The sequence below is a fragment of the Panicum hallii genome, chromosome 8 (genome assembly GCF_002211085.1).
Source record: "Panicum hallii strain FIL2 chromosome 8, PHallii_v3.1, whole genome shotgun sequence".
In the NCBI taxonomy this organism is placed as follows: Eukaryota; Viridiplantae; Streptophyta; class Magnoliopsida; order Poales; family Poaceae; genus Panicum; species Panicum hallii.
Window position 1 is genome coordinate 7,979,687 of NC_038049.1, and position 72,089 is coordinate 8,051,775.

Genomic DNA, 72,089 nt, shown 5'->3' on the forward strand with positions numbered 1-72,089 from the left:
CAAAGTTCCACACTTAGCAAAGTTATTACAAAGTTTGCAGAAACAGCAAAGGTTCCAAACTAAGAGTCATTATTACAAACCAGTTTTCAAGTTCAAGCAGCGGAATTCAAAATACGATAACTATACACGTCGCTAGTAAGGATGTCATGCTAAGCCATGGCACAACATCACTCGTTATGATCAGGGTTGGCCGGGGAGGGGTCCCACTCCACGGACCAACCATCAGGCAAAGCATAAGGCTAAGGCATGGGGTAAGTAGGGTCTTCAGAGACATTACCTGAAACAAAATCATATAGCAAGGCTGAGTACTCTAATACTCAGCAAGACTTACCCGGAAATTTGGGTATACTTAGCCCATAACTAGACCATGAAGGCTTAACGAGGATATACGTTTTGTTTCAGCTGAAAAGCGATAAGAGTAGATCCTTACTTTCATATTTTAGCTTTCAGGTTCTATTTCCTTTAGCCATTCTAGGTAAGCACCTATAACTACTCAAGCAAGGTAGAGTCTCTTTAAAGCATACATCAGTATTATTCCTCATAAGACTTCCCTTGTTACTCTATGTGGCAAAAGAGTTAAGCAGTCTCAAACTTCGTGAGAAACGGACGATTCTAAATCGAATTTCAACCCTTGCAAGGTAAACCTAACTCACACGCTTGGAACACCAACAGGTCGTTCTGAAGCAACCATTTGCCTTTCATTCCAGGTCATGGAATAAAGCCACCACAAGCGACTGTTGGACCATACGCACATCCAATGTGCAGGACATACGTCTGTAGCGCGACTACATGACCGTATTCCCGTCTGCTCTGCAGAACGTACTCCCACAGTTGGTGTGTGTAAACCTAAAATAAAAGTCGAGTGGTGGGGGACGAGTCCACTTGCCGGGCCGATTGGTTACTAGGCTTACCGCTTACCATATTTCGCGGCACGTGGCTAGTACTTTCAGACGCTTAACTGTCACTACCACACACTACGACCTTAACCAATTTCATCAACACAGACGGGGTACCATTTCTTTCCAAGATGCTACTCATAACCCCGTCCGTCATCCTTATAGTGATTGCAGAATTGTAATCAATCAATCCCTATATCACGTGAGTGACCGGAAATCACTCGACTTCTACCGGTCCTATTAGCATAGCACTAGTCGGACTCAGTTTCTAAGATTCAGTACATTGGTTCCTAGGGAGATGAATCTACGGTTTCCAGACAACTCCTAAGAACTTAATGCACAAGTATATAAATATATAAAGGTAAATTGCAGTGTAAATAAGATACTGGGTTTATGTCCGGAGCTTGCCTTCTTGATTGGGGTTGGAGGTAGGAGTGTCAGAGGCTTCCGAACTTTGGATCGGGGCTCTGGTTAGATCCTCAGCAACGTTTATCGGGTCTTCAGAAAACCCTTGGTGATGTTCACTTGGTCTTCAGAAATATCCTCTGCAGACTCCTGGGAGATTTCGTAGGTACCGTTTGCGGAATTAATCGTATCTACATGCAATGCAAACATCATATTCAAAGCGTGCACATAAAGCTATTTTACTTCACGATAAAGTTGCAATCCAACATTCATTTAACATATTACTCGTATAACAATTAAAAGATCTGCAATTAAACTTGGATAGAGCCTTAGGTGGTCAACCAAATTAAGATAGGTTATCGTTGAAGATTACAACAAAGTCGATTGGAAACAACAGGGGTTCAGCTAAAAGAATTGGCAAAGAAGGGAGCTAGCAACATAGTTTTAGGAAATCTGCTGATTTCGGTTTGGAAGAGAAATCGACAGGAGCGGTCTCTGTGTATGATCAGAAGGGAGTAGCCGATTTGGGTTCACCTAAGGTTAAAATGACTGATAGAGGTAGGAATATTAAAGGTACAGTGTTTCAAGGATAGAACAAGGAAGGGTTTGCTGATTGGATTATCAGCATGTTTCTGGTCTATCTAATTGGTTGGTGCATCGGTCTTGGTCTTAACCGATTCATGTGCATCAGGACTAGCTGATTGGAGGTCTAGCTGATCACTGTGCGCATCGGCATAGCCAATTTGTGTACGTGTACTAGTCGATCGGTGAATCGGCATATTAACCGATTTACACATCGGATAGAACTAGTCAAGTGATGTATCGGCATAGCTAGTTGACTAGTGCGAGTAACTAGCCAAAGGTGTATTGGTAGACTAGTCGAACTATGTATTCGTATGGTCTGTGTCTCGGCGTATTCAGCCGATTGGTGGGTTGGCTGTGTAGCTGGTTTTCATCCTTAACGTTCTCCTATATTTACTGGAGCATATCAGTCGTGTAACTGATTGTCCTACTTTGCACTAATTGTCTAACTGAGATGTGCCTAAGTGCTATCCTAGGTAACTAGGTGTGGTTGTATCGGCTTGATTACGTCAACACAACAATTGAGTGACGTACAGCCGATAGGGTTATCTAAGCTGGACTTGTTACAAGAACTAGGTGGAGCAGAACACTACACTTGGTCTAGGCTGTTGGAACCACAAGTGCGGAACTAGACTGAAGAGGATGTAGTTGATAGACTTGTGCCGATAGATGTGCAGCTAAAGAAGGCATGTGGTGGGTAGTCATATAGCCGATGGGTGTCCTACAGACTCGTAGCCAAAAGGCATATGGCCGATAGGGTCATGCTTAACAAAAATCGGCTGAGCTAGCAGCCAATTGCTGAAGCATAGCACAAGGTGTATTGACTAAGCAGTCGATACACAAGGCATAACCAGGATCTTTATATAGAAAGGGGCTCTAACAAGATTGCAATCAAGACCAGAGCAAGGGCATGAGCATCCATATGAATGAAGGTTAACCAAACATCACAAAAAGCCTGTCATAGGGGCAGCAAGTACATCAGGCATGGTGCACAATTTAACTTCAGTCAATCTATTGCAAGGACTTTGGCTACCAAGAGCTAATTAAGTTTAGCGTCACACAATCAGTAGGTTAAATATAAATCAAATGTTTCACTTTCAGATTAGACATCTCGTATGTTTTAGAGTTGTACAACAAGTCTAATTAAGATTCGAACAAGTGGCACAAGAAACATATTGCAACAACAAGCACACATGACTGAAAATAGCTTTTAGTGGTTCATAAATTATTTCAAGTCGTACATCATACCACCAGTGTCGCAAGGTCTCAGGTACATTAGCTAAGTTGTACTGGGGTTACGAGCTAGTTTTAACAAGCACACAAACAAAACCATGCTTAAGCAATCAACTTTAAAGCATATGCTCAAAACCTGAGCAGCCGCACAGAGACACTCGTTGTAACCCTAATTCATGTTATAAGTATCCAACAAGGGTAACAAGATTTATTTAGGAACAAGAATCAACTACTGAAATTAACAGGTAGGAAAGCACATCTTAGTAACACTTAAAAAGAAAACTATATTTAGGAACCAAATAAATGCAACAACTTGACATGCAGCAAGGATCTGGTAGCACTAATTAACTTGCATGATAATACACCGACAAGGAGTGTAAAAACAATTTTACCAGCATTTATTGCCAACCAAAAGTATTTATTTTAGCCTCAACAAGATAAACTGAACAAAAATAGATTTACAAACATGCACATAGTTTCTGAGCACGAAATTTTTACAGTGAACTAAATATGTAAAGAGTAAGCTACTGCATAAGTTTCATAAATTTTTGACTTCCAGAACTACAGATAGGAATTTATTCCTAACAAGCTTAGGCAAAAATCTAGAGCAAGATTTTTCTACTAACACATACAAAATTATACACATACTGCATAGATCTACTCACAAGGATTCCAAAACATCTTCATTTGATATTTTACAATTTTTATACTATTTTCTACGGATTTTCAAAGCTTTAGGCATTTTGGTCCATAAAAGACTATACATATGAGTCTATGACAGTGCAGAAAACGCCCTAAACTTGTTCCAATTGTTGCATGAGGTCCTTCACATGCATTTGGAGCAGAGGAGGCGCTCGGGGAGCTCGATTCCGGCAGGAGGAAGCCATGCCGACGGCCGGGGAGGTCGAGCAGCTCACCGGGAGCCCTTTTTGGGGGTCGAAAGGCGAGGAGGAGGGCCAAAAGGAGGTCTTCGGCGTTGGGGGAGCGGAGCTCAGGGGTGCGAGCTGCTCCGGCCGAGGAGGGCAGGGGCGGCGGTGCAGTTCCGGTCTGGGGGAGAGCAGGGGCGGTGCAGCTCTGGTCTGGGGAAGAACAGGGGCGGTGCAGCTCCGGTTTGGGGGAGCCCGAATCAGAGGGGCGGCGGCGCACAGTAGGGAGAAGGGAGGGAATGGCAGGCGGTGAAAGCAGAGGGAGGTGCGCGAGAGGTAGGAAGAGGGCAGGGGCGCCGCAGCACGTGATGGAGGCGGCACAGGCGCCTGCGGGAGGAATCGAGGCACGGCGGCCCGAGATGGCCGGAGCGGCAGTGGAGTCTGCTCGGCTTGGCTTGAGCAGAACGAGGAAGGAAGGGAGGGCAAGTAAACAGCGCGGGGAGAGGATAAGGCCACGGTGGAAGAGGTGGAGAGGATCGGATCAGCGCTAGAGCTGGGGCGGCGCGTGGAGTGACGTGCAGCAGGAGGTAGCGGTCAGAAACAGCGGCGAGCTGCGGAGCAGAGGAACAGAGGTACGCCAGAGGAGGAAGAGAATGGGAATTTTCCCAAGGACCTGTGCACAAATTTAAAAAATACAAGGACCTAGGTGTAAAGAAGAATTTAACCACTGTTCCAGAGCTCAAACAAAAATGTGACCAAAATGAAAGTTGTACAACTTTTCAAGCTCTACAACTTTGTTTTAGGGTTTGAACTCCAAAACTCAAAATATGAAGTTTTATTTTAAGACTTGGACTAAATTTGAATTTTATGAAATTTTTGTCCTTGTTAGTGTAAATTACATAAAACCTTGGGCCTATTTGCAACTTGCTATGTAAGTCATGATTACTTACATTATTACCCTTTGGCCTCTAGTAATTTTGGAGAGTTACTTTTGTAAATCACCTATTTTGCATAAAAGGACTTGTACTTTTATAAAATTACATAAATACCCTTATTTTCACAACTTTACACAAACTTTTACACAATTCACCACATACATTTCAAATGCAACTTTCGGATAAATATATATTTTTTTACAGCGGATAAAGTAAGAAAAATATGTTTGCAAAACCACCCTTCACTTATTTTGAAGTTACCTCCTATCCAATTACATTTTGCAAAAACAACCCTAGTTTTTCCATAATTACAAAAATACCCTTTTTACTTGCACTTTAAATTTTCAAAAGCTTTAAACAAACATACACAAGCTTTACACTAACAAGCACATACTTCACACTAAAAAAATATATGTCTAGCTTACAAGTACATGAACTGTCACACATCCTCTCATAGGTAGAACTTGCGCAGGTTCTGAATGTTCCAAGAGTTCGGAACATCTTGGCCCTCGGGATATTGTAGTCGATACGACCCCGGTCTTGTAACCTGCTTGACGACGAACGGACCTTCCCACCTTGAGTTGAGCTTGTGTAGGCCAGACTCGTCTTGGATACGACGTAGGACCAAATCGCCTATACTAAATGACCGTTCCCTCACGTTGCGATCGTGATATCGCCGAATACCCTACAGGTATCAGGCTGACTAAACAAGAGCGGTGCAGCGAGCCACTTTGACAGAATCGAGCTCTAACTGCCTCGCTTCATCCGCCTCGCCTTCATTGTACATTTTAACCCGTGGGGATTTCCACATGATGTCGGCCGGTAAGATAGCTTCAGAGCCGTAGACGAGGAAAAATGGAGTTTGTCCTGTGGCTTTGGATGGCTGAGTCCGAAGCCCCCAGACAACATGTGGCAACTCATGTATCCACTTTCTTCCTTTCTTGCTATTTTCATCATAAAGTCTTTTCTTGAGGCCCTCAATTATCATGCCGTTCATCCTTTCGACTTGACGGTATGGTGATGAGACTGTGAGCCGGGACATGAGATTGCTTTCCGAAGAATTGGCAGTTTTGGCATCTCCGCACGAGGTCTTCAGCATCGGATACTGCAGTGGGCCGCCAGAAACAAGCTCTGTATGCTTTTCCCACCAACGTTCTTGAAGCTGCGTGGTTGCCGCAAACGCCCTCATGTATCTCCCGTAATATGTCGCAGCCGTCTTCTTTCGTGACGCACTTCATGAGCACTCCAGATCGTGCGCCGCGCTGATAGAGCTTGCTGTCGACCAGGACGAAACCCTTGCTTCTGCGTATGGCACGAGCTGCCTCTTCGCTTCTTGCGTCTACCCCTACTGGAAGTTTTTGATCCCGGATGAAGTCGATATAAGCCTCTCTCCAGTCCTCCTCAAGCAACATAACCTCCCGACCAGGCTGTTGAAGGCCACTATCAGTGGTTATCTGAGTTGAGGACTTAATGGATGGCTGTTTCAGCTCCTGGATGAAAACTCCCACTGGAACCTGTGCACGGGTGGATCCTAGCTTGGACAGTATATCCGCACCAATGTTATGCTCCCGTACCACATGATGAATTTCTAGGCCGGAAAATTTATTCTCCAGCTTACGCACTTCCTGTACATAAGCGTCCATCGTCTCCTTGTTGCAGTCCCACTCTTTGTTGACTTGCTGAACGACAAGAAGAGAATCACCTAAAACTGAAGGTGATGTTTCAGATCTTGCAGGGCCCGCTCGGCCTCCTCCATCCATTGGAACTTTATCTTGGCATTTCAGGAGCTTGAAGAAGGGTAGTCCTCTCTCCCCGAGTCGGGAGATGAATTTGTTCAGGGCTGCCATGCATCCTGTTAGTTTCTGCACATCTTTGATTGTGGCCGGAGCCTCCATATCAGTGATGGCCATGATCTTCATAGGATTGGCCTCAATTTCCCGATTGCTGACGATAAACCCGAGCAATTTCCCTGATGGTACTCCAAAAACGCATTTGGTTGGGTTGAGCTTCCACCAAAATCTGCACAGGCTGCTGAACGTTTCTTCCAAGTTTGCGATCAAGTCGTCGGAATTCCTGGTCTTGATGACTACACCGTCCATGTAGGCTTCAACATTCCGATGCAGCTGATCAGCAAAGCACATCTGGATTGCGCGCTGATAGGTAGCTCCCGCGTTTTTCAATCCGAAGGACATAGTCTTTTAAGCATATGTCCCGTACGGGGTGATGAACGCGGTCTTGATTTGATCTTCCTCCATGAGCGCAATCTGGTGATAACCCGAATAACAATCAAGGAAACAGAGAAGCACACATCCCGCCGTTGAGTCGACGACTTGATCAATGCGCGGTAGCCCGAAGTGATCCTTCGGACAATGCTTGTTAAGATCGGTGTAATCAACGCACATTCTCCATTCGTTATTCTTTTTCTTTACAAGAACGGGATTAGCTACCCACTCTGGATGGATTACTTCTTTAATGAATCCAGCCACGAGGAGTTTAGCTATTTCCCATTTGATTGCCTCACCCTTGTCGTGAGCAAACCTCCGCAGGCGTTGCTTTTTGGGCACAGCCTTTGGGTGTACATTCAGACTATGCTCGATCAGCTCCCTGGACACCCCTGGCATATCCGCTGGTTTCCACGCGAATATGTCTCGGTTAGCCCGAAGGAAACTGACGAGCGCGAGTTCCTATTTCTCACCTAAGCCCGCGCCAATGACGGCGGTCTTAGATGAGTCACCCTCCTGGAGCTGGATCGTCTTGAGGGCCACGTCGTCAGTCGACTGGATGCTCGACTTGCTGGCCTTTCTCGAAGGGATCTCCAGCTCGGACTGGGAGAGCTGCTGCGCGGCCGCGAGTACTTCCCCTGAAGCATCTGGCACACGAGTAGTCGAAGCATACTGGATCGCCTCCTGATTGCAATCATACGACTTCTTCAAGTCGCCTCGGAGAGTAAGTACTCCACTTAGTCCTGGCATCTTGAGAAATAGATAAATATAATGTGGCACTGCCATGAATTTGGCAAGTGCCGGACGACCCAATATAGCATGATAAGAACATTCGAAGTTAGCCACTTCAAATTTAATGAACTCGGTGCGGTAGTTCTCCCTCGTGCCGAAGGTGACTGGAAGAACTACCGTATCAAGTGGGTGCGCCGCGTTACCTGTGACGATGCCATAGAAGGGGGATTTGCTTGGAACTAGCATGCCCATGAGGTCCAGACCCATCTTCCTCAGAGTGCTAGCGAAGATGAGGTTGAGACCACTCCCACCATGGATGAGCACCTTGGTGAGCCTGACCTCTGCCACCACTGGATCCAGGACTAGGGGGAACTGGCCGGGCTCCGAGAAGCTCATCCACTGATCATCACGGGAGAACAAGATGGGGACCTCCAACCAACAGAGTGGCCGTGGTACCGCCGGCTCGATGGACATGATCTCCCGGAGAAGCAGCTTCTGGTCCCGCCTAGAGCCGAAGTCTCCTTCTCCCCCGAAGATGACGTTGACGGTCTTCGAAGCATCCTAGAACTTCGCGTTGCGCCCTTGGTCCTCTTGGTCGTCGTCCTCGGGTTCCTTGTCTGCAGGCTTCTTGTTCTTCTTACCACCACCGGAGTTGCTGAATGTCCTCCGGAGGTGGTAACAATCGATGGCCGCATGATTGGCACCTGGGTGCCATGGGCATTTCTTCTGTAGGAGCTTCTCGAACTCCTCCTACGTTGTCAACTTCTTACCTCGCGAGGGATGATCCACAGCCGCGATGAGATCATCAGGCCTGCGCATTCGGGGTGGACCCGAATAGTCCCGCTGGCCTTTGTCATTGCGGTTGTCATTTGGACGCCTCATATTGCTATCTTGGCGCTGCGGGAACCGCTCCCGCATCTTCTCCTCCTGTTCGGACCAGTCGTGCATCATGTCACGAAGGCCCGCAACAGTTTTCAGCCTGTTCCGCCCGAAGTCTCTGTAGATGCCTGGATCGGTGATGCCGTTGTAGATGCGATCGATGATGTCGTCCTTCGAGATGTTCGCGATGGTAGCGCGAACATCGAAGAAGCAACGTGTGTAGGACCGCAGGAACTCGTTATGTTCCTGTTTACACTGAGCAAGATCGTGACGAGTACCTGCGCGAGCGATCGCTCCCTGGAAGTTGTCAATGAAGACCTTCTTGAGCCGTTCCCACGAGTCGATCGAGTTGCTGCTAAGGCTCTCCAGCCATGTGAGCGGCGCAGGGTCCAAAGCCATCGGAAAGTAGACGACCTTGGTGATGTCGGAGCCCCCTGCGACTTCAATGGCTGTGGAGTAGCAACGTAGCCATTGCTGAGGAGCCTACTTGCCGTCGTACTTGGTGATGCCGATCAGCTTGAAACTCTCAGGGTATTATAGCTGCTGAACTGTGCAGAGAAAGCTGGGAAATGGTCGCTGCAGTCAGTACCTTCAGTCTTGACTTCTTCGCGAACCTTGCGCCTGGAGTCGATCACGGACCGCGCATCGCAGACTTCATTAATGTGCTGGCACAGGTCTTCTGGAGGAGGTCGATGATTGGCCTGTTGCGGGTCCCCCTGGAGGTGGCTGCTGCCTCCCGCCAGGGGCCTGGCTCCCGCAGGCGTTGTCGTTGTTGTGGCTAGGCTGAAGTCGAGGGTGACCGCCAGTCGTTCGGCTATGAGCCTGGCTCCGACTCTCGCCCACGCGCTCCTCCCTGATAGTAGATGCTGGGTTTTGCTGATCTAGCTAGATCCAGGCCTTCTGCGCGTAAAGAAGTGCTTGGCGAACATTCAGATCGTTACTGCGCTCGAGTATGGTCGTAACCCTGGCGACGTTGGCCACCGGGGTCCTGAAGCCCCGTTCGCTTACGACGGCGAATTCAGGGTCAAGCTCGCGATGCATAGATCACCTGCACTCGTTGACCCTCCTCCGCCGGATTGTGCAGGCCCTGTTCCTGGCCCTCCGTGCCTCACGATCAGTGTCGTTCTCATCGCCGGCATTGGCTGTGGCCTCATCTTCGGAGACCGCATCAAATTTGACGATGGGAAAATCGCCATCGTCCTCGCCTTCTTCTGCCATTAGCACCTGGCAGGAGACGAGCTCATCAGAGCTTGCGTCGACTAGTTCAGTTGACTCCTCTGCCACGGTGGCCAATGGCCTACCTTCCTAGAAAGGCAAAGGCTCGAGGTGGGCCACAAATCGATCCTCAGCCTCGAGTAGTTCGGAGAGCTTCATGCCCCTCCAATGTACGAAATCCTCCTCCAGTGTGGAGGTGATCGTTAGATCACTGGCGCAAAAACAACCCGAAGCCCCCCAACATGCGGTGGCTTCGGGCCCTCTAAGTTGGTGCAAAGAATCCAAGTCCTTCTCTAATACGTAGAGGGACTCGGAGATGTCGGCCTCCTAAAGATCAGTGGCCAAATTGCATGAACCGAGTCGGGATCGGCTACGCGAATCCTTAGATTGGAACGAGTCCAACCCAAGGGAAGTTACCGCAGTGCCGGATGAAGTCGCGTCGGGAGTTGACTCCACCTCAATCTTTATAGCGGAAGCATGGATCGACAAGTCGTCAAGATCATCAATGAACTTGTCGAGGTCGCTGCGAAGATCCCCCGCGGGAGTCTTTGGCTTCATGTCGACGAGGAATCAACAGAAATCGCCCGCATCATCTGCGATGCAGACCCACGAGCCAAAAGCAAGCGTCGTGCTCTGAGAGGGAACTGACCTAGTGAATTGGAAAGATGCCATCGAGCTCGTCGGTGGATCTTCGACGTGCTCCCCTACCTGGCGCGCCAACTGTTGGTGTTTTACTGGCTGCCCACCGAGGGGTATACCCAAGGTGGTAAGTTTTAGGTGAGGAGACGCCGAGATCAGGAACTAGAAGGTGCAACGAACGCAAAACTTAGACAGGTTCGGGCCGCGAGGTGCGTAATACCCTACGTCCTGTATGGTGGTTTATATTCCTTCGAGTGTAGGATGATTTGATGATCTTCTTTTGAGAGGGTCCCTGTCCCCCCTTATATATCCGGGAGGTCAGGGTTACAAAAATCCTAACCAACACTAGCCAAGGAATCGTACCAGAACATATCTCGAGTAGATTCCTTCTGTATCGGTTAGCTTTATCTCCTATTTAAACGGGATAAATAAGAGATAAATGAGATGAATAAGAGATAAGACGGACTTAATCTCTTAAACCTGTTTAAACTACGTTATGTACACAGTCCCGTGGCACCGGGTCTGACAGGCTGGGCGATGCACACTACTCGACATGGCTCCTTTGGCTCTCCTGGCTCGTAAGCTCGGGGGCTGGACGCCGCAAAACTACTCGAAGATGACTCATATGAAGACAGAGTGCAGAAGAAACCCTAAGTCACTGCGTGGTTAAATAAACCAGCGGGAGGTTCAATTTCATTGTGCAGAAGGCGAAGAGTTTTTCTCGGGATCTCAGAGTAACACCAATGCCACGATTCTTGGATCCTTATTTCCAAACATGAGAGATTTGGATTCAAGGCTTGGGGGCTGCGGGATACGTGGCATCGACTACTTATTTTTTCAAATTTATTTGAAAAGTAAGTAAGGAGGATTCAAGATTAATGCGACCCTCAGCCTGATTCTCCGATTCAACCTAAGGCTCGGGGGCTACTCCATATGGAGTGCGATTTTTCAATCGCACACCATACCAAAGAAGTAATTCGGGGCATGAGCACCTCATAGCTTCGATGCAGCCAAGTAGGTACTCGAAGAAGAACTTTAAGACAGAGCTTCAAAAGAAGCCGAAGACTACTTCAAAAGTACTCGAGAAGCCTGCAGTACTCAGTTATGAAGACCTCGGGGGCTTGTCATACTCGGAGCCACGGGACTGTGTACATAACGTAGTTTAAACATGCTTAAAAGATAAAGCCCGTCTTATCTCTTATTTACCTCATTTATCTCTTATTTATTTCGTATGAATAGGCGATAAAGCTGGTCGGTACAGAAGGAATCTACTCGAGTTGTATTCGGATACGATTCCTTATCTAGTATTGGATCAGAATTCTTGTAACCCTGACCTCCTGGATATATAAGGGAGGGTAGAGACCCATTCACAACATCAACACCCTAGGGAATACAAACCACCATACAGGACGTAGGGTATTACGCACCTCGCGGCCCGAACCAGTCTAAATCTTGTGTTCCTTGCACCTTCGAGTTCCTGATCTCGGCGTCTTCTCACCTAAACTTACCACCTTGGGTATACCCCTCGGTGGGCAGCCGGTAAAACACCGACACTCGAGCCCTTGCCTTTTCAGGAGGGCAAGCCTTTAGCCACCACGGCAGAAGAATCGACTGAGCTAGTCGAAGCGAGCTTCGACGAACTCATATCACGCCAAGTGTTGATGGCAGAAGAGGGGGAGGATGATGGCCTCTCACCCAACGAAACACTTGACATGATATCCGAAGATGAGGCCATAGCCAACGCCGGCAACGAAAACGACACGAGCGTGAGGCACGAAGGACCAGAGCCCGCGCAGCCCGGCAAATGAGGGTCAACGAGCCATACGATCTATGCATCATGAACTGGACGCCGAATTCGCCATCGTGAGCGAGCGGGGCTTCAGAACCCCCATGGCTAACATCGCCAGGGTAACCGCCATACCCGAACGCAGCAACGATCCAAACCTGGGCCAAGCACTTCGCTACGCACAGCGAGCATGGATCCAGCTCGATCGACAAAATCCGGCGTCAGCCATCGGAGAAGAACACATGGGCGAAAGCCGCAGCCAGGCTAACAGTTGAATAGTAAGCGGCCGTCCTCGACATCAACGAAGCAATAACAACGACAACGCTCGTGGAAGTTAGGCCACTGGCGGGAGGCAGCAGCCACCTCCAAGAAGCAACCCGCGACAACCTAATCATCCCAACCATCGGAATCCTCAAGACTTACCCATTGAAGACCTGCGCCAAAAAATCAATGAAGGATGAGATGCACGATCCATAATTGATTCCAAACGCAAAGAGCGTCAAGTAGCCGATCTAGAAGGTACCGATTGCAGTGATCGCTTTCCAGCATTCATTGCACGGTCCAACAGTTACAAGTACCCTAAGGGCTTCAAGCCAATTGGGATCACCAAGTAAGACGGCAAACAAGCTCCTCAGCAATGGCTACGATGTTACTCTACCGCCATAGGAGTCGCAGGAGGCTCCAACACCACCAAGGTCATCTACTTCCCGATGGCTTTGGACCCTGCACCGCTCACATGGCTGGAGAGCCTCAGCAACAACTCGATCAACTCCTGGGAGGGGCTCAAGAAAGTCTTCATCGACAACTTCCAGGGGGCGATCACCTACGCAGGTACTCATCATGACCTTGCTCAGTGTAAACAGAAACGCAACAAGCTCCTACGATCATACACACGTTGTTTCTTCGACGTACGAGCCACCATTGCGAACATCTCGGAAGAGGACATCATCGACTGCTTCTACAATGGCCTCACCGACCCAGGCATCTGTAGAGACTTTGGGCGGAACAGGCCAAAAACTGTTGCAAGACTTCGTGACATGATGCATGATTGGTCCGAGCAAGAGGAGAAGATGCGTGAACGGTTCCCAAGGAGCAATGACAATAACCCGAGGTGCACAATGACAACCGTACCGACAAGAGCCAGCGGGACTACTCGGGTTCATCCCGAAAGTGCAAGCTAGACGACCTCGTCGCGGCTGTGGATCATCCTCCGCGAGGCAAGAAGACAACAACGCAGGAGCAATTCGAAAAGCTCTTGCAGAAGAAATGCCCATGGCATCCAGGTGCCAATCATGCGGCAATCGATTGCTATAACCTCCGGAGGACATTCAGCAATCCCAGCAATGACAAGAAGAACAAGTCAACGGATAAAGAGCCCGAAGAGGACGACCAAGGGGACAAATCGCGCAACGCGAAGTTCCAAGATGCCTCGAAAACCATCAACGTCATCTTCGGAGGTGACGAAGAGTTCAGTTCCAGGAGGGAACAGAAACTACTACTCCGAGAAATCATGTCCGTCGAGCCGGCGGTACCATGACCACTCCGATGGTCGGAGGTCCCCATCTCATTCTCACGAGACGATCAATGGACCAGCTTCTCGGAGCCCGGCAAATCCCCCCTGGTCCTGAACCCGGTGGTGGCAGAGGTCAAGCTCACCAGAGTACTCATCGACGGCGTAAGCGGTCTCAACCGTTGAGAAAGATGGGCTTAGACTTAACGGACATGCTCGTCCCAAGCAAGTCTCCCTTCTACGGCGTTGTCCCAGGCAACGCAGCGCATCCACTTGGCACGGTGGTCCTTCTAGTCACCTTTGGCATGAGGGAGAACTACCCTACCAAGTTCATCAAATTCAAAGTTGCCAACTTCGAATCTTCATATCATGCCATACTGGGCAGGCCGGCACTGGCCAAATTTATGGCAGTGCCGCACTATGTTTATCTACTTCTCAAGATGCCAGGACGAAGTGTGGTACTCACTCTCCGAGGCGACTTGAAGAAGTCGTATGACTGCAACCAGGAGGCCATCCAGTACGCTTCGACTACGCGTGTGCCAGATGCTTCAGGAGAAGTACTTGCGGCCGCGCAACAACTCTCCCAAGCCGGGCTGGAAATCCCAACAAGGAAGGCAAGCCAGTCGAGCATCCAGTCTCAAGAAAAGACTCTATGATAAAAATAGCAAGAAAGGCGGAAAGTGGATACACGAGTTGCCACATGTCATCTGGGGGCTCAGAACTCAGCCGTCCAAAGCCACAGGACAAACACCGTTTTTTTCTTGTCTACGGCTCCGAAGCAATTTTACCGGCTGACATCATGTGGAAATCCCCAACGGTTGAAATGCACAACGAAGGCGAGGCGGACGAAGCAAGGTAGCTAGATCTAGACTCTGTCGAAGAGGCTCGCTGCACTGCTCTTGTTCAGTCAGCACGATACCTACAGGGGATCCAACGATATCACAACCGCAACGTCAGAGAACGGTCATTCAGTATAGGAGATTTGGTCCTACGCCGCATCCAAGACGAGTCAGGATTACACAAGCTCAATTCGAGATGCGAAGGACAGTTCATCGTCAAGTAGATTACAAGACCGGGGTCTTATCGACTACAATACCCCGAGGGTCAAGACGTCCCAAATTCCTGGAACATACAAAGCCTACGAAAGTTTTACCCATAAGAAGACACGCAGTGATAGCTGTTCTTCGAGTGCCAAGGCGGTTTCCTTCCGATTCAATTTGGAGGCCATGTGCCACAGAATCAGGAATGTAAATTATCTATTAAAATTCGGAGGCTATAGCCACGTTCAAGTTTCATATAAATTGACTTCTTGCCACGAGCATGATAGTCATCGCGATGAGGATCGCGTACTCCAAATAGGCTAGATCCGCTCGATCGGATTCAATCTAACTTGTTTGACGGGCTCACTTGAGGAGCTATATCGACTACTCCCAGAGTCGCTGCAATCGGGGTAGTATTGACTACTTGCTATGAGCATGATAGTCGTCGCGATGAGGATTGTGTACTCCGAACAGGTTAGATCCGCTCGATCAGATTCAATCTAACTTGTTTGATGGGCTCACTTGAGGAGCTATATCGACTACTCCCAGAGTCGCTGCACCAGGGGTAGTGTCTACTACTTAGCCTATGAACGTGGATAGCAATCCAGAAATCACAAGGCAATGATAGTATAGATAGCACTGACAGATATATTACAAGGAGAATAGTTCTTGTCTTTTCCTGTTCTATACTCTCTACTATTTTTCAGCTACAGGCCTGGCCTCTAGAAGGTACTCGCTGAACTGCTCTTCAGAGCAGTCCGCAGCTACACCCTGTGCGAGTACCTCTAGACGAGCCTTAGGCCAAAACGACTTTATAAGACCTAACGCATGGCTAACATATGTTGTGGAGGCCTCGGTGATGAAGCTAAGGACTTTCTGCGGAGCTCCGTGAAGTCGCTCCAGCAGGGATCGCCCATCCGCTGTGCCGTCTTCCAGCAGATGCACCACTTCAACCAGCTGTCGGGCGGCCACCCTTAGGTCCTCCAGCTCTTTCTGGCGCTATTCCTTCTCTTCGCCCAGCGTCTTGATCTGCTGAAGGCAATCGACGAACTGCTTCTCAGTATCGGCGATCACCTTCTGCAGCTTCTCGATGTTATCTGTGCGACGATACAGCATATTCTTCACGTCAGTAAGTAACTCTTCTTTATAAGCTAAGAGTTTCTTAAGCTCTGCGGTAAAGACAGTGTTTCATAACACAAGACCAACTGCTAGAGCAAGTACTCGAGTGAGGACAGGACTTGCCTTGATGCGCTTTTTTCCGCTCCTTGAGCTGTTCTTGGAGCTCGGAGTTGGACTTCTCAAGATTACGGATGTCGTTCTTGAGCAGCCATGTTTCTCGTGTCCGCTCCTGCTTCAGCTTGTCGAGCTCTTTGCGAAGAACGATGTTCTTTTGGATTTCTTCCTCGATGTGTCGATCCTTCGCTTGGAGCTCCCGGAGGCCACTCTCGACTGCCTTGAGCTTCTCAGATTTTTCTTGAGAGCGTCTAGCCACATCCTATATAAGGGAGAAGACTAAGAAGACAAAACAACTTGACAAAGCATAATGGCAGAAGAGCAGTCATGCCTTACTAGGGTAAACCTGTACATCTCCTTGGAGATCTTCTGGAAATACCTCATGTGTCGATCGAGAGGAGAGGATCATCCAACAGATCGTTGGTGACAATGTTCTTGAATCCTCTCCCAGGCATCAACAGAATTCCAGAGTTGCCAGAAGTACCCGCAGCCTCTTCAGTTGATGGCTGCGGGGCACCTGCAAGTCAAAAAGCGTTCAATAAACGAAGCCTACGATCTAAGCAGTTAGCTGCAGGGGGTCAGACACTTACCTGTGCCTTCTGCAGGAGCGGCATCGGTGGCCTCGACTTGCTCACCACCACCAGCACTGGATTCGATTTGCTGGTGCTCGGGAGGTGGTGGGTCGGGCAGAGTTGCGTCCTCATTCCCGGACGGCAGCAGTTGTGCGCTTTCTGCTTCAGGTTGTCTGACTGGCGGCTCGGGGGCTGGAGTAGTTAAGATAGGCTCTGGCTCATCCAACCCCAAAGCAGACGAAGTACTAACAAAGCAGAATTAGATATATCATCAAACAAGTCGAAACAGCAGAAGATACATTATGAACAAGGGGCTGCACTCACAGAGAGGATTTCTTCATGGCGGGCTTCTTAAGCCTCAGTACCCATGGTTTTACAACCACGGTACTCATTACCGGTGGCGGGGTCACACCAGCCGAGGGCGCGAGATGCCCCGGCGAGGTACTCGCCACGGCAATGGTCACAACCCCTGCAGAAGTAGTCGACGGGTCCGTCCTAGCAGTTTCTGCAGAACCACCGGCTGGAACATCATCCCCAGCAAATGCGGTCCCGACCACCTTTCGGCGCTTGGGGTTGGGAGGAGAAGAAGAAGGACTGCAACATAGACAAAGTAAACATCCAACAACCACAAGACTTGACAATTCCACAAGACGGCGGCCCCATACCTAGTGGATTCGACTATGTTCGCTTTGCGCTTGCGTATCACCCGACGACCCTGAGGGACCGATGGCAAGGCTTCTACCAACTCCACGGATGATCCGGGGGAGTTGTTCTTGTTTGCCTTCCCTTCAGCTGCCTTCTCCGTCAGGGGGATCTCACTCTCGGTTGTCTCGCCGCTGGGTAGATCATCAAACGATTGAGTCCTTTTCGCTTCAGCTGCGACGCTGGGGAGAAGGTGGTACGGTCGGGGGACGTCGGATTGTGGTGGATAACTATGATACAACGTCGTGTGTCCCTGCAGAGGATTCTCAGTTAGCGGAAGTTCCAGAACAACAGAAAGTATTCCAAGTAGTCAAAAGCTTACCGACTCTGGAGGATTTTGTGCGGAGAATAGCTCCGGGATGTAGGGAACCGTGTTCACATCCAGCAGCACCCGCTTGACCCGGATGAGCGTGGCATCGTCGGTCAATTCCTCTGCGCACATCCGAGACGGGTCTTCAGCACCCATGTACTCGAAGCCTAACGTATGGCACTGCTAGATGGGTTGGATTCGGCATTTGAAAAATGACAACATTACAGACGCGCCGGTCACCCCCATTTCCTTATGGGCTGCTATGAGAGCTAGCAGCTCATCGATTTGGTCCATGTCCCCCTTGGAGGGCTCGGTGTTCCACTCCGGCCGTAGGACAGGGGGCTTACCCGATCTTTCAGGGAGTTGGGGGGCATGGTATCCGATGTAGAACCAATGGTTTTTCCATCCAGGGATGTTGGAGGGGAATTTGTAGGAAAGATACTTGTCACCGGCATGTTGCCTAAGCTGAATGCCGGCGCCCCCTATAATGGATGGATTTTTGGAGGTAGATTGCGGTTTTACACGGAAGAGATGGCGGAAAAGATCCCAATGGGGTTCAATTCCAAGGAAAGCTTCACAAAAATGGATGAAAATAGCAATGTGGCAGATCGAGTTCGGGTTGAGATGATGGAGCTCAAGCCCATAGAAATAAAGAAGGCCACGGAAGAAGGAACAGGTGGGGAGGGCCAAACCCCGTTCAGCGAAATGGTAGAATGAGACGATTTCGTCTACATTCTCCATGGGAAGAGATTGGCGAAAAGAAGGGTGCCAGTTGACGAGATCTTTCCCCTGAAGAAAACCCTTAGAAACAATATTCAGGAGGTCGTTATTGGAGCACTTACTGTAAGTCCACTCCCCGGAAGGCGGCTGCGATTCCTTCCCCTTCCCATCCTCCTTGTTGGATCTCTTGGGCGCCATTTCAGATCTGTTTGCCACGAGCCGTTTTACTTGTATGCACTCAAGGGCTGCAGAGAAGGGGTGGAGAGATTCGGCTAGCTTGGGGCTTGTCAAAGGAGGTGAAGGCGGAGCACGGATCTGATTGGGGACTCGGAAATTACTCGGCGGATTGAAGATTGGAAGCACGGGTTTTACCCTAAGTTACCGCGGGGTTAAATAACCAGCGGCCGGATACAGGTTTACTGTTCCGAAGTTGAAGAGTCATCACAGGGAATATTCGGAAGATGAGGGGTTATTTGGTGGATTTTTACCTAAATTATTTGATTAACCATTTTTTCAGGGTTAATTGTCCCCAAAAAAGGGGTTTTTCGAATTCCAAATCTAACTTCTATCATCTGTACCATCACACCAATTATTTCCCAAGGAAATATTTTTTCACTGCAAGCCACGACCATTGGATCCTTTTTTTCCATACTTGAGAGATTTGGATTCAAGGCTCAGGGGCTACGGGATACATGGCATCGACTACTTATTTTTCGAATATATTCAAAGAGTAAGCAAGGAAGATTAAAGAATAATATGACCCTCAGCCTGCTTCTTCGATTCAACCTAAGGCTCGGGGGCTACTCCATATGGAGTGCGATTTTCCATCACACCCCATATCAAAGAAGTAATTCGGAGTATGAGCACCTCATAGCTTCGATGCAGCCAAGGAAGTACTCGAAGAAGAACTTCAAGACGGAGCTTCAAAAGAAGCCGAAGACTACTTCGGAAGTACTCAAGGAGCTTGTAATACTCAGCTACGAAGAGCTCGGAGGCTTGTCAGACCTGGGACTACGGGACTGTGTACATAATGTAGTTCATACAGGAATAGGGAATAGGACACGTCCTATACCTTATCTGTGTTGTACTCTACTCGCATGCGAAGTAGAACCGGTCGATACAGAAGGAAGCTACTTGAATTGTACTCGAGCAAGATTCCTAAGCTAGTGTCGGACTAGAATTCATGTAACCCTATCCTTCCGGATATATAAGGGTGGGCAGGGACCCCCTCAAAACACATCAACACCCAAGAAAATACAAACCACCAAACAGGACGTAGGGTATTACGCACATCGCGGCCCGAACCAGTCTAAACCTTGTGTTGCTTGCACCTTTGAGTTCCTGATCTCGGTGAAATCCTACCTCAAACTCACCACCTCGGGTATACCCCTCAGTGGGCAGGCGGTAAAACACCGACAGCTTCCAACATTGGAATGTCATTTTCGATCAACAATATGCCATCCATATAAAGGACCAGAAATACAACTACGCTCCCACTGGTCATTTTGTATACACAAGCTCTTTTTCATTCTTGATGAAGCCAAACTCTTTGACCACTTCATCAAAATGAATATTCCAGCATTTTTAGAAGCCAACTTGCTTCAACCCATAAATGGACTTTTCAAGCTTGCATATTTTTTCAGCATTTTTAGGATCGACAAAACCTTCAGGCTGTATCATATACACATCCTCACTAAGATTTCCATTCAAGAAAGCCATTTTGACATCCATTTGCCATATCTCATAGTCATAAAATGGGGCAACAGCTAGAAGAATCCGAATAGACTTTAACATTGCGACGGGCGAAAATGTTTCGTCATAGTCAATACATTGAATTTGTTTAAACCCTTTTGCCACCAATCGTGCTTTATGGATATGAACATTTCCATCCATATCTATCTTTTTCTTAAAAATCCACTTGCACTCCACTGGTCTCACACCATCAATAGGATCAACCAAGTTCCAAACTTGCATGGATTCTATTTCTGATTTCATGGCTCCAAGCCATTTCTCAGAGTCTGGTCCCATTATTTCATAGGTCTTAGCCTCATCATTATCTAATAAAAATACGTTGTGCTGCCCCGTGGTTAGGAGCGTGAACTTTTCAGGTGAGCGACGTGTCCTTACAGACCTTCGTGGGGCTGGTTCTTCTACAACGGGTTCTACAACTTCTTGTTCATCCAGTGAAGGTTCAGTGGGGGCTGAAACCATTTCAGATACATCCCGAATTTCTTCAAGTTGCACCTTGCTCCCACTAACTCTTTTTGAGAGAAGATCTTTCTCTAAGAAGACACCATTGCGGGCAACAAACACTTTGCCTTCCGCTTGATTATAAAAATAATATCCTTTGGTTTCCCTCGGATACCCCACAAAGAAACACTTGTCTGATTTTGGAGTGAGCTTATCAGACATCAAACGTTTGACATAAGCCTCACATCCCCAAACTTTGTGGAAACATAATCTAGGATGTTTCCTAGTCCGTATCTCATATGGCATCTTTTCCACAGACTTAGTTGGAACCCTGTTCAGTGTAAACGCAATAGTTTCTAGAGCATAACCCCAAAATAATAGTGGAAGATCAGTTGGCTCATCATCGACCTAACCATGTGTAACAAGGTCCGGTTCCTCCGTTCGGAGACCCCATTCCATTAAGGTGTTCCAGGCCGAGTCAATTATGTAACAATTCCACATTGTTTTAGATGATTACCAAATTCGTGGCTCAAATATTCACCCACACGATCAGATTGCAGAAATTTAATTGTCTTGCCCAATTAATTTTGTACTTCACTCTGAAATTCCTTGAACTTTTCAAACGATTCAGACTTGTGCCTTGTTAAGTAGATATATCCATATCTACTAAAGTCACCAGTAAAAATAATGAAGTACTAAAAATCACTCTAGCTATATAGCTCATCGGTCCACATACGTCGGTATATACAAGTCCCAACAAGTCACTTGCCCTCTCACTTTGACCAGTGAAAGGCATTTTAGTCATCTTCCCAGGTAAACAAGACTCGCACGTGTCAAATGATTCAAAATCAAATGAGCTTAATAAACCATCTTTGTGGAATTTTCTATGCGCATGTCATTTATAATGACAATGCCAAATAAAAGTGGGATTCAAATCATTCGGTCAAAGCCTTTTTGCATTAATGTTATAAACAGGTTTATCCTCAAGATCAAGAATGTATAATCCATTCACAATGGACAATGAGCATAAAGAATATCATTATAATAAATGGAACAATGCTTGTTCTTTATTCAATCTCATAACCATCAACTTCTTCCAAACATGAAGAGGAAATAATGTTCTTACTCAAAGCAGGAATGCAATAACAATTATTTAATTTTAAAACTAATCCTGAGGGTAACGACGAGTGAAGTGCCAACCGCCATGACCACAACCTTTGCTCCATTGCCAACACGAACATCCAACTCGCTCCTTGCAAATCTTCTAGTCCTTTGAAGTCCCTGCAACGATTTGCAATTGTGAATCATCAACTCAGTATCAAATATCCATGATTCACTAGAAGATATAGCAATATTAATTTCTATAATATTTATAACATTTATACCTGAGGTAGAAGTCTCACTTCCCTTCTTCTTTCTTCAAATCCTCCAAGTATTTCTTGCAATTTCTTGACCAATGTCCCTTGGCATGGCAATGGAAACATTCATCATTAGGAGTAGGGCCAGATTTGACCTTTGGCTTTTGCTTAGAGCTCGAGGGCTCATTAAGAACCTTTCCTTTAGTTTTGCCTTTACGAGGCGTCCAACGCTTTCTCTTTTTGTTCTTCTTTTGAACCACCATCACATGAGTGGGATTTTTCTTAATGCTCTCCTCTGCTATTTTTAGCATCCCATGCAATTCATCCAATGTTTTCTCCATGCCATTTATCTGAAAGTTCATGATAAAAGGCTCATGGCTCGCAGGGAGTGATTGGAGAATGACATCAATATACTGTTAGGAAACGGGAACGCTACGCTAATGCGAATCTGATTCTACCGTGTTTATTAAGGATCTCATGTAAACGGATGATCATGGATCATTACCACTAGATGCGCAGCACAGCGGAAGTAGAGTTGGCATAGCTTGCCCCAATGTAGTCGCGCGTCGGTGATAAGGAAGCAGATCGCAGCTTGCAGCTCCTCCTCCTTGTCCCGCCGATCAGCACCACAGCAATGCAGTAGCGCCTCCTCGAAGTCCACACGTACGGGGCGGGAGCGCCGGTCACCCGTGTGCTAGCATCGCGCGCTCGGCTAGGGCTTCGTGGAGATGTGGAGAGGCGACGGTAGTTAGGGTTTGTGGCACAAGAGCATTAGCCACCCACAGCCCCGCCCTTATTATATCGACCCCACTAATAGGTCGTCACACCGGAAGCTCATTAGGGTTCTAATCCTTCTCGGATCAATATCCGGCGCACGCATGATTGCGTCTTGGGCATATCACCAACATATACCACAAAAAGTAAATAGTTTCTCTTGGAAACTTTCTCATGATGGTTTGCCTACGATGAAAAACAAACTTAGAAGAAGGTTGGAAGGTGATAACATGTGAAGCATCATGGAAATGGATTGGAATTGAGCAAGGTTGCAAATAGCTGGCTATTGCTCCGCTATAGCTCCGTTGTTGCTTTTTCAAAGGCATGGAGCTACGATATCACCAATTATTCCGCTATTACCGGTAATGACGCTTTAGCACTTTGGCGTAGCCGCTAAACTTTTTATAACCGCTAATCATATTTTTTAGTACGCGTGCCGATGATAATTATTTCCTTGCATTGAAAGCCTATAAGCTTATTAGTAGGCTAAACATGATGTTGCTTGTTTAAAGTCCTAACTATATTCGTGGCTATGAAGTAATGGATATGAAGACTTATACTTATAGAGCCCAAAACATTATTTGAGTATTTGTTAATTAATTCCAAGTTTCTATGTATAATTAATTGAAAACTTTTATATTTTTGCAAAACCGCTAAATGAAATAGCTGCCGCTATGTCCCGCTATAGCTATCTATAGCCTCTAGAGGAGTCCGCCGCTAAATGTTATAGCCCGCTATTTTCAACCTTGGAATTGAGACAGTTTTCATGCAGTAGCTCAATGTTCTCGGACCCTTGCTCTTCGTCAGGCAATGCGAGAGCACTGGATCTTGCCAGACGAGAAGCTATTTGCTTACTCAGGAGATGATTGGCTCATTTTACTTCTCCAAAATATGTCAGCCGAACAGCGTGATTTAGTCAGGCTCTAGTTCTAGAGAGCTTGGTCAGTTCGCAATAATCTTATACATAACTCAGGTCCAATATCTATAGAAAGTTCTGTTCACTTTCTATTGAGCTATCAGGCAACACTGGTGGAAATCCAACATAACAGGGATTACCAGGACAAAAGAGATAAGAGGCTCTTTTGGGAGCCATGTGAAAATAAAATACAACAAAGCAATACTGGTGGGGAGAAAGTCTAAGCTGCATACTTGGCTACCATCAAGAGTTGGCTGGGTAAAAATAAATGCTGATGGTGTTTTTGTGAACAAACTAGAGAGGCATGAATTGGCATTTTAACTAGAGATCACCATGGGATTGTTTGCTTCTCAGCATGGCGTGTTCTGTTTCACTGCTCCTCTTCCATTGAAGCTGAAATTCTGCCCGTGTTAAGGGTAATACCTCTAGCTTCTCAGTGGGTACATATGCATGTAATTTTAGAGTCAGATTATTCTCGTGTGGTTCATGCCTTCAAAACCTCGAAAGGACAGGTCTGAGATTGCTTTTCATATTAGTGAAGGGAAGAATCTGATGCAAGTTCTTCAAGAGGTGGAGATAGTTCAGGTAAATCGTGAGCAGCATTATGGCGCATATGTTAGCGCAACTAGCTAGGAGAAATATGCATTCTGCTGTTTGGTTGAGGCAAGTGCCTACTTGCATTGCCCAGCAAGTTGAACTTGATTGTAATGTGTCTCCCTAATCTAGATAGCTCGCAGTTTGAAAAAAATTACAAGAGCCCGCTGATATGTAGCAAAGTAATTACTCTTAGATATATTTTTTTTTCCAGTAGTAAGCAACTAATTCAGCATCTGCACCGCATTGCGCAGCATTCCAGCTAGGGATGTCAACGGGTACAAACCTGCTGGATTTTGCTATCCCAAACCCGTGCCCGCGAAAAATATTTAGACCATTAAAAAATCCATACCCATGACGAGTATAAAATTTTACCCAAACTCAGACCCATCGGGTTAACAGGTACCCACAGGTCGCACATGGGTTATCCATGACATTGGTTGCATCTTTGCCATGATAGAGCCTTGTCGATGATTAATACATGCATATTTTTCTTATTATCGACTATGCTTCAATTTAAACAACTAAGGGAGACAATACATTTGTCTAAGCAACGAGTCATAGTTTGCATAAATATAGAATGAGCAATAAGTTCATAATTTATTGTATAAAGATACTAGATGGAATAAAATTACACGTAACAAGTTTAGTACTTCAAGTGGCAAAGGTATTAACAAGTTTGTTACAAGTTAATAATAAAAAGATGGTATTAACATCAAGTTTGTTACACGTTCATAATAAAATAATGGTATTATCATCAAATTTGTTAGAAATTCGTAATATAATGGTAGTATGTACTGTATTGCATCAGATTTAAAACCGATAAGTTTGCTGGTTTGGATATTATATGAATAAATCCGTGTCTATATAAACCTAACGGGCATAACTTCTTCCTCGTTATGGAACCACGGTTATAAAAGTTAACTAAATCGGTACCCAATGGAGTAAAACCCATGGGGTTTCAGGTACCCGTTGCTATCGCTGATTCCAGCACGAAAAATAAACGCTAAACCCTAAATCACCCCGTCCTCAGCCGGACCGCCTCTTTCGGTGATGCCGTCGCAGTCACCGCCGCCGGCGCCGCCGGTGCTGCCGATATCGGAGCACGAGGACGAGATCGTCGCCGCGGTGGACGCGAACCCTGTGGTGGTGGTCATCGGCGAGACCGGCTCTGGCAAGAGCACCCAGCTCTCTCAGATCCTCCACCGCCGTGGATACACCCGCCGGGGTCCCATCGCCGTCACCCAACCCCGCCGCGTCGCCGCCGTCTCCGTCTCCAGGTTCCCGCACCAATACCTTTCTGGATCTACCCCGTGCGCGCGAGGGCATGTTTTTTTGTTATTGCAGAGTATTGCTTCAGCTTTCTGGCTTATGCCTATGCTCCCGGATCTACCCTATGTGTTGCTTTTGCTTTGTCTTGCTGTCAATTTGTGGGTTGCAATTTGCAATTAGAAGGATTTTTGAATTGGGATTGGAACTACCTTTGCATTTAGAAAGGAGACTGCCTGTCAGATTGGAAGGTTTTACAAGCGATTGACAGCTAATTTGGATAACCCCGTTCATTTCTTAGCAAAAGTGTCATGCAGAACAAGCTTAGAAGGAACTGTTACGTGAGGGTTGTTAGGTGGTACTTCCTGTTTGACCAACTACTCTCAATTTTGAATGAGTTTATTCCTGATTGCTCAGCTAGCTGCTGTCAATTAAACAGCATGGGATTCTATGTTCGTTCTTTTACTCACTGTTAAAGTTATTTCGTCACTGTGTTGTTTACTGCCTTCAAATACAAAGCTGATTTTGTGAATAAGAGCACTTTTGTTTGTTATTTCGCAGAAGAGTCGCTCAGGAGCTTGGTGTCCCACTCGGGGATGAAGTTGGTTATGCAATTCGATTTGAGGACAGAACTTCAGAGAGAACATGCATAAAGTAAGCCTCAGAAACATGCAGAAATATTGCATTCCAAGCTCAATAACCACTGGAGGTGCATCATGTAATAAACCTTTTGGTCCATAGAGTGTTGGAGCAACCAGTGTTAGAAGAAGGGAAAAATAAGTTAAAGATTGCTTAAAAATTGTAATACTGCCATTTCCTTTTTCTTGTTTTCATTTATTTCCTATCAGCTTTTGATCACTCTTGTTGCTTGTAATGCAGAGTGATGTTGAAGCTCTATGCATAGGTAGAGTAAAATGAGCCAAGTCAAGTCTTGAATTTTGATTTAGTAACCAGATTAAAAGTGATTGCAAGGTTTCATCATAAAGAGTGATTTCACAGTTGAACCCATTGGGCTGATTATGCTTGATATCTGCCCTATGCCTATGTGCTGGATTTGTGGATTTAAGTTCTTCACCTCTTTTATAGATACCTCACGGATGGCGTTCTTCTTCGAGAAAGCCTTTCAAATCCTGAATTGAAGCAATACTCAGTGATCATACTGGATGAAGCTCATGAGCGTAGTTTGAACACGTATGTGTACCTGAATCTTATCTACTTGAGCCAATTTAACATTAGGTAGCATGTGTTTTGATATTCATGTCTATTGTACTCCAATTCATTTACTTGATAGTTGTTTCAACTACTATAATATGAATTCTTGTCTTAGATGTAAATGTATTACATTACCGCAAGCATACAATATACTCTGTTTTCTTGTGCATCATCATTGTTAAGAACATAGGACCATCAAAGATTCGTTATATGGCTACTGTATTTAGTGAGGCTAACTGGCTAATCCAAATATCTGTACAAATGCTAGTCATTACCATTTATTACTTATTTTAGTAGAGTTTTCCGCACACTACCATAGATGCCTTATAGATAACAACTTTAGGGCCTACCAGATCATTTGACGTGCTTACTTATCTCAGTTCTTGTCATGTGTTTATTGGTTAATTCTATCTTATGTCCTAACCTGTACCGGGGAAAAGGTAGTTCGTAGTGGGCACTTGGCACATGTCTTGCTAACAAGCTTGTTGTGTGCCATCCTGCCACATATTTGGGATTCAGCTCAGATGAATTGGAATTTTTGCCTATGTATAATATTATGCACAATACAAACTTTAATTTTGAATTAGGATTACATCTAGCTTAATTTTATTTTTGTCAATGCCTTCTTTCTCTATTGGTAGGGCATGCAGGACCTACAAAATAATGTTACCTAGGAATTTTAGGATTGAGTATAAAATGAACTGAATCTGAATGACGTCGAATGAAATACCCTTTATTTAGACAGGCCCTTAATATTTTTTCTGGTTCGGCATTATGGATCCTTAGTGGTGTGAATGGAGAATGGAAGAAATGTTATAGAAAATAGTAAGATGCTGCTAGCTTAGAGTATGTTTGCTGAGGTTCTCATTCTCCATAGTTCGCACATTAGATGGATTAATTGTGCGGAGCTGCTTTGTGCTACCCTTGAACCTACAAATATACTTTACCAACTATAGTTCTGAGATGATAGACATTCAGTACTGCTCTATTCTTTTTGAGTTGGGACTGGTGTTAAGGGGATGAGTTATGTAGGTTCTTGTGGAAATTGTTTGCATAAGCTCATTTTAATATTTATCTGGTTATACACAGTGATATCCTTTTAGGTTTGATGAAAAGATTGATCAAGGACAGAGCTTCAGATTTAAAAGTTCTGATCACCTCTGCGACTCTTGATGGTTTAAAAGTTTCAAAGTTCTTCTCAGGATGCCCTGTGTTAAACATTCCTGGAACTCTATTCCCTGTGGAGAAGTTTTACAGCACTGAGCGCCCAACAAATTATATAGAATCTTCACTTAGAACAGCCATAGGTAAGAAGCAGTTTTGTCTTATTGTGTAACCTTTTACAGTTTTAAGATTTTGGGATGGTCATGCAATATTGTTAGTTCATCAACTGTGTTCTGCTTCTGCGTTGTATCACTTAGAATCTTATTCATTATTGTGAATAGAGATAATATTTCTGACAAAGGCCACCAGTTCTTTTAATATGTACCATGAAGAATAGCGGTCATTACAGTGGTAAGAGGGAATCTGGATTGCTGCCATTGACCCTTATGTTGAACACACTATTCTACCATGAAATTGGTTGGTAGGGTGGAAAGATCCAAAGAAGAAATTCTCTTTATTTTTAGCTGCCTAGAGTAAAATAATGTGGAGTGGCATTGCAAATACTAGGGTCTTGCAACCCCATACGCTTTCGTACAATTCGATTAACTTGATCTCCTTTATCTTCTCAGAACAAAGGAATATGCTAGCCCCATTTGAAGTCTAGTGCATCCACAATACTACTGCCAAGTTTATCTAATGGATAGTACACTTTATCTCTTAAAACAGAAAACAACTGTAGGTACATGATGGTTGCCAGTGATTGTACCATCAATTTTGCAATTCTTCACTAAGTGAAAATGGTTGACCAACAAATAACTTGTTTCTAGAACCTTACTCATCTATGATGGGCTTGAGTCCCGCTCATCTCAAGGTGCCCTGTTTGGCGCAGCTTCTGCTTGTGCAGAATCCACTTATTGTAGAAGCTGGTGAAAAGCAGCTTCGGTTCTTAGATTCTGCTTATTGATAAGCTGCTGCAATTATGTTGTTTATCACAGCTTTTACTTTTGCGTGGAGATGCCCAAGAAATAAGTTGTGCCCTGCATTGGCTTTTACGAGCTTTCTATTGAACTTAATTGGTGGCAACATATTTTGGGAACCATGAAAAATCTGAACTAGCTTTATATCTCTTTTTTGATATCATACATCTATCACATGGGAATATTATAGTTACATGTTTATGTTTTGTTAAATGTTTGGGTTATGTAATGTTTATAACTTAAACTTTATAAATTCCCATTTCTTTCACTAAACTGAACATGTTTGTTGTCAGATATCCATGCCAAGGAACCCCCTGGGGATGTCTTAATATTTATGACAGGAAAGGTCAGTACCTCAAGATCTGTCATTGTTAATTGGGGCTTTTGTGTTCATGCCCCTACTTTGAAGGCCAATTACGACTTTGCCCTTATTTTTCAACTCTGTTAGTTTGCCCTTACCTATGCAAACTGAATAATGATTTTGCTCTTATTCCGTTAAGAGCTTTTAACGGTGTCAATTCAGCTATAGAAAGACAAGTTTGCCCTTGTGGATTTGATCCTACCTTTTCTGAGTACTTTGTGGTGGAAGCTTAGAGGGGAAGAGGCACAAACGTTTAAGGAGAGGATGCTAGGCGAGGGGCCTTGGGAAGAAGGAGCAGATGTAGATGATATGTGGCTAAAGATGGCGACATGTGTTCGGAAGGTGGCCTCAGAAGTGTTTGGTGTGAGTAGGGGAGGCAAGCAGGAAGTGAAAGAGACTTGGTGGTGGAATGACGAGATGCAAAGGGCTATTAAGGAGAAGGAGTGTTTCAAACGCCTTCACCTCGACAAGAGCGCAACCAACATCGAGGGTTATAGATTAGCGAAGAGGTCTGCAAAGCGAGCTGTAAGTGTAGCGAAAGGTTAGGCTTTTGATGACCTTTATCAACGGCTAGGTACGAAGGAAGAAGAGAAGGATATTTATAGGATCGCTAGGACCCGCGAGAGGAAGACAAGGGATATAAACCAAATCAAATGCATCAAGGATGGGACAGATCGACTTCTGGTGAAGGATGAGGAGATCAAGGACAGATGGCGAGAATACTTCGACAAGTTGTTTAATGGGGAAAATGAGGGTCCTACCTTTGAGTTGGACGAATCATTTGATGATACCAACAGACGCTTTGTGAGGAGGATTCAGGAGGCAGAGATCAGGGAGGTTTTGAAGAGGATGAAGGGAGGTAAAGCGATGGGTCCTGATGGCATCCCCATTGAGGTGTGGATATGCTTGGGCGAGAGGGCGGTAGTATGGTTAACTAAGCTTTTTAACCTAATTTTCCGGTCAAACAAGATGCCGGAGGAATGGAGGAGAAGTATATTAGTACCGATCTTCAAGAACAAGGGAGATGTTCAAAGTTGTACTAACTACCGGGGGATTAAGTTGATGAGCCATACGATGAAGCTTTGGGAGAGGGTTATCGAGCATCGCCTAAGAAGATTGACAAGGGTGACCCAAAACCAGTTTGGGTTCATGCCTGGGAGGTCGACCATGGAGGCGATTTTCTTAGTACGACAGTTGATGGGGAGATATAGAGAGGAGAAGAAGGACTTATACATGGTCTTTATTGACCTAAAGAAGGCGTATGACAAAGTACCGAGAGACGTCATATGGTGGGCCTTGGAAAAACTCAAAGTCCCAACTAAGTATATTACCCTCATCGAGGATATGTACAAGGATGCGATGACTTCTGTTCGAACATGTGATGGCGATACCAGTGACTTTCCAATTAAAATAGGACTACATCAGGGGTCAGCATTGAGCCCATATCTATTTGCGCTTTGGTGATGGATGAGGTCACAGGGACATACATGATGATATCCCTTGGTGTATGCTCTTTGCTGATGATGTGGTGCTAGTTGACGAGAGTAGGGCAGGGGTTAATATGAAGTTAGAGCTGTGGAGACACACGTTAGAGTCGAGGGGGTTCAGACTGAGTAGGACCAAGATCGAGTATATGATGTGCGACTTTAGCCCGACTAGGCATGAGGATGGGGACGTTAGCCTCGAAGGTCAAGTGGTGGCAAAGAAGGATACTTTTCGGTATTTAGGATCAATGCTTCAGAAAGATGGAGACATTGATGAAGATGTTAGGCATAGAATTTCAGCCGGTTGGTTGAAGTGGCGGCAGGCTTCTGGCGTCCTTTGTGACAAGAAGGTGCCACAGAGGCGAAAAGGTAAGTTTTTCGCCGGCGATGCTATACGGTGCTGAATGTTGGCCTACAAAAGGCGACATGTCCAGCAACTGAGTGTAGCAGAGATGCGTATGCTGCGCTGGTTCTGCGGGCATACAAGAAGGGATAGAGTCCGGAACGAGGAGATTCGAGATAGGGTCGGGGTGGCACCTATCGAGGAGAAGTTGATTCAACATCGGTTGAGATGGTTTGGACATGTACAACGGAGGCCTCCCGAGGTGCCGGCGCGTAGTGGAGTTTTAAAGTGGGGCAATAATGTAAAGAGAGGTAGAGGTAGACCTAGACTAACTTGGGACGAGACGGTTAAGAGAGACCTTAAGGAGTGGAATATCGCTAAGGAATTAGTTATGGATAGGAGCGCTTGGAGATTAGCAATTAACGTACCTGAACCGTGACCTTTGTTACTTTTTGTTTAACCCCTAACTCTTCCTTTGTCTTGTGCCCTTTTTGTGTTTTTATTCTTGTTTTCTGTGGGTTTCATCTCTAGCCTACCCCAACTTGCTTGGGACAAAAGGCTAAGTTGTTGTTGTTGTTTTCTGAGTACGTTGTGATTTTACCCCTGTTTTGACATCAAACATTTGGACAGCACTTTGACAGATTTAAAATATTTTTTTGACAGCAAAAATTGACATAATTTGCATATATTTGAAATATGACCAAACATTGACAAAATTTTGATAGCATTACGATACATCTTGCATATATATTCAATGCTGAAATCATATATAGCAATTGGCAACCATCACACAGTATGCATCACAAAGCTAGTTATAATCTCATTGCAAGCATGAAAATGTTGTTGAACATGTCGGTGTACTGGTCCGGTCGATTCCATGCGTCCTGCAAGCAATATCCAAGCATGATAGTTAGCGCTTGGGCTATCTAAGTTTGGGCAAGTAGCATGCAGGGAACAAGGTATGGAGCACAGACTTTGCAGGCAATTCCTCAAGCACTTGCTGGGTGTTGTCACGTGAAGCTGCTGGGCTGCTTGTCCATCAGGTTTGTCTGTCCAGCAGGCAACCTGGCAGCGTCGCCAAGGGCCGCCACCCCCCCCCCCACGGCGTGCGGTCACATTGCCTGCCTGCACTAGCTGCTCACCGGGGAGCCATCAAGCCATGCGGCTGCTGCTGCCGTCCCTTACCTACATGTGCCGCTTGCCTGGCCTGCGCCACACGCGGCCTCGGTGGCGCCCCCGGCCAGGCATCCTGGATGGCCTCCATGGCCTTGACAAGCAACGTCACTTGCTTCCACTTGGCCTGGATGGCGCGCAGTGTTGGCGGCATCACATCCATGGAGGGTGGCTGCTGCAAGTCCCTGCCACACGCTGCGAGCCTAAAGAACCAAGCCTTCCTGCGCTAACCGGCGAGCACGGAAGTCGAGTACACCGCCACTGCCACCGGAATGTTGTCCTCGCAACCAAGCAAAGGCTGCAATTAATTCATTTATTGCCACTACATCTAACAGAGTCAAAAACAGGGGAAAATGGTGCCCTTGGTTTTAAAAAGCCAGGGCAAAATCACAAAGTTGGAAAAATGAAAGCAAAATCTCAATTAGACTTCACAACCAGGGTAAAAACACCAATGTCCCTTTTCTTATTTGGTAATTTGGTTACCAATTTTTTTTTTTGTGACTTTCAAGTATACTTCTATAGTCCTTGGCTCCATGGCCATAATCGACATACATACTGGAACTGCTGAGATATATATTACACGATATCCAATTACGAGTCAAGTTGAACCAAACCTCTGTAATGGTACCTTATAATCCTCTGTAATCTGTTTACCTAACAGTTGCCGAACCAAACGCTATCCTTTTTGACAACTGTAGGAATTTCTACCTTTTTTTCATAGTGCTGCTACCTTTTTGCTATCCTTTTTGTCATAATTAATTAATGTGGAATTTTGCAGATATTTAATTTCGTATTGATACAGGAAGTTCTAGTTTCTTTTTCTTGTAAGATTAATAAGGGAACTTATATTGTATTATTCAAGTATTATATGTAATGATAACTATTGGTTCTTATGCTTATTTTTTTCTTTCATTTATTAATTATGTGTTGTCTGCTCATGCTGAACTATGATTATTTGAGATTTCTGCAGGATGATATTGACAAGATGGTCTCAAAATTGGAGGAGAGAATTCAAAATCTTGAGGAAGGCTCCTGTATGGATGCTCTTGTCCTTCCTCTTCATGGTTCTTTGCCACCTGAATTGCAGGCAAGTTCCTAGCCTTGCATTAGTTTGCTCCTCTCAGCAACGAGACTTTGCTATTATCTTACAGGATAAATACCATACCTTTTATTTGATTTGATAGCCTTGCAGTCCTTTACATTTGCTTCTCTTTCTTCCTTCCGTTAAACATTTTTCATGCTATGCATCATTTCTGATTTTGTACACTTCTCATACAGGTTAGGGTATTTGCTCCAGCACCTCCAAATTGTCGACGCTTCATTGTTGCAACAAATGTTGCTGAAACTTCTCTGACTGTAGATGGTGTCGTGTAAGCAGCAAACATAATCAGTTGAGGAGCATGTGCTTTTTGTTTCCATCTTCAGATACTAGTTCTTGTATTTAAATTGGTGTTGACAAAATTTCTTGGTGTTTTCTGAAGTAGTAGAGGATAGGAAAATAATATTCTAATAATAGAATAGTGTGGCATCGACGTCTCTGCTAATAGGAAACACTGAAATATTTATCATTTAGAAGAAAAATATCTTATTCAAAACAGCATTCATTTGTCTGTGAAGCCATAAATTTTTATACAACTCATGCCACTTTATCTACATTGTTTGGTATTATTTATAAATCACGTAAGCTGTTGCCATCTGAGAATTTTGTCACTGTCTAAAATATGTAGTCTGAATATAAAAAGTTTGAATGACTTGTAAGTGCATGTAGAATTGCTTACGGTTGATGCAACAAACTTTATAATGTGATTATATTTAATTATTTTACTGTTTATACTTAATAGCTGAATACTCCTTTTTACTATATGGTATCTAAGAGACCAAGGTGGTACTAGAGACAATAGATATATTTACTGGAATTAAATCATGGCTAGCCCTGTATGACATTTTGGTGTCATTGAACATCTTTTACATCACTAATAGCAGCAGTAGAGTTGGCCGGAACGTAAATCACCAAACTGTAGATCCACTCACTGGTAAATATTTTAAAACAAGAATTTTTAATAAACATGATAGCTTTATGAAAAGGAGGGAGTGCTTTAACTAGAAACATGATGTTAATCAGGATGCATGTAGTGATACAAGATAGTTCAGCTATTGATATAGGAGCAAGTGAGCAACTGCCCAACTGAACTATCAAACTTCGCAATATCTATCATGTTGTTGAAAGCTCAAAATGGCACTATATCCATTTTTTCCCTTGAAGTGTTTTGTTATTATATGTTTCACAAAGATTTTGATGGTACTATTTCTTATTTCTTTAGATTTGTGATTGATTGTGGTTATGTAAAGCAACGCCAGTATAATCCATCAAGTGGAATGTATTCACTTGATGTAGTTCAGATCAGCAGGTAAATAATTTAGCACGTGTGATCTCGTTTTTATCTGCATCTTGTTCACTATCATATTCCTTCCATCCATATATGTCTAGTTTTAGTTGATAACATGCACTAATAATTTTATTGAATAACTAGAGTGCAGGCTGATCAGCGAGCAGGGCGAGCTGGAAGAACTCGGCCCGGCAAGTGTTATAGGCTATATCCAATGTCTATATATGAAAAGGAGTTTCTTGAGGCTACAGTTCCTGAAATTCAACGCTCTTCTCTTGCTGGAAGTGTTTTGTATCTGAAATCGTTAAATCTTCCGGACATCAACATCTTGAAGTTTGATTTTCTAGATCCACCATCACGTAAGATAGCACTTCAGATTCTTACAATTCAAATTATTCTTCTGAACCAGCCTGAAAAGCATCTCTTTATTGCCTAGTTACTTATTATGTGCAGAGTTTGATGGCTTATTTCTATTTTACTGTTTTCTAAAGCATTATGAAATTTTGTTATTACTAATTACTATGAAGTCGTGTGAAGAAATTACTTTTGGGATGATTGTTACGGGGCTGGTTGGAGGACATGGTTTCTCAGAGGTTGTAGCTGTGGTAGGCGGTATGGTGGGGCAATGAACTTTGTCGCCGGCGAGCTATGGTCGGCCTTGGTAGAGGTGGGCGCCTGGGTGGTGGCTTCAGCCTTCAGCTTGCCATGGGTTGGCGGCAGCGGAAAGGAGGGGGAGAGGGAGCTTTGAGGGAAAATCACTTTGCTGGTTAATCCATATGGGTACAGCTAAAAGATATTATCTTATAGATATGTTCCACCCTGTCTAATACGATTGAAGCTTTCCTAGCAAATCTATCTCTTATTCTATAATATTCATAACGTGTTGGTGGGCCCCACTTGGAGGGGAAGGGAGGCTGCAGAATGCCAGCCGCACTCTCCAGTGGCTGCAACAGATAGGTGGTGTGGTGGCTGCCGCCTCTGGGTCAGGCTGGCTGCTTGGCCTGTGGGCCTTATGCCCATAATACAAATGTTCAAAACTATTCTTATAGAAGATATCCGTGGCCAAAAGGGAGTAGTGTGGGAATTATATTCTGTGGCTTCTGCATACTTTTTTTAATTCAAGAATGGTCTGCAGGTGAGTCCTTAGAAGATGCTTTGAGGCAATTATACCTCATTGATGCAATTGATGAAAATGGGCACATAACAGATGTTGGACGCATTATGGCAGGTATCTCGAATCTGTCTGCTTCTATTGAAATTCAAAGCCTTCTTAAGCTATTTATTAACAGATTAGTTTTTTTTAACATCTTTTAACCTGAAAAGTTGGCAAATCTAATATAATATTCCTTAACTTTGAAGAATCTCTCGAATCTGTCTGCTTCTATTGAAATTCAAAGCCTTCTTGAGCTATTTATTTGCAGATTAGTTTTTTTTAACATCTTTTAACCTAAAACATTGGCAAATCTAATATAATACTCCTTAACTTTGAAGAATCAAGCCATACAAGTTGCACATGTCATTATAATATAATGTTGTCATCTTGAGTTTTAGATATGCTTGTAATGAGCTTCATTGTATCCATTCTCTGTATTTCAATATGCCTTTGGTATTGTGCCTTGAAATTCTTTACAGATCGAGCAACATGGATAGTATGTAGGCATATATCAGTTGGTGTTTATACATGGCAATGTTAACATACCTTGAATTCTTGGCACATGATTGTTTTTTATCTCTGATGTACTATGTAAGGAGGTTCCTTGTTATTGTTTCAAGCATCAGGCAGTATACTACCTTTGTTCTTAAATATACGTTGTTTAGGAGAAGCAAATCAGTTCATTATTTAACTAATTTGCTTGTCCTAGATGACATATATTTAAGAAGGGAGGTGAAAGGATTAAGATGCCTAAGAGGGGGTGAGTTAGGCTTCTACAATTTTTTTCTTGCGGAGACTAAAACCTACACATAAGCCTAATCACCCTATGTGCCTAAACCTTAGAAAGTGTGACTGTTCTAGTCGTTTCAAAGATTTGCAACCTAGTTCTAACCCTATACTAGCATGGGAATTCTAGAAATTGGAATTGTGGAAAGTAAAGAGAGGGTTAGAACGCATATCTTTTCTCGAGGTATCGAAGAGTCGGCACTCTCCCCTAGTTCTCGTCCGAGCACCCGCGCAAGGTTATCGCTCCCCCTTGATCAGCATAAGGATCAAGTGCTCTCTAGTGGATATCCGTTCTCCAAATCCGGATCAGTAGATTCCAAACCGAGCACAACCTTCTTGGGGCATCTCACAAGACACCTCCTTGAGAGCTCACCAAGAATACCACCACCAAGCCGTCTAGTTGATGCACATCACCAAGAGTAGCAAGCGAAGAACTTCACTTGACCTACACAAGACCAAGAGAGGGGTGGGTGCACACTTGCTACTCTCTAAGCACTAATGATGTGCTTCATCTTCAATTAAGAAACTTGCAAATCACTTGAACATGTATGAGTATGAGACTTTCCTGGTGCCAAGAGAGCTTCCTAGGAGGAGATGAACATGTATATATAGACCCAGTCCAAAGAACTAGCTGTTACCCCTTATCCTGCCCATGCAGCATTGCCTGACTGATTCGGTCACGGTTAGGAACCACCACCAGATCAGTCAGTGACCCCTTTCTGCACAAGGATAACGTTCACCTGTCACCAACTGATTCAGTCTGCCACACTCCTTCGCGATCACCGGATCTTGCTGTCATTCCAGAGAGGTCAGATGATGTCCCAGCGACACCGGCCGATTCATCGACTGCTCGGTAAGAGCCAAAACAGCTAGCACCGGATCAATCGGTCATTCTGGTAGTATTAAGTCTAATAGCACAGTATCATCGACTGATTCAGTCATTGCGTTTCTATTGAGCACCGGACAGAGCTCTCATTCCAGTAGCTTCTGGGCAGTCAACACTCGACACAGTATCACCGACTAATTCGGTCACTGCATTTCTACTGAGCATCAGATTAGTCTGTCATTGCAATGGCATACTGCAGTTGTGCCAACGAGCTCTGACTGATTCGGTACCCAACTTTCCTTGACTGAATGGGTCAGTCAAATACATCGGTGACTCCTGAGTTTAGGTAACTCGTCCAATTCAATTTCTTTGAGTTTCTAACTCTTCTCTAAGCTTCTCATGACTTCATTTGAGCTACTTAATACTAGAATTTCACAAGTGTGCATCACACCTATACTCTAGGCTTATTTAGGTCAAGCTACTATACCTTGCCCCCCTTTATAGTACGGCCAAAGGAAAAACAAAATCCTAAACTACTAAGTGCTTCTCAACACCCAACGACACTTGGAACTAGCTTATCCTTAATCTTTGCCCATATCCTTTGCACCAGCACAATGAAAACCATAACAATGGGGGGCCAAGAATACTATGAAAGCCCAACATTGCACTAACTTAAGATTGCCGCTGCAAAACACACATTAGTCGCAATGATCATGTTGTTATGAATCGCCAAAATCAAATTAGGGGCCTAGATGCTCTTTCAGGAGGGAGTGTATCATTATCGATGTTTAATTGGTAATTGAATGGTTACAATAATTCTAAAGAAACATGTCGCAACGATTTGACTGTTTCCATGTTTGATGAATTTATCTGATTCTAAGATTTGCCCCCTGAGCAAGGGTGATTCTCTTATGAGCTAATGTTGGTGTATGTTATGGACAAGTTTTTTTCGGCAGAAAGTTCCAGCGCAGGAAGAAGGATCGAGCGTCCACTAGCGGCTGAGATAGATTGAGATAGATATAGTTTGTTATTTGAAGTACTAAATGGTTTGTTAGTGCTATGTTTGGTAGTTGATTTGGTTTGTTAGGGCCGGACTCTATATATATGGAGTGCGGCAGATTATTTGGAATGGAACTTGAGATAGTTGGACTTTCTCAGACCCTCCTCGTGAGGGCAAGATCCTATAAATATCAAGCTGTCATCATTCAATAATGTATTAATTATATTGTACGGTTTCATCTTACAAATGATATGATGAGTAGGTTCCTAGTATATGCTACAAGTTCTTGTAGCATAATGGAATTGTAGCTTATAGACTAGCACAATAACTACACATAAAAAATATAAGTAGTAGGTTTTCATAAGACCTAATGAGTTAGGGGTCCAGATGGGAGCATTTAATTGTGGTTGTGTTAGTAGACATAAATTTATTGATGAGCAAGAAACATTTATGTGAAGTAGTTGTAGAATGTGGTTTTCTATGATTTGGAATTATGACCATATAAGCTTTCTTCGTGGACTCTTTATGTGGGATAAGTTTATTCGGGTCCACTCCCTCCATAATCTTTTAATTTGGTTATCTAAGGATTCAATTTTGTACAGAACTCCCGCTGGAGCCTTCTCTTTCAAGGACTTTGATTGAAGCGAATGAATTGGGATGTTTGTCTCAGGCATTAACTGTAGCTGCGATTTTGTCAGCAGAAATCACATTGCGATCAACTAGAAGGTGATCCCCCACCTCTTCCTCCTCTCATGCACTCTACTATTCGCAATCATATGATAAGACTTGTACAATATGCAGCAAGGACGTGGGGGGAAAGAGGAAAAGACACGAGCTTCCTGATGGTTCTGGCTGGGGTGACCATATACAATTGCTTCAGATATTCGAAAGTTGGGACCAAACAGGATATGATCCAAAATGGTGCTCTGATCATGATTTGCAGGTGATTGAAAAGAACATGATTGTAATATGTGTAATATAATAGACTTAGCCATGCTAGTTAGTTAGTAAAAGTAAATTCAATCGTCTTCGATCACCTAAGACAGAAGGAACAAAAGATATCGCCTGACTTTTCCACAAAATTCCCTAGTTATGGTTGTCCTCATGCAGTTTCATGATAGGAATCCACAACTTTCATCTGATTTCTCAGGAGGACAAAAGGGAATGAATGCTGTACAGAAATGAATCTATAAGATCATAGGGATAAGTTTTAGTTATCTGTTCAAATATAATGATCATGTAGTCTTTTATTTTATAGTGCTTGAAAGCTTGGGTTTGCACAGATTTCTGAGACTATTTTATATCAATTCAACTGTACTCAGTGGCCGTCACATAAGTGCTTACTTTATTCTGCTTTGCGACTTTTGCCCTCGGTCCTTCAGCTTTCCAATGCATATTATGATTTATTACTCACAGGCTCACAGCTAACTATTGTTATGCTCACATTCACTCAAGGATACAACTTAGCGTTATTATGCGAGTATAGTCAAACTTTTTGCATCAAATGTATATGTTTAAAAGACAGTAATTCTAGTCTGTAACCATAATGTATTATATTGACTGTCTTTTGCAGGTGCGGGGTATGAAATTGAGCAAAGATGTGAGGAACCAACTATGTCAGATTATTCAAAAAATTGCAAAAGGTCAATTCTCTAGCTTTTGTTTTATCTTCAGTCCTTAAATCAATAATAAAGCAGATCCCTTTGAAAGATCAGTGATATAGTAGATCAGTTCTCAAATATGCTCAGTGCTAAGGATGGTGAACCAGTACGTAATATTGGCTCAGCTAGCTAGTTCATTTTTATCCCACTTCTGTTGTTTGTTTCGAAATTTGGATTGGTTCAATTAAATGTGTTTTGTGTTGCCCCAATGACCCAGAGGAAGCAAAACTTGCATCCCTAGTGCTGATACTATTTCTGAGCTTCCTCTTAAGCCAATTTGAAGTTTCCATTTTGATTTATAAGGGCATTTCAATAGTGCAGTTTATGAAGCATAGGTGCTCACTGTTGATCAATTATTTTATTGAGTCTAGGAGACTGTAGGTTTTGTTAATGGGGAAAGCTAAATCATTCCCGGGTATTTCTATCCTCTGTCACACCCGTTTTTCTCTCCACTCCCACCTCCGGCGAGATATCCGGCGAGGTTAGGGTTCGGGGTTGTTGTTTGGGCTCCGGCAGTCTCCATTGCCAAGCTTAGAAGGAAGGTCGGGGGTGGCAGGCCGGCCTGGCGGAGGTGGCGGGCGTGGGGCGGTGAGGCCGGTCGGCGGTGGCCGCCGGCCGGGCGGTGGAGGAGGCTGGTTGGGCCAGGGCGGGGCGGGGGCGAAGACGGTCATGGCGGGGGCGGCGGTGCCGGGAGGGGCAGGGGGAGGAGCCGCGGGCGCGGGAGGGTCTCGCCGGAGCCCCGCGCTGTCGGGCTAGCGCGGGGCTCCGGCAAGACCCTCCCGTGCCCGTGGCTGGGGAGGTGGGGCGGCGGCTCGGGAGAACTAAGGACATGTAACAAAAGGGTCGTATAATGGAAACAGGAACTAAGGGCATGTAACAAGTGATTACTCAGGAAGTCACCCAGAGCTCACTTTAGTTGTCCGATGTATCAGTTTTTTATTTATTAACTGAGGTTTGCTTGCTGCTGAAATGTAAGCACAAGGTCAGCCTGTCAGATATTTAAAAAGAATACGCAGAAATGTGATATACAGAATGGAGCTGCTAGTGCCCGGACACGCAATCCAGGTGCTGGCATCGGACACTCCATTCGATCAGAGCCGCTCATCCGATCCGCTGGACCTGGACACCCATCGCCCCATCGCAACATTTGCAGATCAGGAAAATTCCCGTCGCAACATTTGCTGATGTTGCATGCAACATGACTGATTCCTCCCTGCCTCCTTTTTGCATCGTCGTCGTCGTTTGGACGAACAAGGTCGAGGTGCATCATCCACTGACGAACTCCTTCCCAAGACGTGCTCTGAAGAAAAATCGGCTGAAACATGGCTGAGCTCCTCCAAAGAATCAAGTTTTCACCACCAGATTAAGCATATGCTCATCATCCCCTACTTATTGTTGAAAAAAAGAGAACTACCACTGCAACATCGAAATTTACTGATCGTAACATGAAAACTAAATAAGCTCAACATGCAAAATCACTTGCTGCAACATGGTAAAAGCTACCAACGTCCAGACTCACTAGCTGCAACTTAGCCAAAAAGTAATCCCAACATCTAAATTCACTTGATGCAACATTGGAAAGAAATATCTGAAGTCATAAGCTGCACACAGTAAAAGGTAACCATAACATTAAAACTCACTTACTGCAACACTAGAATCATTCAACTGCGACATCCAAAAATCATAAATTGCAACATCCAAAAATCTCATATTGCAACACGAAGAAACAATAAACACATCATAATTCAGCTACTGCAACATCACCGATGACGCCTCAGCTGGTTCTTCATGGACATGCAATGGATGAGAAGAGTTGGGATTCTTCTGGCCAATGTTTAAAAGGTGGTAAGGCGAGGCGAGGCGAGGCGAGTGACCCTTTCCGGACGCCTAGGCGACGCCATGCAAACATCTTAAAGATATAATACCACTAAAATTCAGAAGCTAATCAGTTCTTAATATTACCAATACTTAGCATAAGCATCCTGAAAATAATAAGCATAATAAGAGTGCTACACTACTACTAGAGTACTAGACTACTGCTATCAAGATAGCCAATCTGAAATGTCTAATGTCTCATCTCTCAATAGCTAGTTACCCACAAACTAGTCTCTAAGTAGCCCAGCAGGAAGGGAGGTCGGAGCTGGGGGGGGGGGGGGGGGCTTGCAGGAAGGGAGGTCGGACCTGAGGGCCTGCGGGAAGGCATTTGAAGCTGGCAGCCGGCAGGGAGGCTGGGCTCTGCAGTATTGCTTGATCTGGTGGATGGCTAGGCTCCAATCGTGCTGCTGCAGGGGACGTGAAGAGCAGAGATGTGCACCGCTGCTGGCTGGGCTGTACGCCCATTCTTCGCGGGGATTTGGTGCGCTGCGGCTGGATGCAGCGACGGGATCTCACTGGGCAGGCAGGGGCGGAGCTCCGGCGGCTTTGGCCTCTGGAACTCTAGAAGGTCTAATTCCTCTCCCCTTCTCTCCCCTGCCTCGCGCCCTTAACTCACGCCCTCAATTTCTCTTCCCGTGCAACAGGGGGGAGGTGGGATGTTCCGCGGGGAGCGATTCCTCCCGCGCGCGCCGCTTCTTGCCTGCGGCCCCCTGATTTTTCACACGTAAAGCGTCTGCTAGGGCCGCCTTGCTGACGCTTAGACGCCTAATCGGGCAAGGCGGACGCCTCGCGTGCAGACCTAGGCGACTTGGATGCCTAGGAAACTTTAGTGCCTGGACGACTAGGCGACGACTACGCGACGCCTAGGTGACACCTTTTAAAGATTGCTTCTAGCGCTCACCAACTCGCGCCTCCCCGAGAAGGCCATCCTTCTCTGGAGGAGTCTCTAGTTGTTGTGCTTCCAGTCGGGGAGAGGAGGTTGGTGAGGTTGTTGGGGTGGAGGAGTCATTGAGGAGCAGTGCCCTGGCGTCTACCACAAGGCGGCGGTCTTGACGATGAGTTTCACTCTAGGTGTTTGAAGTCCTAAGCAAACATATCTGAACATAGCATCATGCATAATAACCCAGAATCATTAAAGCAATGCATTTAATTATGTGTGTGCATGTGCATGTGTATGTATGTGTGTATGTGAGTTCTGTTCTTTTGTGTTTATAACCTTTTCATGCTCCACATTTCATGACGAATGTAGTATAAAAAGCACACTCATATTTTAGTACCTTATAGAGTGTACTTCAAACACCATTTGCAAAATTTAAAAATTTAACACAAGAAATGACTAGTAATTCAAATTATAGTAGTCCTGAATTTAATGTAACTTTTAAACCGTGGCTCAAATGAACTTTGGGCTAGATTTTCAAATTCCCTACAATTTTCGTGTTTAAAGTTTTTCAAGTTTCTGTTTGAAATTTTGAGAAAATTTAATTTGAATCCCGGCCCTTCTCTCTCTCTTTTCTCTCCCCTCCCCTGTTTTGTCCCATCGAGGGGCAGCGGCCGCCGGCCACCTGGTCGACGATGCCTGCCCCAGCAAGCCGCTCCAAGGCGTGACCCCCAATGGGCCCGACCAGCCACCGACTGAGCCTGCTGCTGGCAATTTGCTGCGCCCCGTATCCCGCCCCAGCCAGCTCACACACGCCACGCGGCCGTCGATTCCCGACGGCCGAGCCATGCCGCGCCAGCGACGCCGTACCTTTGCCGCAACCTTATCTCGGCTGCGCCTTCCTCCGTTGTGTCACGCCCAGCTCCTCCTCCCCCTGTGAGCCTATAAAAGGGCTGCACCAAGCCCCTGCTCACGCGCACCAGAGCACCACCACTGCGCCGCCATTAGCGCCGTCACTCGACCTCACCGTGGAGCCCCACTTTCCGCTCCTCCGCCCAAAGCGAGGCTCTAAACGGGTCGTCCTCGGCCTGCTGGTTCTCCCCAACTTCCCCACGCTGCCCTTCCTTGCCGGACCACCGCCGCCCACCGCCCGCATCTCGTTGGAGCTCCTGACTCACAGCCGGCACACAACTTCCGTCGCCCCAGCCCCAACCGAGCATACCCATAGGTTCCCCTCGACGCCCTCGTGCTCCCCCACCCCTTTCCCCTTGCCGCCGACTAGTTCCCTCGCCGGATTTTGGCCGGGAACAGCCCAGCCCCACCTAGGGACTACATTGCAATCGGCAAGTTCTTTTTAGGGTCTTTTCTGCTAGATCCAGGGACCTATCTGCGAGGATCCGAGTACTTCTGTTTTCAAAAGGCTGTCACTTGTAAAATCAATCTAAAATCATTGAAAAATCAGAAAAATGCAAACTAAAATATGCTGTAATCCTCTTGATGAACCTGACTACTTTTGCACAGATGGATGACTAGTTACAAACTATAACTTAAGCTAAAATGAATCTTGTTTTAGAAAGCTCATAAATGTATCTCTTGATCTAGGACAGTACTGCGAATGATTTTTGGACTATAAACTAATCTCTTCTTGTTAAAACTTGTGTAAAAATTTCAGGGCTAGAATATGTCCCTACGAATAGTTTTTGTTGGATCTTGTTTGATGTAGTCTCTTGTTAAAACTTGTGTAAAAATTTTAGGGCCAGAACATGTCCCTACGAATAGTTTTTGTTGGATTTTGTTTGATGTGCTATCTTGCTAGAGTTGTTTGTTCATACTGTTTTACTGATATTTTAGAGTTGAAACTTTTACAGTAGAGTAACTTTGATCCATAAAAGCTATGGACAAAGTTTGGAACCTTTTACTTCTGTCTAACTTGCTCATATGTTTTTACTTAAGAAAAACTACATTAAATCAAAGTAACTAGTTCTGGTGCTTAGAAAAAGAAGAAAATTTAATCAGAGACTATCTTTGAGTAGATTATCATGTTGGAAAAGTTTGAGATATAGAAACCTTGTGGAACTACTTGTATTAAACCTTGTTTGGAACTACCTCAAACCAGAGACGGCCTTTTCCTCACGATACGGGCTATACGAGTGTTTGGTCATGTATTTCGGTCTCACAAATGCTCCTGCCTACTTCATATATCTAATGAATTCGGTATTCATGCCCGAACTTGACAAGTTCGTTGTGGTTTTTATTGGTGACATTCTTATTTATTCCAAGAATGAGGAAGATCATGCTAAGCACCTGCACATTGTTTTCCAGCGTCTCAAAGACCATCAGCTCTATGATAAGTTTTCCAAGTGTGAATTCTGGCTGGATAGTGTAAAATTTTTGGGCCACACTATTTCCAGCGAAGGCATAGCCGTTGATCCTAGCAAAGTACAAGAGGTGATGGATTGGAAACCTCACACCTCTGTCTATCAGATTCACAGCTTTCTTGGTTTAGCTGGTTATTATTGCCGCTTTATTCCAAACTTTTCCAGAATTGCTAAGCCTGACTGAACTATTGAAGAAAGGAGTGAAGTTTGTGTGGAGCGAGAATTGTGAAAAAGTTTTCCACTCTTCGTGAACACTTGACTACAACCCCAGTCTTAGCTCAACCTGATAACACCAAGCCATTTGATGTTTATTGTGACGCATCTGGCACTTGTATTTGGTTGTGTGCTTATGCAAGATAACCGAGTCATTGCCTACGCTTCACGAGCTCTTTGACCTTATGAGCAAAATTATCCAACAGATGATCTCGAGCTAGCAGCTGTCATTCATGCTCTAAAAATATGGAGACACTATCTTATAGGCACTCATTGCGATATCTACACCGACCATAAAAGTCTCAAATATATCTTCACCGCACTCATTGCGATATCTACACCGACCATAAAAGTCTCAAATATATCTTCACCCAAGCCGATCTAAATATGAGACAAAGAAGATGGTTGGAATTGATCAAAGATTATCATCTTGAGGTGCACTATCACCCAGGAAAGGCTAATGTAGTTGCAGATGCGCTAAGCCACAAGGCTCATTGCAATTGCTTGTCCGCAGAATTCTATAATGGAACGTTATGTCATGAGATGAGGAAACTCAATTTGGAAATAATTTCACAAGGCACTTTAAATTATATCTCTGTTGAACCAACCCTTCATGATCAAATCATCATGGCACAATTACATGATGAAGGTGTTAAAATTATCAAGCAAAAACTCTCTCAAGGAGAGGAGAAATATAAATGTTTTTGCCAAGATAAGAATGGAGTTCTATGGTTTGAATCTCGCATAGTGGTTCCAAAGAATCATGAGCTCCAAAAATAAATTCTTGACGAGGCACATCTTTCCAAGTTCTCTATTCACCTGGGTAGTAGCAAAATGTATCAAGATCTTAGGCAAAACTTTTGGTGGACTAGAATGAAAGGGAAATCGCCAAGTATGTCTCGGAATGTGACACATATCAGAGGGTTAAAGCTAGCCTCTTGAAGGTAGTCGGTACACTTGCCTATACCATCATGGAAATGGGAGGATATAAGTATGGATTTTATTGTTGGACTACCCAACATCTCCTAGAAGCATGATTCCATATGGGTTATCGTGGATAGACTCACGAAAACGGCACATTTTATTCCGGTACACACTACCTTAACTGCTAAGAAATATGCCGAGATTTACCTCGAGCGCATCGTTTGCTTACATGGAGTACCCAAGATGATTATTTCAGATCATGGTGCTCAATTCGTAGCACGTTCTTGGGAACACTTACAAGCTTCTCTTGGCACCAAACTAATTCGAAGCTCAGCTTACCATCCTCAAACGGATGGGCAAACCGAGAGAGTAAATCAAATACTCGAAGACATGCTTAGAGCTTGTGTCATCCATTATGACAAAAGTTGGGACAAATGTTTACTTCTAGCAGAGTTCTCATACAACAATAGCTATCAAGCAAGTTTGAAAATGGCACTGTTTGAGGCCATGTATGGTCGAAGGTGTCGAACTTCTTTGAGTTGGTCCCAAACCAGAGAACGTAAAATATTTGGACCAGACTTGGTAATCGAGGTAGAGGAAAAAGTAAGAGTAATACATGAAAATCTAAGAGTTACACAGTCTAGGCAAAAGAGCTATTCTGATAAAAGGAGAAAGCCTTTGCAATTTGAAGTTGGTGATCATGTCTATCTTCGGGTTTCACCAACCAAGGGTGTGCAAAGGTTTGGAGTGAGAGGGAAGTTAGCTCTCTGATATGTTGGTCCTTATGAAATTACCGAAATTTGTGGACCTGTGGCCTATAGAGTGCGACTACCCCCTCCGCTTGCAGCCATCCACGATATCTTTCATGCTTCCCAATTCAAAAAGTGTATTCGAGTTCCAACAGAAATTGTTGAACAAAAGGAAATATTGGTAGAACCAGATCTCTCTTATGTTGAATATCCTATCAAGGTTCTTGATCAAAAGGAAAGGGTCACTAGAAGAAAAGTTCTTAAAATGTATAAAATCCAATGGAGCCATCACACTGAAAAGGAAGCCACTTGGGAAACTGAAAGCTATTTAAACCAAAATTTCCGCTGTTTTCTAAACTCACCCAAAGGTACACGCACTATCCACACTAGGCATACTTATCCGAATCTCGGGACGAGATTCTTTTTAAGCGGGGAAGGCTGTAACACCCTAGGTGTTTGAAGTCCTAAGCAAGAAAATCTGAACATAGCATCATGCATAATAATCTAGAATCATTAAAACAATACATTTAATTATGTGTGTGCATGTGCATGTGTATGTATGCCGTGTATGTGAGTTCTGTTCTTTTGTGTTTATAGCCTTTTCATGCTCCACATTTCATGACGAATGTAGTATAAAAGCACACTCATATTTAGTACCTTATAGAGTGTACTTCAAACACCATTTGCAAAATTTAAAAATTTAACACAAGAAATGACTAGTAATTCAAATCCTAATAGTCCTGAATTTAATGTAACTTTTAAACCGTGGCTCAAATGAACTTTGGGCTAAAACAGAAGTTGTAGATTTTCAAATTCCCTACAACTTTCGTGTTTAGAGTTTTTTGTATGGAGACGTCGCCTAGAGAGTAAATATCCAGCGGAAGGACGAAGGATAGCATAAGCCTTATGTGGCGTGAAGCTGGACACGTGGTGCACTGGTGCTGTCACGTGGCATGAGCAGGCCGTCCGAAATTTCGCTCCTATCGATGCCCACCGTAAAGCATGATTGTATATGGAAACTGGCCATTATTTTTTATGATGTGTCTTAAGTGGGGTTACTCTAACTTGCCCATAACTTTTAATCTCAAGTTACCCTTGATCTCTATAGACATCGTGGAAAAACAGGCAAGTTAACTTGGAATTTTTTATAATCTAGGTCCAACTGATGTGCATGCAAGGAAAAGCCGGAAGAATGACCCTGACTATAGAAAGTTGAGGAGAGCTCTCTGTGTAGGATATGGTAACCAGCTAGCTGAGAGGATGTTGCATCACAATGGGTACCATACTGTTGGCTATAGGGCCCAACTTGTGCAGGTATTGAATTGTGTAATTTCTGTCAGATTTAGTTTGTTGTAATGTTATAGCTTCCCAAAAATTAAGGGGTAGTGGAATGCTCATGAACAATTTTACTTCTAAGATCAGCACCACCAAATTTGCATGCTTTTTTATCCCTTGTTTCTACTGGACATAGAAGCCAAAGAAACTGCAAGTAGCTACTTAAAATTGTTTCTTAGGGTGCCATATCTTGAGGGAATGCTGCTTAGCAATGCTTTCTTGCAGAACATGCTTTAAGAGCACATAACCACACTTAATCATATATGATTATTTGTGGTATGCCATACAAATGAAGCTACTAATGGCATAATTAATCTCCTTTGATGAACTAATTCACGAGTTTTGTTCACATTGTGTAGTTTGGGAATTTGAATGATGAACTTCTTTTGCAGGTGCATCCATCTTCTGTACTGGAAGCGGATGAATACGGGAAGTTTCCAATGTACGTTGTTTATCATGAGCTGATAAGTACAACTCGTCCATACATGAGAAACATTTGTGCTGTCGATCAGGCCTGGGTTGAGCCTATATTGAAGAAGCTTGAGAAATTAGATGTAAACCGATTAAGGTATATTAACAAGTTTCTGGATTAAAAGCATTATTCCTGAATTATGATCCAGCCAAACATTGTGATAGCTAATGTCAACGTTATGTATCTCATTGCAGTGGTGGTTCAAGTGCACCGAAAGATTCTGAACCTCTGGAGGATAAACAAATAAACGCACCAAAGAAAGCCGTTGATGTTAAACAATCTGAGGTGGACAGTAAAATCCAGGCAGCACGAGAGCGCTACCTTGCACGAAAAGGCAAGAAATGACACGTTTTTCCTGATAACTGAAGACTGTGGCCTGAAGCTTCTCTGGAAGATCATACTAACATATCTGTCCAGTGGGGGGTGCATACTTGCTCAACTAAGAGCATACATCAATTTTCAATGTGCGCAAACAGAGGTGATTGCTGGTTATTGGAGTGGCAATGCATAGCTACTGATTGTGTTCTTTGGCTGAATCGGATACACTGAGATGTTGCAGAAATTGTGTACGGCATACATCGTATGTGAAATTAGGAAGCTATTTAGCCATCTTGTAGGATCATTCCGCTCAGGTTTTTGGGCATGGAAAAATTAGGAAGCTATTTAGGCAACTTGTTGGAGACCTATTCTCACCTCCAAGGGCCTGTTTGGCAGCTTAGTATTCTTTCTCACCCGTAAGAGCTTTCCGGTTGTAATTTCTTGTGCACAAGCATGCCAACGATTTTTTTTTTTTGCCCCTGGAAATGACTGGTTGGGTAAAATTCTTACAGCCCCTGAACATTGACTCCATCCCCCTTCCAGTAACCCATGTGACGCAGTCAGGCGCTAACTCCAAGAAGAGCGCTGCCAGCACGAGGCGATGAGCTCTTGTCCCGTCTGCTACTCGTGAAGCTGCAGCACTGCCGCGCACCCGCATTCTGCTCGTTGTGCTCAACAATTTCAGCATAGCCGTAGACACGGACGACCACATCATACTCAATGATCAGTTTGGGAGAAGCTTGGATGAAGGCAAACGAGCGTGAGCTCAGACCACGGCTCAAAATTCATTTGTCAGGACATCAAATTGGAGCAGAAAACTGAAGGAATTTCAGATCGCTGCTCAAGCCAGAGGTCCAACAAGCTAGATCACAAAAATGAAGGCAGAGCTTGTTGCCAACAGTTATGAGACGACCGAGGCAAAGGACGCAGCTCGAGCGGAAGTGCTTGCCTGAGAGGAAAGAGCGTGGGAGAGGGTGGCGGAGGAGGACGACTGTGCGGAAGAGTGCGACGCCACGGCGGCTCTGGGGATTTCGCGAATTTGGGCTTTCGACCAGCGACTCACGCGCTCGAGCCCGATGACCGTTGAAAAAAATTGTGGCCTCCGGAGGCGTGTATCTTTTTCCGGCTGTAACCAGTGAAACCAGGTGTAAATCAAAATCCTTAGTTACCGCTCGTTAAATGTAATGAACAAACAGGTTATCCAAACACCATTTTCTAATCCAACTTCTATAATTTTCCATGTAAATATTTTACAAGAGTTTAAAGCTAAAAACGCGTCACCCAGGGCCTAAATAAATGTCAAAAGTATATTTTAGGGGATTAAGATGCTCGAAGTCTTTCTTCATGGTTACGATGGTGTTGCATTATTTCATCATGTTGAGGTACCAAAAGAAATCGATTGATTCTGGCGTCTACTTAAGTCTGAACGTGTCAGCAGTTCCGGGTAATCCTTGCCGTACCTAGAAGCTACGAAATTGAAGGTCTTTTGGGGCCAACAGGAAGGTCTCCACGCCGTCGCGTTGGTCCCCCTCTTTTCTTTCTTCTAGTGATCTCGTCGGCAGACAGAGTAGTTCCAACATACTGTGTGGGTTGCGTGCCCTATCATGACCGTACAATATAAAAACTTTGATGATCACAGTAGAAACATTCTCACATTGCGGTGCTAGCTACATTCACTAGTTGGTCTATAAAGTCAATAACCAACGGGTGCAGGTAATTCAAGCCTTAATAAGTTCATATATCTCGATCCCAAACATACCAAAATGTACTAACCTTATTGATAGAAAATCAGTCAGGTTCAGTTACTTTGCCATGCCAATGTTTCATTCACAACTTAGTTTAGCCTAATGTTTCAGAATATAAGCCAAGACGAAGCAATCTCTGATCAGTCTTAACAATCTCTGATCATACAATATTGGCAAGGTTCTACATTTCCCGCAAGCATCATTCCTGGTTGGTTAGTAATCAGTTTTTAGTGTCTAAATAAGCAGTCAGGCTGGCCGTAGCTTGCCTTTATGCACTGTTTTACTCAAATGTAGGTTTTACATTTTACATCATGTCGATTGCAGGAACATACCTTCCATCCCATCAATACTATATCAACTACAACCATAGCAAAAACAGAAGACCATACCAATCAAGCAAACTGAACTTACTATTAGAGTGTATTAGGGATATCTCTATAATAGGTTCTATAATAGGTAGATTAGGATTGTATCCGGATCCTACCATATCTCTAATAGAGACCACTTGCCTATAAGTCATGTACCCCTATATATACCGGTCTAAACCTCAATAAAATACAATCCATTATACACCAATTCTATTATCCTACGTGGTATCACGAGTTTAGGTTTAGATCCTAAGGCCACAAACCCTATTTCTCTGCTGCTCGCCGCGCCTCTGTTTTTCATGCGCCGCCTCTTGCGCGCCCCCTCGACGGCCCCCTAGCGTGCACCCAGGGTGGTCACCCATGACCTCCGTCGGGGGCAGCGCCCTCCAAAGTCCGGTGGCAGATCAGACCGTGATGAACTCACCCGGGTGTCGTCGTCCGCAAGCTGGCTCCGCCCTCCCCTCCGTTGCTTCCCCGGCGGGATCCACCGCCCCACGCCACGAGCAGGGCCGCGCCCATCTTCTCCGGTTCCTCATCGCTGGTGGATCGGGTCCGGCCTGTGCGCCCCAGCGGGCGGCTCCGCCCTCCCCTCCGTTGCTTCCCTGGCAGGATCTGCCGCCCCATGTTGCGAGCAGGGCCGCGCACCTCTTCTCCGGCTCCTCGTCGCCGGCGGATCGGGTCCGGCCTGTGTGCCCCAGCGGTCGACTCCGCCCTCCCTCCGCACGGCTCTCCCTGGCGGGGATCCGCCACCGGCGGACTGGCTCTTCCAATCGCCGCTCCCACCTCGCTCGCATCCTTTTTAGTTTTTTCCTGATTCGCTATCGGGTTTGAGTCGCCCACCGCCCGTCGACCTCGCACGCCTCTACTTCAACATCATCACCGGTCGTTCTCCCACAACACCCGTGTGGGGCTGGCATGCGGTGCGTGTAGAGGCACCACTCGTAGCACTACCAGGCCCCTCCGCCCACGGTCTCCATGCAAGTCGTCCCCGACATCGCTGCCACCACTTCGATCCGTGCGGCATCATCGTCCGTTGTCCCGCACGTGCGCAATTAGCCGATCAGTGCACGGTTGCCGTACGTGCGGATTTAGGACGGTTGTCCTAAATACGCGTGAACCTCTACCGACACAAGGGTTGCGGCTGCATCACCTCTTCAGCGCCGCCTCCCTGGTCCTCTCGCCATTGCATCTACATTGCGGTCAACTATATCCTCGACCACGTCCATGTCTCTTCCTCGACAACATCTGTGACAGCATCCAGGATTACTTTATTGTGCGCATCATGCACACAGTCTTCGCCAAGCTAATCGAGCGTTGCGCCGTCTTGTTCGAGCACCGCTGCCGCTACCCACGGATTGTCGGGCCCTGCCGTCGACTGTCCACCTCCCCTCTTCGACTCGTTTCGTCTAGCACAACCTCATCGCTAGCATCGCCGTCTCTTCCTCGACTACTTCATTTACTCCGGCAAGTAGGCTGCATCGACATCTTCTGCCCCATGGTTCTTCTGCGCCTACGACCGCCTGGAGGCCTTCTCTGCTGGTCCCTCAGACAATGGCGTGTCTGGTTGTGCCCTCTACCTTGCACGTCCAGTATTGGCAACATTAGTGCGTGCCTTCGTCCTCGACGCGTTCTCGAGTCTGGCAAACCCGACGCACGTGTCGTCACGGTGTCCTTGACCTCCTCCTCGGTGTCATTCTTCCTCCCCGACGACTATCTTGACACGTCTCCATTTTCATCTACATCGCTTTCTCTTATGCGCCACCGCCTCTGGCGCCCACCATGGTGTGCCTGTGTTTTACCGTCACGCCCACCGTGGGATACCCTCGAGGTGGTGAGTTTGTAGGTAGAGTGTCGCCGAGATTAGTAACTCGAAGGTGCAAAGGAACACAAGGTTTAAACAGGTTTGGGCTGCCGAGAGCGTAATACCGTACGTCTTGTGTGGTTTGTATTGCCTTTGATGGTGATTGTCCCCGAGGAGGTCCCTGTCCGCCCTTATATAGTCTGGGGGATAGATTTATATGGAAGACCTCGTCGGGTACAAGCCCGAGAGTCCGACCCGAGTACTTCTCGAATAGTTTCTTACCATATCCGACTAGTTTCACTACTGTACGAGTAATCCTACTGCATTATGAGTAGTTACAACAGATGTAGGGCGTGGGCCATGTCCCATCTCGTATCCTAGGAGAAGTGTGCCACGTGAACTATCCCGTGTGCCCGGGTCTGACAGCGCCCACGGCTTCATGAGCGCTACTTCAACTTCAGTATCCTCAACTGCTTTGACAATTACGACTAACCTACGCACGCCATCCACGACCATGGCTATTCACCCTCGTCTCGGCTACCTCGACATCGGCACAAAGGGCTATCATCTGCATGAGGATTCGCCAGTTTTCTCCAGTCACAGCATTCGTACTGTACCGACGTTATGTCTATGGGGGGATGTCAGTACGTTGGTTTCTACATTTATCTTCTTCTCCAGTCTCAACCTCTACAGTACTCACGCTGTGACTGTGAGGGAATATTAGAGTATATTAGGGATATCTCTATATGTAACACCCTAATTTTCAAACTAGAAGTTTAAAATAAACTTTGTTAGGTTTTCATTTAAATTCATAGGGTTTCATTTAAATTCCTTTGAATTTAGGACATTTATCTCCACTTAATAGTGTTTTAATTATCTACAAAAAAATATAAGGAAACATAGGTTTTGTGCATTTCATGCCCTTTGCATTGTTTTATTGGTTGTGTTCCATTTGAATTTAAATTTTAAATTCAAATTCAAAAGCATTTAGATTTGCACTCCTTTTTCTCTCCCCCTCCCATTCCCTATTGGGCCGGCCCATCTCCATTTCTTCTTTTCTCTTCCTTTTCTCTCTTTGCGGCCCGACCCATGGCCTCCCCTTCGTTTTCTTTTCCTCCCCCGCATGGCCCGGCCTGAGCGGCCTTCCTCCCTCTTCCCCTTCTACTGAGCGTGGCCAACGAAATCCCAGCCCAAACCGCCGCACGCCCCCTCTTTCCTTCTCTTTCTAGCGCTGACAGGTGGGGCCCGCCTGTCAGGCCCTTTGTTCTCCCCCGCGTCGGACCCGGACTCGAACCCGAGTCCAGCTCGCCCCCGCGCCATCCCCGCCGCACTCCGCCTCGGGCCCGCACGCCCAGAAGCCGTTGTCGCCCCTATTTAAGGTGCGGACCTGAGCCCTAGCCGCCCCAACCCACAGCCGCCGCCTCCGCAGCCCTAAACCCTAGCATCCAAGCGCTCGCTCCGCCGCCGCCATTGCTGCACCTCGGGAACTCGGCGTGCCGCCGATCCGTTGCTCCCCGCCGACGAATGAGTGCCCCAGAAGCTTCACGGGGTGGTGAGGATGCTCGACCGCTGCTCTTTTCGCTCTCTCTCGCTTCCCCCGTGCCCGCACAACCTCACCGAGGAAACCGGGCCGCCGCTCGCCGGCGGCCGCCGCCTACGGCCCCCAACGCTCCCTCTTAACCCCTCAATTGGGTTCCCCATCCCACGCGCTACCTGCTGGACCAGACCCGAGCCAAAACCGAGGCCGGAATCGCGATATCGCGCTTCTCCGATGAAGCTCCACCGCGCGCCGCCGCCTGAGTCGCCGCCGGCGTTCCCCCGCCGCTGCTCTGCGCCGTCCCCCGCATCCCCGCCCTTAGATCCAGATCCGACAGTCCAGATCCATTTCAACCCGAGTCAAATAGATCTAATACCGGTCAACCCATGGCCTTTTTGCAGTTTAGCCCTTATGTTTTCTAGAAATCAACCCGCAACCCATGTTAGTTCAACAGTATTCACGAATAGATCCTTTTTCTTTTGGTTAGGCACCTGACTTATTCAAATATAGAACCCGCAGTCCTAGACCCTTCTGTTTTACAATCTAACCCCTAGGTCTACGGTTTAATTATGATCTAACCCTCGGTTTCTTCTGTTAGAGCCCTTGTAGTTTCAAATCTTTCACAAATAAACACCTGGAATCATGTTTTAGCCCTAATTTCTCCTTTTTAACTCCGTTTTCATCGATTCTTGCGCTCACACGATCCTTAGGACATATGCAGTAGCTTTATTACATTATTTTGTTTTGTTTATATTGATTGGTGTACTATTTCTTATTTATTGTATTTATTTGCTTGTATGTATTTGTGTGCTACGATAGACGGTACGCAGTTCGAGGGTCCGCAAGATCCGAACTTTGAAGAAGTTCCTGAGTAGCAGCAGTTTACTAACGAAGGCAAGTGGTCCTTGATCATATTTCAGTCCTAATAACATTACACTTATACACTTTTACTTTATATGCATGCATGTGTCTAGAATATGATGGATCCCAAGTTAAGGATATGTCTAGTTTCATTTGAACTTCCTTGATTAAACCTGGGTTATTTATATTTATGTTGTAGTTACGCTAGTTGCTTTTACTTAGATGTTGGTTGGATAATTTGGATATTATGATATACTGGTTTACTCATGTTCTGGAATATTTGATTGGTGATAAATAAGATTATTGAATTAACTGGAACATGGAGAACCACCCAGGAAAATAGTGCAACCACAATACTACATGGCTCTGGTCTTGGCAAATTAATTAGAAACTTTAACTTGTGAAGGTCTTACCGAAAGGGCAAGAGGGGAGTGCGTTGATGGGGTATAGCTCGGTCCTCTTGAGGTGTAGATATGATCCTGGGTAAGGCGTCTTCCTTATTAGGGAGGGTTATGACCACTGCGGCCTGAAACCTTAGCAAACCATCGCAAGTTAGGGAATCTTTGTAAAGGCCTCGTAGTAAATCCCTGCCACTCACCTTGGAAGTGTTTAAGGGCCTTGCAAACCCGGGCATCAAGGCATGCATTGTGGGTAAAGTGTACAACCTCTATAGACTAAAAACTGATATATCAGCCGTGCTCACGGTTAAGAGCGGTTTGGACACTCACATGATAATTAAACTTAAAGATGATCTAAATTGATGGTTCTCGTTTATTCATTTATTTATTTGTGTTGTGGATTGATTCACCTTAGATAGTTTGGTTAAGGGCTGGTATACACTTACACTTAGCTAATGCTTGCTTAATTAAAACTTGATCAACTAAAAATGCTTATCGCGGTCAAACCATATCAGCTTTTCCTTGATCATAGCCTTGCATATCATATAATTTACTCCACTTGCTGAGTACCAACCATAAGTGTACTCGCACTTGCTTTATTAAAAATAATGCTGCTCAGAATAAGATAATTGTCCGGTGTTCCCCGAAGATTTCGAAGAGTACTACGCATATGTCTCCCAGTCATCTGCCTGTGAAGTTGAAGTCCACTGCTATTTATCGACGTTTATTTATTCGTTTAAGATTAAGATTGTCGGTCATGTAATAAAGTACTATGATACTCTACTTCGTTAATACATTATTTTGGATATTCGCTTGTGATGTCTACTGTATGTGCGGAGCTTGATATTGCCAAGACAGCTTTCACTACCAGATACGGGCTTTATGAATATACAGTAATATCATTTGGGTTGACTAATGCTCTAGCTTATTTCATGTATCTGATGAATAAAGTGTTCATGGAATATCTTGATAAGTTCATGGTGGTTTTCATTGATGATATTTTGGTATACTCTAGGAATGAGGAGGAACACGAGGAATATTTGAGGCTTGTTCTGCAGAAACTCAGAGAAAATCAGTTGTATGCCAAGCTAAGCAAGTGTGAATTCTGGTTGAGAGAGGTCTCGTTCCTTGGTCATGTTATCACAGGCGGAGGTATTGCAGTGGATCCAGGGAAGGTCAGAGATGTGTTGAATTGGGAACCGCCAACGATAGTGTCAGAGATCCGGAGTTTCCTAGGACTCGCAGGATATTACAGGAGGTTTATAGAAGGCTTCTCTAAGATAGTGCAACTCCTTACATCACTACTAGAGAAAGAAAAGAAGTTTATATGGTCAGAAGCATGTCAGAACAGCTTTGATGAGTTGAGAAAAAGGTTGACTACCACACCAGTATTGGTTATGTCTGATATTTACAAGAGTTTCGACATCTACTGTGATGCTTCTAAACAAGGTCTTGGTTGTGTATTAATGCAAGAGGGACACGTGATTGCATATGCTTCTCATCAGTTGAGGAAATATGAGCTGAACTATCCCACACATGATCTGGAGTTAGCAGCAGTGGTACATGCTCTGAAGATATGAAGGCGCTATTTGTTGGATCACAGATGTCAGATATACACCGATCACAAGAGTCTAAAGTACATTTCACTCAGAATGACCTCAACCTAAGACAGCGAAGATGGTTAGAGCTCATAAAGGATTATGACCTGGAGATACACTATCATCTAGGGAAGCAAATGTGGTTGTTGATGCATTGAGTCGCAAGAGCTATGTGAACACGACAATGGTTAGCGGGATGCCTCGGGAATTGTATAAAGAGTTTGAACAACTCAACCTTGGGTTCGTTGCTCATATGGAAGGAATCACTATAGAAGTGGAGCCAACTCTCAAACAGGAAATATGGAAGGGTCAACTTGAAGATGCTAAGATTCAGGAGATAAATGAGATGATAGAAGCAGGCAAGGCACCTGACTTCACTGAAGATGAACATGGAACGGTGTGGTTCTGAAAGAGGATATATGTGCCCGATGTGGGTCAGCTTCGTGAGAAAATTTTGCAGGAGGCTCATGACTCGGCTTATTCTATCCATCCTGGCAGCTCATGTGGCACTGTGTGATGTGTGTCAAAGAGTCAAGGCAGAACATCAGAGACCAGCCGGTTTGTTACAGCCATTGAAGGTGCTAGAATAGAAATGGGAAGAAATTGGTATGGATTTCATCATGGGGTTGCCACGCACTCGAGATGGTTATGATTCTATATGGGTTATAGTGGATCGTTTGACCAAAGTAACTCACTTCATAATAGTGAAGACTACCTACAAAGGGGCACGATTTGCGGAGTTATATATCTTCCGAATTGTGTGTTTGCATGGGGTACCTAAGAAGATAGTGTCAGACAGAGGTACTCAGTTCACATCTCGATTTTGGTAGAAGTTTGTCACACCCGGTTTGGAAAAGGTAACTGAATGCATCCCATATGTGCGCCAGGATCAAGTTCCACAAATATAGTAGACATCACAAGTGTATACCCGAAACAATGCATTAACGAAATAGAGTAATATAGTACTTTATGACATGACCGGCAGTCTTAATCTTAAGAGAATAAATAAATATTTATAACTAGCAGCGGACTTTGACTTCACAGGCAGATGATTTGGAGACATACGCCTAGTACTCTTCGAAATCTTCAGGGAACTCCGGACTATTATCTTGTTCTGAGCAGCATTGTTTTTAATAAAGCAAGTGTGAGTACGCTTATGGTTGATACTTAGCAAGTGGAGTAAATTATACGACATGCAAGGCTATAATCAAGGAAAAGCTGACATGGTTTGACTACGATAAGCATTTTTAGTTGGTCTAGTTTTATTAAGCAAGCCTTAACTAAATGTAAGTATATACCAACCCTTAAATAAATAAGAGATAAGATACAACAAAATAAGTAAATAAAGGGTATCGATTTAGATCATCTTTAAGTTCAATTATCATATGAGTATCCAAGCTGCTCTTAACCGTGAGCACGGCTGATATATTAGTTTTCACTCTACAGAGGTTGTACACTTTATCCACAATTCGTGTTTCCCTTGATGCCCGGGTTTGCAAGGCCCTTAAACACTTCCGAGGTGAGTGGCAGGAATTCACTACGAGACCTTTACAAAGATTCCCTAACTTATGACAATCCGCTAAGGTTTTAAGTCAAAGCGGTCATAACCCTCCCTATTGAGGTAATGCCTTAGCCAAGGACCACATATATCAATATGCCTCAAGAGGACTGAGCTATACCCCGACGATGCAACCCCTCTTGCCCTTTCAGTAAGATCATCATAAGCTAAAGTTTCTAATTAATTAGCCAAGACCAGAGCCATGTAGTATTGTGGTTGCACTGTTTTCCTGGGTGGTTCTCCATGTTCCAATTTATGCAGTGATCTTAATTATCATCAATAAAGTATTCCATAACATGTGTAAACCAGTGTAACATGATTTCCAGGTTATCCCACCAAAATCTAAATAAAAGCAACTAGCGTAGCTACAACATAAATATAATAACCGAGGTTTAATCAAGGAAGTTCAAAAGAAACTAGGCACATCCTTAGTTTGGGATCCATCATATTGTAGACACATGCATGCATATAAAGTAAATGTGTGTATTTATAATGTTATTGGGACTGGAGTATGATCAAGGACCACTTGCCTTTGTCAAAGAACTGCTGCTGCTCGGGAACATCTTCAAAGCTTGACTCTTGCGGACCCTCGAACTGCGTACCATCTATCGTAACACACAAATACATACAAGCAAACAAACACAATAAATAAGAAATAGTACACCAATCAATATAAATAGAGCAAAATAATGTAATAAAGCTACTGCATATGTCGTAAGGATCGCGTGAGCGCAAGAATCGATGAAAACAGAGTTAAAACGGAGAAGTTAGGGCTAAAATATGATTCTAGGGGCTTATTTGTAGAAGATTTGAAACTAAAAGGGCTCTGACTGAAGAAACCGAGGGCTAGATCATAATTAAGCCCTAGACCTAGGGGCTAGCTTGTAAAATAGAAGGATCTGCGGGTTCTATTTTTGAAAAAGATAGGGGCCTAAACAGAAAAAAAAGGATCTATTCGTGAATACTTTTGAACTACCGTGGACTGCGGGTTGATTTCTACAAAACTTAGGGGCTAAAGCGCAAAATGACCTTGGGTTGACCAGTATCTGGGTCTATTAACGACTGTGACGCGGGGGCGGCAGCGCAAAGCGCCGGCGGTGGGGTGGTGCGGCGGCGGGCGACGGCGCTTCGTCGGGGTAATGCATAAATGCGTTCCCGGCCTCGGTTTCAAGCGCGGGTTGCACTGGGAGGTTGCGGGTGGTATGGGGAATCTATCCCGATGCTTTGGAGGTGGCGGAAGTGGCTGGAGTGGTGGCGCAGTGGCGAGAGGCGGCTCGGGAACGTCGGTGACCAATAGCGAGCACGGGAAAGCGAGGGAGAGGGAGAGAAGCGGCGGGCGAGTATCCTCACCCCAATGTGAAGCCCCTGGAGCGCTTGCTCAACGGCGGGGAGCGGCGGTGCGGCAAGCGGCCGAAGCTCGGCAATGGCGGGCGGCGGATGAGCTCGGAGCTAGGGTTTCTCGGGCGGGAGGCGGTTGCGGCTTGGGGGAAAAGCTTGGGCATGGGAGGGCGCTTAAATAGGGGCAGCCAGGTGCATAGGCGTGTGGGCTTGAGGCCCCACGTGGTGGAGGTCCGCACCAGACTCGGGTGTGAGTCCGAGCCGGACTCGCGCCGAGGTCGGGGACGACCCTGACGGGCAGGCCCCGCCTGTCAGCGAAAGCGGGAGAGGGGGAAGGAGGAAGGGACGGCGCGCGGGTGACTTGGGCCGGGGAAGCTGGGTCACATGCGGGAGGAGAGAGGGGAAAGGCCAGCGGCTGCTGGGCCGCGCGGAGGAGAAAGGGGAGATGGGTTGGGCTGGGCCGCACAGGAAAAAGGGAAAGGGAAAAAGAAAAGGAGGAAGTGGGCCGGGCCCAATTAGAAAGAGAGGGAGAAAAAGAATTGCGTTCAAATGGATTTGAATTTGAATTTCAAATGGAAGACAAATAATAAAACAACACAATGCTGCATGAAATGCACAAAACCTATGTTTCCTTATATTTCTTTTTATGGTTAATTAAGTTGACATTAATTCATGGTAAATGCTCTAAAATCAAAATGATGGAGTAAAACCTTATGGATCCTAAAAGAATTCTAGCAAAATTTATTTAGGTTTATAAATTAAAAAGTAGGAGGTTACAAAGTTACATGAGTCAGTGGACATGAAGTTGAATTTCAGCTCCGCTTATCATTCGCAGACTGATGGGCAGACAGAAAGGACAAACCAGGTATTGGAGGATATGCTTAGGGCTTGTGCCCTAAAACATGGAGGCAGTTAGGATAAAAGTTTGCCGTTCGCAGAGTTCTCTTACAACAACAGTTATCAGGCCAGTTTGAAAATGGCACCGTTTGAAGCATTGTATGGCAGGAAGTGCAGAACTCCATTGTATTGGAGTGAGATGGGTGAAAGTTAGTTGTTCGGGCCTGAGATCATTAAAGAGGTCGAACGACAGGTACAGGTTGTCCGTGAGGATCTGAAAATGGCTCAATCGAGGCAGAAAAGTTACATAGATACTCGATGATGTGAGTTGACTTTTGAAGGAGAATTTGTGTATCTGAAAGTGTCACCTATCACAGGTTTATGCAGATTCAAGGTCAAAGGGAAGTTGTCAACTTGTTACATTGGCCCGTTCAAGATTTTGGAATGGAAAGGCGAGGTAGCTTACTAGCTAGAGCTACCTGCGCGATTGTCAGAAGTGCACAACGTGTTCCACATATCACAGTTGAAGAAGTGTTTGAGGGTACTAGAGGAACAGTTGCCACTGGAGGAGTTGAATGCATAGGATGATTTGACTTATACAGAGCTGAAGCGTCCCCTCATCCGAGGAGACTTAAATGTGATATACAAATCAGTCCCAGGAGGCTGATACACATTTATTACATCAGATGGTACATTACCGTACAAACCTCCGAGGAGGCGGGCACTCGATACAGACAATAACTAGTAATAAAATAGCTATGGTAATACACCAAAGCGTGACCCACGCGGGATCCAACTCGGGCTCAGAGTAACACGCTAGCAGAAGCATCTTGCGGAGGGCCAACACCACAGGCAGAGTTGGGCGCGGACACGACCCTTATTCGTCGTTTCCGATCATGTAGTCCGGGTCTTCCTCTGAGAAAACCACATACATATATAGGGTGAGTACAAAGGTACTCAACAAGTCCAACCACACCCGCGGAGGGGGGGTGATAACAGAGATCATGCAGGTTATATCAAGGGTGGGTTTAGGGTTTATTTGCGATAAAGCAAGATTTTACACATGCAAGGGTTTATTTAATAAAAGCACTTTCTCAAAACATTTTTATAGTAATCGAATCTCAAGTAGTGTTGATCTTGCACGAAGGATCCAAGTTTTAGTGTCATCGGACTCGGCGTCCACAGTAGCTTACTGCGCAACTGCCGAATACTTTCAAAACAACTTATGTCACAAAACCAATCATCCCGAAACATCTATTGAAGTGACCATGCCGTAACGCGCCCAATACCGTGGACACGGCTATTCGAATAGATTTTTACACTCTGCAGAGGTTGTACACTTTACCCACAAGTAGGGTACCGCGCTACGAACACCTTAATGTCGCGGCGGATCCTAACAAAGCCATTACCCACCTTAGCTGAATCTAACTAGCCAACACGGAAGCTACCATGGGGTTAATGACCCATCCATGAAGTCATAACCGGAATATCACTCACACAGATCGTATCCCCTCTCCATGGTCTCCCGTTACTCACCCGCTCTCCTTTTTGGCTAGTAGAACAACTAGTGGGGTTTATGCTAAGCCGTTGCCCACACAACGGTCGAGTGGTTGTACGATAAACGGGTTAGGCAAGATGACACCCCAGTTCATCCTTATACCGACCAGACGGACATCTCATGCTCAACCACAAAGGTACAAGCACGCAAGCGGCATTTCGCACCGAAAACGCCGTCCATCCCGCCAGGTCAAGCCTTTCTTTTACTTCCCCAACATTCCATTCTGATCTTCTAAAACACCCGTACCCTTATCCTTAGTAAAGCGCTTGTAATCGTGGTTTACAGTATAACGAGAGGAAAAATAGGTAACAGGTTTCTCTGTGATGTCGTTTACGCCTAGCCTAGCAAATCCTAAGTCTATCGGGGTAGGGTTATAGCAATCAAGGGGTGGCTATCCAACCAGGTCTTGCGATAAAACAATGCACTTTACAAAACAGGCCAATAGGTTGTATTTATAAATCTAGGATAAGAATGCATCAAAGGGTGGGATTGGACTTGCCATTCACAAAGCCTTCCGGGAAGTCCTGATCGAGGTATTGTCCTTCGGGTTCGGGCTCACGGCACTGGTTCTCGGATTCTTGCTTGCAGTACTGCTCGTCGACGGGTTCTCCCTCGGTCACCTCGTGATCTATGGCGCACACAAACAAACATTCCATAAGGAAAAAGGATTAAGGGTTTTATTTACAAGTCCGAATCAGGAATAGCTTAAGAAACTATGGTAGAAGGAAGATTTCCGGGGGATTTCTTGGTGGCAAGGCCGACATTATGTTAGAAATGGCGTGGTAAAGTTTCAGGGCAAACGGGGAATTTTTGGCGCATAAAATAATAGGCCGAACGTGGTTTTAGGGAAGGAATAAGGGCCTGAGGACCTATTTGTAATTACTGTTGGGAGGGGAGGGCTTGATTGTAATTTCTAGAAATACTCAGGGTACTCTAAAAAGGGTCAGGGACCTATCCATAAATATCTTGTGCAGTGGAGGGGTTCATTTACTAAATAGGATGAGTAGGGGGGGTTATTTGGGAAAAGGGTTTAAAGGGAGGTGTGGTTCTTTAGGGAATAGGCAAAAGGGCAGGGGGCTCAGGGCAATTGTGCCTTTCTTCTTCCTCTCGTTACCAGAACAGAGGAGGGGGGGGGGGAAACAGGGGCCGGCGGCGCCACCCAATCCGGCGGCCCTAGGGCACGGCGGCGCCCGGGAACAGAGCTACACGGAGAGGGGAGTGGGGGGAATCCATTCCCCCATTCACCTTGTGCCGGGGCTGCGTGGGGCGTGCTGCCCACGAGGGCCAGGGGGTGGCGGGCGGAGGTCCTGGCGGCGGCGGGGGAGCAAGGCCGGGGAGGGGCTGGGGTTGCAGGGGGAGCTTGTGGCGGTGGAGAGGCGCGTCGCGGGGGGTATTTGTAGGCCGGCGAGGGGCTGGAAGGAGGGAGGCGCGGTGGAGGCCGGTGGCGGCAGTAATGGCAGCGGGGGGGGGGGGGGGGGCAGGGTCGCCGCTGCGCAGGGCGGCCGGTGGCGCTGGTCGTCGCTGCGCAGGGCGGGGGTTGGCGCGTAGCGGGGAGGGACGGCCTGGGGGCGTGCGGCGCAGGAGTAAACGGCCAGTGGCGCGACGACGCGCGGCAGCCGGCTCCGCTCGGTGCCGTGACCGGCAGGGGCAGCGTGAGCGCCAAGACGGCACGGCGGGGTACGGCGTGCGCAGAGGAGGGGCCTGGTTAGGCCGGCCCTGTGGCGTCGTCAATGGAGGGAGGGTGGTGGTGGTGGTGGTGTCTGGCGCCGAGCTCTGCTCGGTGCTGTGCTGCGCGTGCAGGGGAGCGAAGGGAGGAGCAGGAAAGGAGAAAAGAGAAAGGGAGAAAGAAGAAGGGGAAAAAGAGAGAAGCAGGGGAGAAAAAGGAAGGAGGGGGAGGGGTCCTGCGTCGGCGGGATTCGCGGCGAGGTCGTGAGCGTGCGACGCGACGCGCGAGGGGAAAGAGCTGCGTCGGCGGGATTCGCGGCGACGGTCGCGAGTGCGGAGTTGAGCATGCGGCACGTCGCGGGGGTCGAGGAAAAGAGAAAGGCTGGCGGTCAATGTCGGATGTCAGACGGCGAAAGGTCGAGGGATGTTTTGGGCGGTAAGGGTTTAGGAACGATCCGAGCTTGGTGACGGAAAAGTTTTGAAAATTATTTTTAGCGAGTGATTTGTACTGTAATTTAGACAGGGTAGAAACGCGGGCGTTACAAACCTACCCCACTTAAAATGAATCTCGTCCTCGAGATTCGGCTGGTTCCTAAATAGATGGGGAAACTCTTTCTTAAGGGCATCTTCGCGTTCCCATGTGGCTTCTTCTACTCCATGTCTGCTCCACTGAACTCTGCAAATCCGTACTTCGGAGTTTCTTGTTCTCTTTATGACCGTGTCCAAAATTTTGATAGGCACTTCCTGGTACCGAAGATCTTTCTGCAAAGCTATTTCTTCTTCCGTCACCCGTTCTCTTTCGGGTACCCTCAGGCATCTTCTCAGTTGGGATACATGGAACACTGGGTGTATGTCAGACATTCCTTCTGGTAGTTCTAGACGGTAGGCTACAGCTCCAATTCTCTTCAATACTTGATACGGTCCAATGTACCGAGGGGCTAGTTTCCCATGTACTTGAAATCTCCGAGTCCCTCGAATAGGTGAAACCTTGAGATAGACGAAGTCTCCTGGATTGAAGCTTACTTCTCGTCTCTTCTTGTCTGAGTAACTCTTCTGTCGGGATTGGGCGGCCTTCAGTTTCTCTCTAATTTCGGCCACTCTTTCTTCCGCTTCTTTTATGAGTGCGGGTCCAACTAGGGCACGCTCTCCAACTTCTGACCACATCAGGGGGGTCCTGCACTTTCTCCCATAGAGAGCTTCAAATGGTGACATGCCCAAGCTTGCTTGATAACCATTGTTGTACGAAAACTCAGCGTACGGTAAACTTTGTTCCCAATCCTTGCCATAAGTAAGGACACATGCTCTCAGCATATCCTCCATTATCTGGTTCACCCTTTCTGTTTGACCGTCGGTCTGCGGGTGATAAGCTGAACTGAAGTCCAACTTGGTGCCCATGGCCTTATGCAAACTTTTCCAAAACCTAGAGGTGAATTGGGTTCCTCTATCCGAAACGATTCTGCTAGGTACGCCATGCAGCTTTACTATGTTGTCCACATAGAGTCGGGCTAGCTTCTCACCGCCATAATTGGTCCGTACCGGTAGGAAGTGAGCGACTTTTGTGAGTCGGTCCACTATTACCCATATGGAGTCATGTCCTCTCTGTGTCCTGGGTAAACCCACTACAAAATCCATTCCAATCTCGTCCCATTTCCAAACCGGGATGGGTAGGGGTTGTAGCAATCCTGCTGGCTTCTGATGTTCAGCCTTGATCCTTTGACAAGTGTCACAATGGGTGACAAATCTTGCAATGTCCGCCTTCATTCCATTCCACCAATACTTTTGTCTTATATCCACATACATCTTGGTGGATCCTGGGTGGATGGAATATGCCGAGTTGTGGGCCTCATCCATAATAGTCTGTCGGGACTCTCCTTCCTTAGGCACGCAAATCCTATCCTTGTACCATAAGGTTCCTTTGTCATCCACTCTGAAATCCGGTGCCTTGTTTTCCCCCGTATGCATGCGGATTCTCATCAAGTCCTTATCTGAGCTTTGGGCCTTTCTGATCTGGTCCTCCAAAGTAGGTTGAACACTCAACTTGTGTCTGGAGCCCTGGGGAACGATGTGCACATTTAATTGTGCCATCTCTTCTTGAAGGTGGGCACTCTTAGGTCCATAATATTTTCGGCTTAGGGCATCTGCTACCACGTTTGCTTTGCCAGGATGGTAATGGATTACCACATTGTAATCTTTAACTAGTTCTAACCACCTTCTCTGCCTTAAGTTCAATTCTGGCTGGGTGAAGATGTATTTCAAGCTCTTATGGTCCGTGTAGATCTCACACCTATTCCCAATCAGATAGTGCCTCCAAATCTTGAGGGCATGTACTACGACTGCCAATTCCAAGTCGTGGGTCGGGTAATTCCGCTCATGTGGCTTGAGTTGTCGGGAGGCATATGCCACTACTTTCCCTCCTTGCATAAGGACACATCCTAATCCTTGACGGGATGCATCACAATAAATGACAAAGTCCCTTTGGATGTCTGGCAGGGTTAGTACCGGGGCGGTTGTCAGTCTTCTCTTTAACTCCTGGAAGCTTCTCTCACATGACTCGGTCCAGGTGAACTTCTTTTCTTTCTTGAGTAGCTCTGTCATGGGTCGGGCTATCTTGGAGAATCCTTCAATAAATCTCCGGTAATACCCAGCTAAACCGAGAAAGCTCCTGATTTCACCAACATTGGTTGGCTGCTGCCAATTGGAGACCGCTTCGACTTTCTCGGGATCCACTGCTACTCCTTCTGCGGTCAAGATATGACCGAGAAATGCTACTTTCTCAAGCCAAAATTCACACTTGCTGAACTTGGCATAGAGCTTGTGCGCTCTCAACTTTTCCAGAACCGCTCGTAGGTGCTGCTCATGTTCATCGACACTCTTGGAGTAAATAAGTATGTCGTCAATGAAAACTACGACAAACTTATCTAACTCTTCCATAAACACCTTATTCATGAGATTCATGAAATAAGCAGGTGCATTGGTGAGTCCGAAGGACATCACGGTAAACTCATATTGCCCATAGCGGGTGACGAAAGCCGTTTTTGGAATATCACTTTCCTTAATCTTGAGCTGGTGATATCCCGACCTCAGGTCTATCTTGGAGAAATACTTGGCTCCCTTCAACTGATCAAAGAGGTCATCAATCCTGGGAAGGGGGTATTTGTTCTTGATGGTGACTTCATTCAGTGCGCGGTAATCCACGCACATCCTCATGCTTCCGTCCTTCTTCTTGACAAACAAGACCGGAGCTCCCCATGGTGATGAGCTCGGCCTAATGAACCCACTTTGTTGTAACTCTTCCAGTTGTTTCTTTAGTTCTGCCAATTCAGAGGCTGCCATCCTATAGGGTCTCTTAGCTATAGGAGAGGTTCCAGGGACAAGGTCAATGACAAACTCTATATCCCTATCTGGCGGCATCCCCGGGAGTTCTTCCGGGAAGACGTCTGGGTATTCATTTATTACTGGAACTTCTTCCAAAAATTTGGCTTCCATGCTAAAAACCATTGGATCCGGTCCACTTCCCCGAGTATGGCAGGTTACTTGCACTCCTTCTGGGTTGGTCAGGTGTACTACCTTGTCAGCACAACTTATAAGGCCACTGTGCAGGCTTAACCAATCCATTCCAAGGATCACATCTATGCCTTTAGACTTAAGTACTACTAGGTCTGCTAAGAACTCTACCCCACTTAGGATGATCCTTACCCTAGAACAACCCAGCCGGCACTTTATGTCACCTCCGGGCGTTCGGGTTAACAGGGGTGTCTTAAGTAGCACTGTAGGTATATTGTGTTTTTCCACAAAACTTGAGGATATGAATGAATGTGATGCTCCAGAATCAAACAATATTGTTGCCAAAACTGAGCTGACTAGGAACTCACCGAGCACTACGCCCTGAGCGTCCTGAGCCTCCTGGGCGTTGATGTGGTTGATGCGGGCTCGTCCGAAGGACTGCTGGGGCGGCCCCATTTGCTGATTGTTGTTGCCGGTATTGTTATTGCGGAGAGGTACACGATTGGCTCCTGATAAGGCTGGCCTCGGTCCATTTACTGAGTTGGAGAGGGCTGGTGCTGCCGGCTTGTTATTGGCATATGGGCAGTTTGCAATGAAGTGTCCTGTCTCACGGCAGTTGTAGCATGCTCGGGTATTGCTGCTGGCAGTAACTTGGCTTGTATTACTTTGTGGGACCTTTATGGTGCTCTGGCTCTTGAACTGTCTTTGCTGGGTGTTGGGAGCTTGAGAGCCAGTGGCTTGTGGTTGGGTCCTATACTGCATAGGGGCTTGAGACTTGGTCACTGAAGGGCCAAAGTGCCTTGGTTTCTGGAAACGGTCCTGCTGACGAGCTTTGGCTTCTAGGAACTTACGCTTATTGTCTCTCTTTTCTTCTGCCATGGCTCTCTCAGTGATGATAGCCATGTTCATCAGCGTGTTGAAGTCTGGGTAGATGCATGGGGAAAGCAGCTTTTTGAGTTCTGCATTTAAACCCTTTCTGAACATATCCTGCTTCTTCTCATCCTTGTCTACTTCCTCCGGTGCATAGCGAGCTAGTTCTATGAACTGGTATGTGTACTCTTCCACTGACTTGTTGCCTTGCTGCAGTTCACGGAATTCATCTGCCTTGCGCTTCATGGTGGCTGCTGGGATGTGATAGCGACGGAATTCATCCACAAACTCGTTCCAAGTAATAGTGGAGGCATCCTGCGCAGCTGCACAGTAGTTTTCCCACCAAGCTAAAGCAGTTCCCGTGAGCTGGTGAGCAGCTAAACGGACCTTGTCACGGTCTCCATGCTCAAATGGTTCGAGTTTCCTCTTGATAACGCGCAGCCAGTCGTCTGCGTCCAAGGGGTTGTAGGAGCCTGCAAAGGTGGGTGGCTTGGTCCTCAGAAAGGCTGTCAGTTTGTCATTTGCATTCTGCTCACGGGGTCTTGGGTTGGTGACGACATTGGTCAAGGCTTCCAGTAAGAGGTTCTGGTTGTTCAATACTTGCACCAAGTCAATGGCCGGTGGGGGTGGGGCATGTTGTGCTCCTACTTGGCTTCCTCCCCCCTGCTGGCTTACTTCCTGATCTTCTTGATCTCCCTGGTCGGGGGTTTGTCCTCGCATACCCTGTTGCCCCTCCGCACTTGGAGTGGCATGTGCCTGCCTTTGGAAGGTCCTTATGTTACGCCTGGTGGCCGTCTGTGGATTGGGCAAAATCCTTATGAGACTTAGATTTGAGATTAAGTGATATATATATGTTTTTTTTTTTTGAGAAGGCAGACTCCACCTACTGCCGGCAATCGTATAGACCACAAGCATCAAATGCAAATAGTTTTTATTTATTACGCTGGGGTACAACACTCGGGGGGAATACAGCTAAAACACATACTACACAGTCGGGTACAAGGGTCACAACAGAGGGGTGGGCATAATCCTAGGCTTGGGGCCGTAACGGCTTCATCCCTGGGGCACCTCTAAGGCATACTAATCACGGGGCGAGTCGTCTTCCGGGGCGGAGTGCACTTCCAGTGGAATGAGTAGCTCTTCCTCGTCGTCTTCGAGGATCCCATTTTCCTGGGGTCGCTCGACGGCTCCTCCTCCTGTGGCTGCAGCTGTCCCTTCGGTACCTTCGGGTGGGGCTTGCGGGGTCCTAAAAAGTCCTCCCCATCCTGTGATGGGTGTTCCAATTAGGACTTGGGTCTCCCCGATTGCCGGGACGGGCGTTCCGCCGTTGGTCCACTCTTGCATGCGGCGATCCTGGATCTGCCTGAGGCTTTCTTGAGCGACGGCTTCGCTACTTATAGCAGCCGCGGTCCTTGCTTCGGCTTGAGCCACCCGGATTTGGTGCATCCTCAGTGCAAGCTCAGCTTGCTCAGCCCGGTGGGTTTGCTCCCTTAAGATTTGGGCTTGCTCGTCAAAGAGCTTGTCCAGGGAGACGAGGTATGCGACCACATGGTACAAAAGGTCTTCGTGTTGGCGGCGCCGTTCCAGGTTCCTCATGCGGGCCTGCCAGACTTGCGTCCTGATGACCGGAGGAAAGAGCCTCATTGGTGTGGGAATGAGGTGCTCTTCGAAGATCCGGCACAGGTAACGGAGAGCTTTCCTGATGGCCAAGGGATAGGCATCCTGATGTTGGAATCCCGTGGCAGTCACTCGCCATGGTTCGATGTCGGGGTGGCGGGTACTTCTGGCGATGGAGAGAACCACCCTACAGCGACGAGTACCGAGGTATTCGTACTCCCTGCTGTAGTACCTTGGGCGCTCGGTAATACCGAGGCGCTCCAGGGAGTTGATCAAAAGGCGGGGAAAACCAGGTTCCTCATGGCAAATGCCCTGGGTCCACCCATTCTCAGCCATCTGAAAATAAGGACAGGGTAAACAATCTGGCATAGGTGCAAAGAGAGTAGATAATTTTTATTATTACAACAGGGGTGGTACAGTTTTCATGGATACGTGGTCATTAGGGTAAGGTTCTAGCTCGGAATGCTAATCCTATCATGGAAACTCTTCCTCGATCATGATAGGGCGCTTCTTTATTGGGAGGCTTCGATCTTCGGTCTGTGTGCCTTTATCCCAGTGGGTTTCCATGGGTTCTTCTTCTTCTTCTTCTTCTATCCATCCACCTATTCTGTTGCGGTTCTTGTATTCTTGCATCTGGGCTTGGAGGGCGGCTAAGGAACACTCGGCGCTGGCGGCCCTTGCCCGTTGTTCCTCCAGCTCCTGGGTTAACTTTTCAATCCCGTGGATTAGTTCCCTCAGTTGGGCCGTCTGTTCGCGGTAGAGTGCATCCAAGCCGGTAAGGTAGATGGATAGGTGGGAGACCGTGTCTTCTAAATCTTCTTCTTCTCGTCCAAGCCCCCTTATCCGGGCAATCCAAGTGCATCCCCTTCTCTCAACGGGTGGGAAAAATCCCATAGGGGTCCGCTGAAGGTGGTGCCTGTAAATGTAACACCCTAAGGTAAATTTTCCCTAATTTTAATGAATTTATTTCGGCTTAAATAAATTTTCCATGCCTTTCTTTAATTTTGTCGCGTTTAAAGTAATTTTATAACGCAAGGAAATAAAATTTATCATAGGATTAAATTGTTTGTGCATTCATGCCGCAGCATTATTTTATTTGTGTTGAGTTCATAGGTTTGAATTCAAATTTGTATTTGAATTCAAGTAGAATTGTTTGAATTAGTGAGTGTTGAAAAAGAAAAGGAGAAGGAAGGAGCCCAGCCAGCAGGCCCAAAACCCTCTCCCTCCCCCTCTCTTTCTTTCCCCAGCCCGAGGCCCAGCTTTTTCCCCCTTTTCTCCCCTCCCCGCACGGCCCAGCAGCCGGCCCATTCCCTTTTTCTACCGGCCGAGCCGCGCGCAGGCTCTCTTCCCTTCCTTTCTCTCTCTGACCGCGGGCCCCGCACGTCAGCGTCGGCTCCCTCCTCCTCCTTTCTCTCCCCTTCCTCTGTTTTTCCCCGGCGCCCAACGGCCTCCGACTCCGCCGGCAATCTCCTCCTCTGGGCCCGCACGCCGAGGTCTCGGCTCCCGCCCTTAAGTGGCCCTGCGCCCCAAACCCTCCTGTGCCCTAACCCCGCCGCCACCCAGAACCCTAGCACCACCGGCCTCCTTCCCCCTCCGCCGCGGGTAAGTTGCATCCCGCCGCCCAATTCCTCACCGCCGGCGCGCCACG

General features: G+C 46.0%; 1 protein-coding gene and 1 long non-coding RNA gene across 2 annotated transcripts; one reads left to right on the forward strand and one right to left on the reverse strand.

Annotated features, from left to right (window-relative positions):
• The first annotated feature begins 25,259 nt into the window (after window positions 1–25,259).
• Window positions 25,260–49,689, forward strand: LOC112902884 (probable pre-mRNA-splicing factor ATP-dependent RNA helicase DEAH4). The gene is made up of 16 exons (XM_025972076.1): window positions 25,260–25,589; window positions 26,140–26,232; window positions 26,665–26,769; window positions 27,880–28,097; window positions 29,165–29,217; window positions 33,203–33,319; window positions 33,511–33,602; window positions 34,554–34,640; window positions 34,764–34,978; window positions 35,755–35,847; window positions 38,987–39,110; window positions 39,186–39,327; window positions 39,958–40,027; window positions 48,218–48,375; window positions 48,789–48,964; window positions 49,063–49,689. Exons 1-16 carry the CDS (start codon window positions 25,363–25,365, stop codon window positions 49,211–49,213), a joined length of 2,121 nt encoding a protein of 706 aa, XP_025827861.1. The 5' UTR covers window positions 25,260–25,362; the 3' UTR covers window positions 49,214–49,689.
• A 223-nt stretch (window positions 49,690–49,912) lies between these two features.
• On the reverse strand, window positions 49,913–52,138 carry LOC112902885. Its single transcript, XR_003230689.1, has 2 exons — window positions 51,724–52,138; window positions 49,913–50,312 (listed from the first exon to the last, which is right to left on the reverse strand). It is a non-coding gene; the product is annotated as an uncharacterized LOC112902885 (long non-coding RNA).
• Between the last annotated feature and the right edge of the window lie 19,951 nt (window positions 52,139–72,089).

Bases quoted from the DNA above. Each gene is read 5' to 3' on its own strand.
- LOC112902884 (XM_025972076.1), top strand. From the start codon at position 25,363: ATGCCGTCGCAGTCACCGCCGCCGGCGCCGCCGGTGCTGCCGATATCG. The intron at 26,233-26,664 runs GTAAGCCTCAGA...CCTCTTTTATAG, and splicing joins TCAGAGAGAACATGCATAAA to ATACCTCACGGATGGCGTTC. The intron at 28,098-29,164 runs GTAAGAAGCAGT...GTTTGTTGTCAG, and splicing joins TTCACTTAGAACAGCCATAG to ATATCCATGCCAAGGAACCC.